Source organism: Bufo bufo, chromosome 8 (genome assembly GCF_905171765.1).
Source record: "Bufo bufo chromosome 8, aBufBuf1.1, whole genome shotgun sequence".
Lineage (NCBI taxonomy): Eukaryota > Metazoa > Chordata > Amphibia > Anura > Bufonidae > Bufo > Bufo bufo.
The window spans coordinates 11,651,808-11,723,029 of record NC_053396.1 but is presented as its reverse complement, the minus strand read 5'-3'; the positions used below and the strand labels follow the sequence as shown (position 1 = coordinate 11,723,029).

Sequence of the window (71,222 nt, the reverse complement as noted above, 5' to 3'; positions counted from 1 at the left end):
AAAACACTATGCCGGCACTGCGTGAGCTTGCGCATCGCGAGATTACGGCGATCTGACTTCGTGAGCAAGGAAGAGATTCCTGGATACAGGCGGTGCTGGGCTCCTTTACAGGCATTTTCTATCACAGTGGCGGCCATATGTGGTCTGCAAATTGCGGAATGCACAAGGGCCGGTATCCGTATTTTGCAGATCTGCAATTTGCGGACCACAAAACACTATGGTCGTGTGAATGTAGCCTTGCTCTGTAAGAACCCATATTGTCTGCACCTCCCTGAACATTTAAAAAAAAAAAAAAGGGCTTTCCTGCCCGCGGTCTTGCCACTCCTCCGTTCTGGGTGGCTGGGTCCTGTGACTGTTGCGGCTAATCACAGACCTTGGTGGTTCAAGCCCATGTGACTACTGAGGCCTATAATTGGCTGCAGCGGTCATGGGACCCACTGGCTTTCTGGTCTTATGGGGACTGGAAGCAGCCTGGAACAGAGCAGTTGGGGGCTGGTAAGGGAGTCTGCTTTTCTGTGTTCAGGGGCACAGGTGTGGACCATAGGGGTTGTCGTTTCCTAGGCTAGACACCTCTCCTATTTCCATCCACGAAAAAAACTGATGTATCTGTACATCCATATACTTCTAGATGCGTTTTTTTTTTTTTTTTTTCTTGGAACCTCTCATTGGAATGAATCAGTTTTGGACAGAAAATGGGCAGGAATGGTAAATGCTGTGAGTTGGACTGATCGACAGATTTACATATCTCATATCTTCAAGGTTTCTTTTGTTCTTTTTCAGAAACTGATTGCAGAGGAGAAGGTACCGTATGTTTGCCTTTTTAACATCTACTGTTGTTTTCAGTCCTTTTTTTTTTTTTTTTAAACTCCATTGTTTTTCATCTTCTTGTGATTTTATTTTTGCCTTTCAGGCCAAGGAAAGGCAGCAGCATTTGCAGGATGTTTTCCAAAAGCAGCAGCTGGTGGTACAAAAATGTCAGGTTCAGATAGAGCAGCTGAAAGATGAGCTGCAGAAACTGGAGCAGTCTGTAGATTGCTGGATCCAGACTGTGAGCAGGTGAGACTGCAGCTGTCGGCTCCAAAATCAGTTTCAAATTAAGCATACTGACATGTAGGGCAGTTGCCCTGAAACAAAACTCTTTCTTGTGAAAATCCTAAGAAATGCTTATTTTTATTATACAAATAAGGTTTTCAGTGCACCATGAGTGGGGCCGCCCCGTTCAGTGCCCCTGGCTTATCCTGCATCTTCGGTAAAGGGGTTAGGCTACTTTCACACCTGCATTAGGTGCGGATCCGTCTGATGTCTGCACAGACGGATCCGCACCTATAATGCAAACGTTTGTATCCGTTCAGAACGGATCCGTTTGCATTATGAAGAACAAAGTCAAAACGGATCCGTCCTGACTTGCATTGAAAGTCAAGGGGGGACGGATCCGTTTTCAATTGCACCATATTGTGTCAGTGAAAACGGATCCGCTCCGATTGACTTACATTGTAAGTCAGGACGGATCCGTTTGGCTCCGCATCGCAAGCAGCGCTTTGGTGTCCGCATCCAGAGCGAAATGGAGGCAAACTGAAGCATTCTAAACGGATCCTTATCTATTCAGAATGCATTGGGGCTCAACTGATCCGTTTTGAACCGTTTGTGAGATCCCTGAAACGGATCTCACAAACGGAATTCAAAACCCCAGTGTGAAAATAGCCTTATCCCAAGCTGGAAATGGCCCCCCATATGCCCCAGGCCCCTCACACTGATTCTACTTACCTGGCTCCCTGTGTCAAGGGGGAGCAGCCAATGGCAGACGGTGATGGGGTCGAGCCTACCTAGCATCGCGGGTGACTCTATCGAGGCTCGTCACCGCCTGCCATTGACTGCTCCCATCCGACACCGGACGTTTTCATCCGCGCACGGGGACCAGGAGCGGCGTGGGAAGCCAGGTAAGTAGAATCAGTGTAAGGGGCCTGGGCATATTGGGGGGGGGGGGGGGCATTTCCAGCCTCGGATAACCCTTTTTAAAGGCTCTGAACTCTCAGGCAGAGACACTGGTGGAGCGTTGGTGCACCAAATGGATCATCCCCATCTAAGGTGCACCGAAAAATAATGAGAAGCATTTCTAAGGATTAGGGGACCAGATCTTCACAATAAAGTTATGGTTCTGTTTTGGGCACCTACTCTACATAGCAGTATGCTTTTTTGAAAACTAATTTTGGTGCTGACAGACTTCCTTTTACAGGGTCACTGAGCTTTCACAAAACTTTTGATATGTCATAGCTACAGATCTAAGGTATTGATGGGGGTCTGAGCGCTGAGAACCTCACCAATCCCTAGAACGAGGAAAAAGAAGCGTTCACATAGTGCACTTTCCTCACTGCAGGAGACTAAAGCAACACTGGCCCATAGACTATCTGTTGAATTTGTCTTGCTTGCTCTTCTGCAGCAAAAAGAGCGCAATATGTGAATGCTTCTTTCTCCTGATTCTAGGTATCCGTGGAGGGCTCACCACGGATTATATGAAAAGTTTTGTGAAACCTCAGTGACCCTTTTAAATTGTTGGAAATGAAAGCATTGTTGACATGATATAAGGCATCCATAGCTCTCAGGATGTGTACCAAGTGTCTTGTGACTAGAGCTGCCTATCATAGCTACATTTTGGAAACCCTGAAAATTAGGGATCGGCCGATACCGATAATTTGTCAACTTTCAGGCCGATAGCCGATAATTTATACCGATATTCTGGGTATTTTTATTTTTGAGGAAAAAAATTTTTTCCTACACAAATCTGCTGAAAATTAATGTTTATTGTTAACGTGTATTTTTTTTTTTTGTAAATTTTTTTTCATTTATACTTAATATTTTTGTGTTTTTTTTTTTTTTTACTAACTTTTAGCCCCCTTAGGGACTAGAACCCTTGTCCTATTCCCCCTGATAGATCTCTATCAGGGTGAATAGGAGCTCACACTGTCCCTGCTGCCCTGTGCTTTGTGCACACAGCAGCAAGGAGCTGACTATGGCAGCCAGGGCTTCAATAGCGTCCTGGCTGCCATGGTAACCGATCGGAGCCCCAGGCTTACACTGCTGGGCTCCGATCGGAGGACCAGGGGAGAGGGGATCCTGTGGCCACTGCCACCAATGTTTTTACTATTGGGATGGGGGTGGTTGGCGCACTGCGCCACCAATGAAGATACCTCTCTTTCACATACAGGAGGCGGGAGCTGGCTGCAGAGTCACATAGCCGGCTCCCGACCTCTATGAGCGGTAGCTGCGATCCGCGGCACCTAAGGGGTTAACTACCGCGGACCGCAGCTGCCGTTCATAGAGGTCGGGAGCCGGCTATGTGATTCTGCAGCCAGCTCCCGCCTCCTGTATATGAATTAATGAAAGACTCCTCTTCATTGGTGGCGCAGCGGCCACAGCCCCTCCCCTCCTCTTGTCTCCTTTCCTGCCATTAGCGGCAGCAACAGCACAGGGGGAGGAGACGCTGCTTCCTTCTCCCCTGTGCTGCGGAGGGAACACAGAACGCGTTGTCAGCAGCGCGTTCTGTGTTCCCAATACGTTATCGGAATATCGGCAAAATAGATGCCGATACCGATAACGTTCAAAATCCTCAATATTGGCCGATAATATCGGTAAAACCGATAATCTGTCGATCCCTACTGAAAATGTACTTGTAAGATCTTCATATTTCCCATCAATCTCTTGCAGGGACTCCACATTTGTAGGTATCCTGCATGCTCAGCAGGTAGTCTCCTTGGTGTCTATTGGGGAGAAGGAACTTGCTCTAGATTTAAATGTCAGTGAGAAGACACAGATCGCACCATTAAGGGTCAACCTGCATTGGACATCTGAGGAAGAATTTCAGGTGGAGGTAAGACAAACTGTCTGTAGAACGGCCTGTACACCATAAGGGCATGGTCACATGTTTAGGAATTGCTTATAGAAAACTTGATGTGTTTTTGCAAGCGGATCTGTAGCAGAAATCGGAGCTTCACACATGGATTTCTGTTGCATATGTGCAGTTGATGGTCATGGGTCCGCACAAGGATTAGCCCCACTCAGTGGGGCTAATACACAGCTTTTCTGAATGGAGTCAGCAAGAAGAGTGAACATGCTCACCCTTGTGCTGAAAGTGGTATTGTGTTGCTGTAGGCGAGTGCAGAATAGCTAGCAACAGATGTGATTATCACAGGCCTTATACACCTGGATTTATTTCCATATTTGATTTTTCTGCAGACTGAAGACCCAGTGCTTCGGCTACCTCCCGAACTGCAGCGTGGTGCTACGACACATATCACTCCTGTCATCCTGGAGCTGCAGTGTTGGTACCAGAGCCATGCCAGACTTCTGGTGGAGCTGAAAAAAATACAAGAGCGGTAACATTACATATTGGATTGACTTGTACACATACTGTATGACTCGAAAATATAGGAAATCCAGCTCAAGAAGTGGTGGAAAAAATTTGTAGCTTTATTGCGGCATAAAATCTTCGACAGAAACGGGAATTTTCGGTTACGCGTTTCAGACCACTAACAAATATCGGTCCTTCCTCATGACATCCACCACTTCTTGAGCTGGATTTCCTATATTTTCGAATTTACCATTACGCATCCGGGTGCGTCATCCGTGCTCGACTAGTGAAGGGGAAGGTGAGAGCTGCTGTGTGCTTAATGTGATACTGTATGACTCAAGGCAACTAGTTTCACATGAGCATATTCGGACTGGGAAACCCGCTCCTTGTGGGAGCAGTATTTCCCAGACTGAACAACACTCCTCTGAAGTGGACTTGCAGCATCATAATGATTTGTTGCTGTGAATTCCTGTCTCACCGAGGGTCTGCTGAACTGTACTTGCATAATGCCATGACTGCAGTAAAGTAGACCTGTATTGACATGGACATTCACAGCATCCTACATCATTATGATGCTGCATACTCACTTTGGAGGAGCAGTGTTCAGTCTGTGAAATACTGCTCCCACACAGAGCGCGTTTCCTGCACTGAATACGCTCATGTGAAACTGGCCTCATCCTTGACGTTTAACAGAAGCACAAGATCTGGACAACTCCCATGATCAGAGAGGCTGGAGTAATAAGGCCTCTTTCACACGGGTGTTGCGGGAAAAGGTGCGGGTGCGTTGCGGGAACACCCGCAATTTTTCAGCGCGAGTGCAAAACATTGTAATGCGTTTTGCAGTCGCGTGAGAAAAATCACGCATGTTTGGTACCCAAACCCGAACTTCTTCACAGAAGTTCGGGTTTGGGATCAGTGTTCTGTAGATTGTATTATTTTCCCTTATAACATGGTTATAAGGGAAAATAATAGCATTCTGAATACAGAATGCATAGTAAAACATCGCTGGAGGGGTTAAAAAAATAATAATTTAACTGGCCTTAGTCCATTTGATAGCGCAGCCGGCATCTCCTTCTGTATTCTTTCTTTAGGACCTGGGTAAAGGACCTTTGATGACGTCACTCCGGTCGTCACATGATCTTTTACCATGGTGATGGATCATGGTATGAACGGAGTGACGTCATCAAAGGTCCTTTACCCAGGTCCTAAAGAAAGAATACAGAAGGAGATGCCGGCTGCGCTATCAAGTGGACTAAGGTGAGTTAAATTATTTTTTATTTTATTTTTTAACCCCTCCAGCGCTAGTTTACTATGCATTCTGTATTCAGAATGCTATTATTTTCCCTTATAACTATGTTTACTTCTATGGGGCCTGTGTTGCGTGAAAAACGCAGAATATAGAGCATGCTGCGATTTTCACGCAACGCACAAGTGATGCGTGAAAATCGCCGCTCATGTGAACAGCCCCATAGAAATGAATGGGTTGGTATTCAGTGCGGGTGCAATGCGTTCAACTCGCGCATTGCACCCGCGCGGAATACTCGCCCGTGTGAAAGAGGCCTAAGAGTATAAAACATGCAGCAGATTTGTTGCAGAAATTTCTGCCATTGAAAATAATTTCCATTCAGCTGAAGGAAGTTGTGTCTTAAAACTCCATTTAGATTAAAGAGACAGTTGCAGGAATTCCTACAACATTTCTGCCTCATGTCAACCCACCCTAAGTCTCCTTCACTGCTGGTCCCTACATGTCCTAGCTATACGCCATAAAAATCTTGATAAGAAAACGCTTTTTAAGCAGAACCATACATTTTAAAGCTGAATGTTCTTTCAACCAACGGCTCGACCCTGTGTGTTTTTCTGAATGTGGTGATCCGCTGCGGGACACCCGCTGGTCACTTTTGTTCTCAGGAAAATAAGTCTTCGACATCTTAAAATCCAGCTGCCCAATCTTTTTCTCCCCTAACATCTATTGTTAAGAGAGATTTCGGAGGCCCTACATGTTAGAGTAGGTTCACGCCTCCATTCAACTGTTCCAGCAGAGAACAGACTGGTCCAGCTTAGCCAGGGCTGCTGTTCACTGCTAGACCCCACTGACTGTAATGGGTTCTGGATGCCTGTTTTCGGCTGACAAAACCCTTTGCGCGGGACCGTTTTTTTCTCTGACCGTAAGCTGGCATTTTGCTGCAAATGGACTTGATCCCATTATAGTCAATGGGGTCTGGCGTGAACAACAGTTTCTGGCTTGGCTGGATCTGATAAACTCCTGCAGGCTGTTCTCTAGCAGATTAAACGGACACATGAACCTACCCTCAGATAGTTGGCCGGTCCGGCTGCGTTGCGGCTGGATCTCCGCCAGTCCATATTATAGTGAATGGGGCCGGATGGAATTCCGGCAGTGCACAGTTGCGCACCATAAGAACTGATCCGACAGGCTGTTCCTTGCCAGATCTGTTTCAGGCATATGTGAAACGGGCCTTTTGCAAGTGCCTGTGAACAATGATCCTTCCCTATTGAAATTTGTACAAATAAGGTCCACTGTCCTTACCAGCATTACCGTTTACTGCCATATTTTAGGTTTCCCATTGACTGGCTTCCTAACGAGAGGAAGATTCTCTTTTTGAAAGGGAACAAGCAGCACAGCCTGGTGATTGAACCAGGTTACCCAGTGAGCGGAGGCGTCCGACTGCTGGGAGGAGAACCATGTAACTCTTCTGACAACTTCAAGGTAAAAAGTCTGCAGCTCCTTACTTTAGGGGTGACCTAATTGCAATGAAAATTAAGTTCACATTTATTTTTGGCATTTAGCCCCCTGCTGAGAACCCATCGCTGAGTGACTGGCTGGAATACCTGCATAGCAATCCCAACTTCAGTACCTGATGAAATCCCTGCAGTCCAGAAGGATGTGCCATCGTCAGTGGCCCAAACCTGAGTATAGAAGCCGTCGTACAGTACAAGGTGCCTCTTGATATGCAAACTGTATCACAGCTGGCGTGAAGATCTGGCCTAGTGCACATACAATACACTTCCGTTCTGTTTATTGCTTCAACAAATATGTTATTTTCTGCATGCTGAGCAGAACAGCACAACTGGGCAGCAGGACAGCAGATCGGCTCCCACTGCACGGTTCAGCCTCAGAAAATACAAGGAGCCGAGATTTACAACTGAGGTCGTGCCAGCGTATAATGGGACCTGTGCCAGGCAGGAGAACTTTCTAGACTTGTGTTACATGCTCAATAAATTTGCCTGCCTGACTGTTTAAAGGGAACCTGTCACCTGGATTTTGTGTATAGAGCTGAGGACATGGGTTGCTAGATGGCCGCTAGCACATCCGCAATACACAGTCCCCATAGCTCTGTGTGCTTTTATTGTGTAAAAAAAAAAAAAAAATTATACATATGCAAATTACCCTGAGATGAGTCCTGTCGCTGACTCATCTCAGGGTAATTTGCATATGTATCAATTTTTATTTTTTTTTACACAATAAAAGCACACAGAGCTATGGGGACTGTGTATTGCGGATGTGCTAGCGGCCATCTAGCAACCCATGTCCTCAGCTCTATACCCAAAATCCAGGTGACAGGTTCCCTTTAAACTGCCATCCATCCCAGCACCCCAGGAAAAAAAATAAAAATCTACATGGAACCGTCACTGGAACAAAGGCGTAAATCCGGTACAGGGGATCAATCTTGGACAAATTGGATTACAGGTTGTAAAGATGGAGGAGGTGAAGAGATTAATACACTGAGGGATTTAAATCTACACCATTTCAGCCTTGAGTAAGCTATACCTCCTCAGGCAGAGACGTTTCTTCTGACGAAAGCATTCTCAGTTTATTAATCATTCTGATTTGTACTGATGAAGTTCTGCTTTATTGCTTTATAGGCCTTCTTGTTTCTCCAGCAGTTTTTCAGTGCCAGCTCTGTGCACAGTGCTGGTGTTTATTCAATAAAACTCAACAGTTACAAGAAAATATGGATGTAGCAGAATTTATAGAAGGCTGGATTAACATGAGCGCGGTCGAATGACCCAAGATAACAGCGTCTCATGACTCTCTGATGCTGTTAGTGCAGGTCAATAGACGGTCAGTCGGCCTGGCATTCACAGCACAGGCACAGAAATGCAGCCATGTAAAATTAGTCTGAGGCCTCATGCACACGACCGTTGTTCTGGTCCGCATCCGAGCCGCAGTTTTTGCGGCTCGGATGCGTACCCATTCACTTCAATGGGGCCACAAAAGATGCGGACAGCACATAGTGTGCTGTTTGCATCCGTTGCGTAGCCCCGCAAAAAAAATAATAATATAACATGTCATATTCTTGTCCGTTTTTGCGGACAAGAATAGTCATTTCTACAATGGGCCGCCTGTTCCGTTCCGCAGAGGAATATGAGGATCACATGATCATCATTCTGTAATCTGATGCAAAGTCCTCAGCATATCCTGTCAAGTCCTCATTTATAAGGGTATGTTCCCCATACACTGGATTTTCTGTCACTGCTTTGCATGTGGCAAATCTGCAGTGTATTACAGTACCAGAGAAGAGAATAAGATTTCACAAAAATCGCTAGAAGCAAAAAAAAATATACATGTGATGTGGATTTTAAATGCTCAGTATTGCAATTGTGTTCCACCCTTTTTCAATTCAAACCTGCAGTAATTACTCTAAAATTGGTTCCACGGGGTCTGGATTTTACTGCTGCGGAATTTCAACAGGATTCCCCTGAGGACGTATCCTAGCAAATAATGTGAAATTACTATTGACCATGTTCAGGTAATTTTATTTTATTTACCTCCTTATTAAGGGTGAAGTCACACAGGGAAGATTTGTTGCAGATATTCTTGTAAATGAAAATCAATTCCATGTATAACCGGGTTAGTTTTGTCAAGCACGTGGACATCTGAAGCCACATACGGAGGGATGAGATAGTTGCAGACCTAAATCTGCCTCGTGTGAATATACCTGTGATTCCAAATTAGGGTTGTTTCGTTACCAAAATTTTAATTCGACTTCGATACCATAAAAAAGTATTGTGATCCTCGATGCCATTTGGTACCACGCGAAAAAAAAAAAAACACCAAAAAAGCAGCGTGCATTCCGCATTTTATGGAACGTCCGGCCCATAATCTAACAGTCCGATCCTATTTTTTGGGGGGGGGACAAGGTGACAAAAAAATGGCGAATCGCTCTGTTTTTATTTTTTTCTGTTACGTTCACCGCATAGGAGATTATTTATATATATATATTTTTTATTTTAATATTTCGCAGTTTTTTGGCCATGGCAATATGTAATCTATTTATTGTTTATATATTATATATGTAAAATTGGGAAAGGGTGCTTTAAACTAAATATTTAGATTAATTTTTTTTTTACTTTTTTTTTTTTTGTTTTTGTTTAGTGTGTGTGTGTTTGTGTGTGTATGTATGTATATATGTATATATATATATATATATATATTAGGGTTTTTGCCGATATTGAGGATTTTGAACGTTATCGGCATCTGTTCTGCCGATATTCCGATAACGTATTGGGAACACAGAACGCGCTGCTCTCAGCGCGTTCTGTGTTCCCTCCGCAGCACAGGGGAGAAGGAAGCAGTGTCTCCTCCCCCTGTGCTGCTGCTGCCGCCAATAGCAGGAGAGGAGACAAGAGGAGGGGAGGGGCTGTGGCCACCGCTCCACCAATGAAGATGAGTCTTTCATTAATTCATATACAGGAGGCGGGAGCTGGCTGCAGAATCACATAGCCGGCTCCCGACCTCTATGAACGGCAGCTGCGGTCCGCGGTAGTTAACCCCTTAGGTGCCGCGGATCGCAGCTACCGTTCATAGGGGTCGGGAGCCGGCTAGGTGATTCTGCAGCCAGCTCCCGCCTCCTGTATATGAATGAGAGACTTATCTTCATTGGTGGCGCAGTGCGCCCCCCCCCCCCCCCCAAGCCCCCTAGTATTAATCATTGGTGGCGCAGTGCGCCCCCGGCCCCATCCCAATAGTAAAAACATTGGGGGCGCAGTGCGCCCCCCCCACCCAGTATTAATTATTGGTGGCAGTGGCCACAGGATCCCCTCTCCCCTGCTCCTCCGATCGGAGCCCCAGCAGTGTAAGTCTGGGGCTCCGATCGGTTACCATGGCAGCCAGGACGCTATTGAAGCCCTGGCTGCCATGTTCAGCTCCCTGCTGCTGTGTGCACAGAGCAGCAGGGACAGTGTGATCTCCTATTCACCCTGATAGAGCTCGATCAGGGTGAATAGGACAAGGGTTCTAGTCCCTAAGGGGGCTAAAAGTTAGTAAAAAAAAAAACACAAAAATATTAAGTATAAATGAAAGATTTTCAAAAAAAAAAAAATAATACACGTTAACAATAAAGATTAATTTTCAGCAGATTTGTGTAGGAAAAACACATTTTTTTTCCTCAAAAATAAAAATACCCAGAATATCGGTATAAATTATCGGCTATCGGCCTCAAAGTTGACAAATTATCGGCCCTAAAAAATCAATATCGGTCGATCCCTAATATATATATTTTTAAACTATTAGCCCCCCTTAGGGGCTAGAACCTGGAATCTTTTCATCCCTTCTCCTATTCACCCTGATAGAGCTCTATTAGGGTGAATAGGACTTTACACTTTTACTGCTGCCCTGTGCATAGTACACACAGCAGCAGGGAGATTACCATGGCAACCAGGGCTTCAGTAGCGTCCTGGCTGCCATGGTAACTGATCGGAGCCCCAGGATTACACTGCTGGGGCTCTGATCAGAAGCTGCAACTGCCACCAATGAAGAGGAGGTGAGGGGACCCTGTGGCCACTGCCACCAATGATTCTAATACTGGGGAGGCGCACTTCGCCACCAATGAGGATGAGTAACCTTTTAATACAAATACAGGAGGCGGGTGCCGGCTGCAGAATCGCATAGCCGACGCCCGACCTCTATGACAGGGTGCTGTGATCCGCGGCAGTTAACCCCTCAGAATAATATATGTGGAAATTGCATAAGTAGCTATCTCTCTACTAATTTTAGCATTGGTTGGAGGAGTGATAACCGCAGGTCCAGCTGACATCACCAGGGGAAGTCTCATCTGGCTGCACAAGTAGGTCTCATGAATATGACAGTGCTGCTGAAGCAAGCTGATTCCAATTTCTGCGGGCAAAGTATTTGCTTGCCCAGAAGGAAACAGCCTCACTTGTTATGAGGACCATATAACTCTTCAAGTTCACTCCTTTTAAAGGGGTCATTTGGGACTTTCAAATTGATGGTCTATCCCTAGGATAGGCCGTCGCTATATCAGTGGGGGTCTGGCTTTTTGCACCCTTGCTTGCTGTTAGAAGATGCTGTGACACTTTGGCAAGAGCTGCACAACCTTTAATAGTTTACCACGCACAATGTTGTGCTTTCAGCACTGTCCAATTCACATGGATGGGCTTAAAGGGGTTATCCAATTCTAAAAAGTGCACCCCACAATGCCCGGGCCCCTCCTATAGATCATACTTATCCAGCACCCGCATCACTCTGAATCCTCGCACGGGAGTGGGGTAAGTATGATCTATAGGAGGGGCCCAGGCATTTTTAGATTTTTTTTTTTGAAAACCCCTTTTATAGGCTATGTACATCTTCAGGAGCAATTTTTATTTTATTTTTATGATTGCATTTTACTCATTTTGGCCCAGAAAAATGTTCAGCCATTCTGTCACGAAGGGTTAACTGTTTGTCTAGCCGGAGTGAGCACTTTCACTTGTCACCTAATAACCCTTATCTCTAAATTACTAAAGGGTCATAAACACTTATTTAAAGCTGCATTCTTATCAGGAAGACAAGAATTGGGCTATAATGGATGTTTATAAGGTCAGATAAGGAGCCCTCAGCTGAGCCACCGGATTGGAAACTGTGAAAATACAGAGCCTGCTATTGGTGAAAGCTGTACAGAGGAAGGTGCTCCAATTTTTTATATGATTTTTTTTTTTTTTTTTTTTTTTGCTCAGAATGAGTACAATACAGTAATAAAAAAAAATTGCCCCCAAGTTGCAATACCAGATACAGCCACTACCAAAAGTAAGAAGGCGGCTCAGCACCTGTTGGAGTCCATTTAAACAGCTGATCGCCGCCAGTGCCAAGGGTCATACCACCATCGATGACGAACAAGGCTAGGTTTGATAAATGAGGCCCAGTGCTCAGGACATGCCTCATTCTCTTGTGCTGTGCCCCGAATACAGGATAAATAATGCAGGTTCAGGAGCATCTGACAATTCCCCTTTAATAATAATAATAATAATAATAATAGTGCATTGTCAATCTGCTGCTGCTTTTACTGTAAATACTCCTTTATTCCCGGTGACCTTGTATTTCTCATTAGAAATCTCCTGCAATGTGTGCATTCACTAACTGCATAGTAAAGAATAGCTCTTGTATGTGAAGTCCCCCCCTCCCATACCCTTTTCTTTGTATCCAATCTGATCCGACCTTGAACCTTTTAACAATGGCAGAACAAGTTTTATTCTCTGGTATTCAAGGTTCGTTCCTAATTCAGCTTTGATGGCGATTGTCACGTCCCAGCACTTGAAGTGGGTGCGACTGCAAGGGGTTAATCTGTCTCCACTCCACTCAATTCTTGCACTCCTGTAAGAAGCGTTTATACAGAAATATATACGATCTATAATCCTCCCTCTTACTGGGTCTGAGTCAAAGGGTTGGGTGCAATAAATGAGATACGAGTGAGAGTATAAAAAAAAAAAAGGTATATTGTGGAAAATTGATGTTACTCATTATTTATTATTATGGATATGGAACAAGAGCGAAATATTAGAGACTTATAAACAACAATTATAATTACACACCGTACTCATTAAACCTTGCAGTATATAGTTGCCACACATGGTCATTTATGACTCTCTTCCAATCTTTGTCTCACCCCTCCATCTTCCGGTTCCCCCCATATGACCAATACATGGATAATCCTTGGAAATATGGAGCCCCTCTTTCTGTTCGTGCTTCTGCACCGCAAAAAAATAGAACTTGTGCAAGAGGCCTAAAGCTGAGTTCCCACCTCGTTTCGTTTTCCCCCTCGGTTATAGGAGCAGAAGGATTGATTCGGCACATAAGTGAGCTGAACGGAGCATACGGACCCCATAAACTGTAATGGGGTCCGTTGCGTTTCCGCTCAGAGGAAGATTTTTGAAGCGAGACAGAAGTCCTGCATGCACAACTTTTGTCTCTGCTTCAAAAATCTTCGTCTGATCGGAAACCTAACGGACCCCATTACAGTTTATGGGGTCCGTAGGCTCCGTCTGGCTCAGTTATGTGCAGAATACGTCCTTTCTGTTCTTCTGCTCCTATAAGGGATCAGGAGAAAGAAAAGGCTGAACGCTGATGTGAACTCGGCCTAAGACAAAAGAGCTAGAGACATACTAATGAAGGGTCTCAATCTCCGATTCACACACACACTACCTCATAATAAATAAAATATGATGCAATATAATGAATGATATAAGTTGTACAGTAATTCTAAAGTGTGTTTCTTATACTCTCCTTCCACTTCGGTTTCAAATTGATCATAAACCTCACCGTCTACATGCAACCTCCTATGCCGTCTATCAATTTCTGGGGGCAGAAGGGTACGCTAGCACACATACTGCTTTCCAGCAGTGAAAGACTATGGATTCACCCCTTCTGGCTCACCCTCATGGGATCCAATGATCGAATCCCGGATCAACTCCGTATGTTTTTTGAGGTACAGGGCGATATAACAGATGAGCTGCTAATATGGGAAACGTTAAAAGCCTACTTGAGGGGATGCATTAAATCATCCATAGCATTTATTAAAAGAGAGACCCACCGAAGGGAAGAAGAGCTTCAGGAATCCTGCAGAGAGGCTGAGAATGCCTTTACTGGGGATCCCACTGAATCCAATAGGTTAGAATGGCTCCTCAGGGGAAGGCAGTATATGCAGCACTTGCAAGAGAAGAGCGATCGCAAGCTATTCTTCCTCAAGCAGCAGTCCTTTGAGCAGGGAGGATAGGCAGGCAGGATACTGGCTCACATTGCCCGGAACAACTCCTCGGCGCCTCCGGTTATACGTATTCGAGGGATAATAGAAACGTCACCGGGCATCCTTGCTAGGTTCCAGGAATTATATAGTTCAGTGATACACTATTCTTCCCAAGAGCTGAAAACATATTTGCAGGAGGTGACACATCCCCGATTGAGGGACGAGGATAGGGAAATGCTGGAGGGTGATTTCACATTAGAGGAGATACAAGAGGCTATACGGGGACTCGCAACTGGGAAGGCACCCGGCCCTGATGGCCTCCCGATCGAGGTGTACAATAGATATGGTGACATTCTGGCCCCTAGAATGAAAAAAATGTTGCAATCGGCAAAGGCACAACAGAGATTTCCAGACTCGTTTTATGATGCCACCATAGTGGTCATCCTGAAGCCAGACAAGGACCCTTCGGAGTGTGGGTCGTACAGGCCCATCTCCTTGTTAAACCTAGATTATAAGGTACTCACGAAAATAATTGCCAATAGATTGAATAGAGTCATAGCATCCGTTGTACACCTGGATTCATACCGGGGAGGTCTACTTCTACTAACATTAGGAGGGCGCAAGTGATTACTCAAATAGGTAGAGCTTTGGACAGGCCGTGGGTCTTGGCCTCCTTAGACACGGCCAAGGCCTTTGACTCGGTAGAATGGCCATATCTGTTGGAAGTACTAAACTGTTTTGGCTTTGGTCCAGTGTTTGCCCAGTGGGTACATATGCTCTACAAACACCCTAAAGCGAACATACTGGTGAACGGTTCACATTCAGGTCAGTTTAACCTTGGCAGAGGAACCAGGCAAGGGTGCCCTCTGTCACCCCTCCTGTTTGCAGTAGCAATAAAGCATTTAGCATTTAGACTTAGGGAGGATGGGGTTTACAGTGGAGTTTCCCTGGGCGGCAGGGAGGACCGTGTCGGCTTATATGCCAACGACCTGATCCTTTTTATGGATAGGGCGGATCATTCGCTGCCCAGAGCGATTGAGCTAATTGTAACCTTCGGCCGCTTTTCGGGACTGCATATCAACTGGTCCAAGTCGGCTCTGATGCCCCTTAAACCTGCAGGTTGGCCTACGACATACTGTAATCTCCCAGTGGTAGACCGGTTTAAATACCTAGGAATCATAATAACCAGAGACCCTCCCTTGGCATATACTTTGAACACTGAGCCTCTAGCCTCTACATTTGCTAAGAAATTTGCGGCATGGCAATCCCTCCCCATCTCAATGATGGGTCGTCTGAACCTCATAAAGATGGTCCTCCTGCCTAAGGCTCTGTATGTACTGGAGCATGCTAGCACGACCGTCCTGAGACGGTTCTTTGACCACCTCCACTCCATGATGTCGACCTTTTATTTGGGGAAAGGCTAGAAGGAAACTGGTGCTCCGTACTTTACAGAGGCCCAAACTACAGGGGGGAGCGGCACTCCCGGACTTATTCCTGTATTTCCTAGCGGGTCAGTTACGTTACCTCACGACCTGGGTATCCTCGCAATCTCTCCCCAATGCAGAATTTTATCTGCAATATTTTCTGCAGATCCATTCCTTATGGCCAGTACTGGAAGATATTAGTCTGTTCCATGGATGGGCCCTTCTATTACATAGATGGGCTCACCAGGTATGGGAAGCAGCTAAGCTCAAGTCCTATAAAGACCTGTCAGATGCAATACCCCTGTGGGAGAACCCTATGTTTCGGCATTTGAGTCGACATGATGGAGCTGCATTGTGGAAGGAACTTGGGGTACAGACCCTAGGTGACTTTTATATGAGGGAAAATCTATGAGGTCCTTTTCTCAACTTCAAGACAAATTTGAGGTTCCGAGACATATGTTCTTAAGATACCTCCAGATTAGACATGCCCTCTCTGCACAGCTTGGTAGGGGTACCAGAAAGAGTTCCAATTATCCATTAATTGGAGTGCTGTCCACACAGGGCCCTAGAGGTCTCATATCAGCTATCTATACATACCTCATAAACGCTAAAATGAACATGTCCCCCCTGACCGTAGAAGACAAATGGAGGGAATGCATCCCTTCCCTCTCAGACAGAATGGGCAGCTTCTACAGTACAGCTGCATATCCTTCACAGGAGTTACCTTACCCCTAACAGGTTATTCAGAATGGGTAGAATAGAGAACAGCTACTGCCTCAGATGTCACCAGGCCAATGCCAACTTCTGGCACATGATTTGGGAATGTAGACATATACAAAGATTTTAAGCGAGATGTGACATCATTCCTGACAGATCTTGTGCCAGGAACTGTCCCTCTTTGTCCCAAGATGTGTTTGCTGGGAATTTTAGACGACGAGCAGTGGTCTCATCACCACAGGATATTTTTGGAGGAAACCTTATTCCTTGCTAGGAAGTCGATAGCGCTTAGATGGATGGCCGATAGGATTCTTAATCCAAACCAATGGAAACAGATAGTAAACCAGATCATACCGCTGGAAAAAGTAGTATACATACATAGGGGGTGCCCTCAGAAAGTGTGGGGGGAGTGGTGTACGTCCACTAATACGTTAAATACTTGCTGATGCCCCATATATGTATGCCTTGAATGGAGATATGGAATACTATTGTAACCAAATGCCACTTAAGAAAGGGCCCCCTGAGATGCCACGTGTAATGATGATCGGGAAATGTTCTAATAATTGGCAGAGACCCTGCTGCGCACAGGGAAAAACCATTAAGAACCATGTACCACGTGTTGTTTTCTCTTTGTTTTGTCGTTATGTGTTTTTTGCTTTCTCATTTGCTGATTTTACGGTCATGTGACATATGTCATGTACTTTACTATTGCACCATTATACTCCAATAAAACGAGTAAAAAAAAAAGACTATGGATTCTTTTAGCGCATACAAGTATCAAACTTATTTTTAATAGAAAAGGAGCAGTCCTTACAAACCTAAAGAAAGATAATTCCTGACCAAATCAATAGGGGGTTTATTCTGTTTTGTAAAGTTAACCCTGTGTTTGCCAGATAGCTGCAGCCATGTACAGTGATGAATGGGTCGTTGCCGATCAGGGCTGTGGTGGAGAGGATTTGGTACAGGGCTGTTAGATTTGTGTGATTTTAGTCACTGGTGTTGAGAAATGCAGGAAGTGGAAATGCCGTACCAGTCATACCAGTATCCTGTTACAGGGAGCTGTATGCAATAGCATGGAGTGCCTAGGGCACGTTGGGCACATGTACAGTCAGGTCCATAAATATTGGGACATCGACACAATTCTAACATTTTTGGCTCTATACACCACCAAAATGGATTTGAAATGAAACGAACATGATGTGCTTTACCTGCAGACTGTCAGCTTTAATTTGAGGGCATTTACATCCAAATCAGGTGAACGGTGCAGGAATTACAACAGTTTGCATATGTGCCTCCCACTTGTTAAGGAACCAAAAGTAATGGGACAATTGGCTTCTCAGCTATTCCATGGCCAGGTGTGTGTTATTCCCTCATTATCCCAATTACAATGAGCAGATAAAAGGTCTAGAGGTCATTTCCAGTCTGCTATTTGCATTTGGAATCTGTTGCTGTCAACTCTCAAGATGAGATCCAAAGAGCTGTCACTATCCGTGAAGCAAGCCATCATTAGGCTGAAAAAACACAACAAACCCATCAGAGAGATAGCAAAAACATTTAAGCCTGGCCAAAACAACTGTTTGGAACATTCTTAGAAAAGAAGGAATGAACCGGTGAGCTCAGCAACACCAAAAGACCTGGAAGACCGTGGAAAACAACTGTGGTGGATGACCGAAGAATTCTTTCCCTGGTGAAGAAAACGCCCTTCACAACAGTTGGCCAGATCAAGAACACTCTCCAGGAGGTAGGTGTATGTGTGTCAAAGTCAACAATCAGGAGAAGACTTCACCAGAGTGAATACAGAGGGTTCACCACAAGATGAAAACCATTGGTGAGCCTCAAACACAGGAAGGCCAGATTAGAGTTTGCTAAACGACATCTAAAAAAGCCTTCACAGTTCTGGAACAACATCCTATGGACAGATGAGACCAAGATCAACTTGTACCAGAGTGATGGGAAGAGAAGAGTATGGAGAAGGAAAGGAACTGCTCATGATCCTAAGCATACCACCTCATCAGTGAAGCATGGTGGTGGTAGTGTCATGGCGTGGGCATGTATGGCTGCCAATGGAACTGGTTCTCTTGTATTTATTGATGTTGTGACTGCTGACAAAAGCAGCAGGATGAATTGTGAAGTGTTTCGGGCAATATTATCTGCTCATATTCATCCAAATGCTTCAGAACTCATTGGACGGCGCTTCACAGTGCAGATGGACAATGACCCAAAGCATACTGCAAAAGCAACCAAAGAGTTTTTTAAGGGAAAGAAGTGGAATGTTATGCAATGGCCGAGTCAATCACCGGACCTGAATCCGATTGAGCATTTCACTTGCTGAAGACAAAACTGACGGGAAAATGCCCCAAGAACAAGCAGGAACTGAAGACGGTTGCAGTAGAGGCCTGGCAGAGCATCACCAGGGATGAAACCCAGCGTCTGGTGGTGTCTATGCGTTCCAGACTTCAGGCTGTAATTGACTGCAAAGGATTTGTAACCAAGTATTAAAAAGTGAGAGTTTGATTTATGATTATTATTCAGTCCCATTACTTTTGGTCCCTTAACAAGTGGGAGGGACATATGAAAACTGCTGTAATTCCTGCACCGTTCACCTGATTTGGATGAAAATACCCTCAGATTACAGCTGACAGTCTGCAGGTAAAGCACATCTTGTTCTTTTCATTTCAAATCCATTGTGGTGGTGTATAGAGCCAAAAATGTTAGAATTGTGTCCATGTCCCAATATTTATCGACCTGACTGTATAACCATTGGCCCAGTCTTATGGAGCAGAAAATGCTGCACATAGGTGACAGTGAATCTCATGGCCAAAATGTGTATAAGGATTGCGACTTGTAATGGGTCATTTATTTGGTGACATTTATGGGATAAGTCATGTGACCGTGGCTGACAAAATTAAAGGGGTTCATTCATCACGACACAAAGCTTTTGTAAATTGATGCTGATTGCTGTAGGAGCAGCTTCTGAAAACCTCTGGTTCACTGGCTGTTGAAAAAACTACTAGTCCCAGCAAGCCCTGATAGCAAGGATTTGTAGCTTTGGCACAGATTGGATCACTGTTAAGTTGCAGATGCAGAAATCTGTGTATGATAGGAGTTGTATATTTTTTTTTTGAATAGCTGAAATGCCTCAGATGAGAACGATAGTGGACCCGCAGATGCATAAAAGAATCGTGTATGGCCAAGATGCATTTGTCTGTGCATGCTAGGAGTTGTAGTTTTGTGGTTTAATACCAGCCGAAGAGCCACAGATTAGACTTCTAGTGGACTGCAGATACAGGATGCACAGTGGCATCTCTCTGTGCATGCTGGGAGGTGTAGTCTTGCAGTTTAATACCAGTTGAAGAGCCACAGATTAGACTTCTAGTGGACTGCAGGATGCCTACAGGGATCTGTCGGAGCATGCTAGGAGTTGTAGTTTTATAACAGCTTTTTGAGCCACAGGTATAAATGCCATCATCTTAGGAGACTGCCGAATGATAAAAGGGGGTGAGGAGGATCAATTGTATATGTATCCTCTATGGAGATGGCAGTCAGTCCTGCATAGGATCTGCAGCCCCCGACATCAGCATTTTTGGGTCTACATTTTATCAGATTCTATGTCAGTTCATTGGAACGTGAGATATATATATATTAGTTACTAGCTGCTCACAACAGTGGATTCTGGGTCTTGTAGTTCCCTAGGAACTAGAGGGGGACGTATTGGGCACTGCTAGATCTTCCCTGTGCCTATAGAGGCTGTTGTCCTAGTCGGAGGAAGGCGGGGAGTGAAGATCCTGACTTCTCCTCCCACTGGTGAGGACACATACACCAAACGCTGCTGAAGAATCCAGGATCCCAGAGCCAGGAAAATCAGGATTTCTCAGTAAGTGTCCATGTGCAAAGATCTGTTATGCGTTGTGTGTGCTGAGCTAGTAGACAGCAAGCAGAGGTGCTGACTGGTGTGACAAGTTTCTCTTTTGGTCCTGAGAGTAGAGGTTTGCAGATCTGCTGTGCCTTGATGTCCCCGTTCTAGATCTATCTCGCTCCATATGGATCCTTTTAAAGGCTTTTCCGTGACCTCAATCTTTTTTCCTTTTTAAAAGATGTCGCAAGTTTTTCTGACAAAGTTGAAATTTCTGTGTGTGTCCCCCCCCTCCCCTCCCCCGATAGGGAAGCATTGTGGTCACATGATGGCTGTGGTTTTACTGAGAAACATTGTGGAGCCCACCACATTCATACCGTAATGTAAAATGAAACATTCTTTACATTTCTAATATACTTTGTTTTAGTTCTTCACCATTTTCATGACCTCTGTTTGCTTTAAGACCTAAGGCTTTTCACAATTGAGAGTTTGTCTAGACTGGATACAATGTAGCAAACTGTCAGGACAAGAGGGGACTGGATACAATTGTAGCAGATGTTTTGTACATTGTTTCCATATTGATTTCTGGCGATATTAAATGTAACCATGTGGGATGTATCGGGCTTGATGCAGGTGGTGGTCTTGTCGTCTTGGACGCTGGTCACGTGATGCTGGCGACGGTCCTGACCCTCGTGGCCGTACTGGTATGCGTTGTCTCCCTGGTCGTCTGGCGAGTGCGTACCAACGCTGATTGGGCGCTCTGGTGGCACGACAACTACCTGGAACGAATACGAGACTTTCTTACCGGAACCACTCGGCCTGTAAGGATCCTGCAGCATGTACAGCGCAGTGCCAAGCAGGGAGATGCCCTCAGCGTCATTACTGCCATAGATTCCTATTGCTCCAAGGTGGAATGGGCCATGAATGTCGGAGATAAGAAAGGTAAGTAGGTATCGTGTCATTTCACTTATCTGTCCGAGACAATGTTGGATTATCACAATTACGGTTTGGGAAATTACACAGTGGGCGGTATTATAGTAGTTATATTCTTGTACATAGGAGCAGTATTATAGTAGTTATATTCTTGTACATAGGAGGCAGTATTATAGTAGTTATATTCTTGTACATGGGAGGCAGTATTATAGTAGTTATATTCTTGTACATAGGAGCAGTATTATAGTAGTTATATTCTTGTACATATGAGGCAGTATTATAGTAGTTATATTCTTGTATACAGGAGCAGTATTATAGTAGTTATATTCTTGTACATAGGAGGTAGTATTATAGTAGTTATATTCTTGTACATAGGAGCAGTATTATAGTAGTTATATTCTTGTACATAGGAGCAGTATTATAGTAGTTATATTCCTGTACATAGGAGGCAGTATTATAGTAGTTATATTCTTGTACATAGGAGGCAGTATTATAGTAGTTATATTCTTGTACACAGGAGCAGTATTATAGCAGTTATATTGTACATAGGAGGCAGTATTATAGTAGTTATATTCTTGTACATGGGAGGCAGTATTATAGTAGTTATATTCTTGTACATAGGAGCAGTATTATAGTAGTTATATTCTTGTACATAGGAGCAGTATTATAGTAGTTATATTCTTGTACATAGGAGCAGTATTATAGTAGTTATATTCTTGTACATAGGAGCAGTATTATAGTAGTTATATTCTTGTACATAGGAGGCAGTATTATAGTAGTTATATTCTTGTACATAGGAGGCAGTATTATAGTAGTTATATTCTTGACAATTTTCTTTTTATTGAAAAGAAGCAGGTAGTTATTACACAAGTGACCTTACGTCATAGTATCAAGACAATAGTAGTTATATTCTTGTACATTGGAGCAGTATTATAGTAGTTATATTCTTGTACATAGGAGGCAGTATTATAGTAGTTATATTCTTAACCAAATCTCTTTTTATTAAGAGGCAAATTGTCAGCAATAAGACATGTTATCTCAAGAAGCCAGTCGCAGCTGGCAACACAATTCACATTTAAATCAGTCGCTGATATTGGCATCAATCTCACTGCATTATGAGAAGACCTGTGTGAACATGAGTAACAGCAGGGGGTAGACAAGGGGGAGAACAGAGAGGGGAGGGGGTTAGGTGGGGGGTTATGTAGGATGTCGTTTCTCACAAAGGTCTAGAAATTTCGGAATTGCTTCCAGGGGGACCATCATTTCAGGAACTGAGGTCTGGAGTGAGTTTCCCAATGAGCCAGTACCTCAAATCTAAATATTTGGTCTGTTCTCTCAATCCATGCCAAAGTGGAGGGGAGTCATTCCTCCAAAGAAGGGGAATCAATAAGCGGGCCGCAGTGAGAAGCATGATCGGGAGATGGGGTTTAGAGGGAGTCAAAGAACCATTAGGGCACCAGAGCAAAATCAGTTTTAGCGTCTAGCTGAACTTGGGTATCACAAATCCGGTTCAACATAGTTTCTACCTGGGACCAGAAAGGTCGGATTTTACTGCAATGCCACCATCAATGGGAGAGTAAGCCAACCTCTGTTCCGCACCTCCAGCACAGCTCAGAGATATCAGGATTGAGCCTGTGAAGAAATTCCGGCGTCTTATCCCATCTCGTCAGTAATTTGTAGGAATTAGCCTGGATCTTGATGCAGCAGGTAAATCCATGGGAGTGTGTAAGAATAAAAGCTTTGTCCGGCTCAGACAGGGTTACTGAGAGCTCTTTCTCCCAGGCCTTCAGAAACTGTAAGCCTGGGCGTGCGGAAGAGAGCAGCTCCTTATACAGCGTAGAAAGGGGTTTAGACGGGAGGCGAGTTGAGAAAAGCCTCTTCTCCAGCCAAGAAGGCGCATCAGTAGGTCGAAGCGGTTTTTCGAGAAGTGCTAAATCCTTCCGAAAGGCTATAGTAGCTAGAAATGAGGCAGCTTTAACCTTGGAAAGGTTGAAGACCTTACCCCAATCTAAATCACCAGTCTCAGAGGTAATATCCTGTAGAGTGAGGTCTGATAGTAGGGGCCATATCCCAGACGGTTCAGGGATGGTAGGATGTATATGAAACTGAAGGAGGTGCAAGGGTAGATGTGGGTTAGGGAATTGAAGATCTGTAGACCGATACAGTTTGGCCCATTCTACTAGAAGGCCCTTCCATATGGGAGATGGGAACTTATTCTTAGCCGTGCAAGTACGTAAACCTAACTAGGTAAGTATGTCCCGTTCCAGTTGGGAGCAGAGGGTTGTCGGGAAAGGAGGCTAAATCCTTTACTTAGTATCGATGCTTTGTAATATAGGTATATATCGGGGAGACCAAACCCCCCCCAGTCTTTTTTTTTCCTGTGTCAAGGTAGTATAAGCAATCCTAGGGGATTTGCCGTCCCACACAAAAGAGGGAAAAAAATTGGCGGACCTCCACAAAGAAGAAATGGGGCATCCAGATGGGTAGTGTCTGAATTAAGTATAAGAGTTTAGGGACTATGAAGGCTTTAAGATTTTTCCTGACTATCAACGAGATGAAGGGAAGCTTCAGGGAACTTAGGTGAGACCTAATAGAACTGACTATGGGGAGCCTGGTTCAGGTTGAACAGGTCATCGGGGTTTACCGGGATGTGGGTGCCTAGAAAGGGTATAGATTTGGAAGCTGAGGAAAAGGCGGTGGAACGTTTGAGGTCTTCAATTAAAGCAATTGGGCAGGATACGTTAAGGGCCAACGACTTGCTGTAATTAATTTTAAAATTAGAGACCAGCCCATACTCTTCAAAGAGGGCTTGAAGCTTAGGGAAGGAGGTCATGGGGTTAGTGGTTATGACCAGAAGGTCATCTGCGAAGGCTGCAGTAAGATGGGAATGCGAGCCCCCTCGGATCCCCTCTATATCTGGGTCCTGCCTAATTTTAGCAAGCAGGGTTTCCATGACCATGATAAAAAGGGCCGGGGATAATGGGCAGCCTTGCCTTGTACCATTGGTGATACAGAGTGTGCCGTTGACTCTGACCCTGGCAGAGGGGGACAAGTACAGGGAGAAGATAGCTGAGATAAAGTGATCCGGGAGGCCAAATTTCGACAGGGCCCGGGACATGAAATGCCAATGGACCCTTTCAAAGGCCTTCTCTGCGTGCGTACTGAGTAAGGCTAGGGGCGCGGAAGCCTCAAGCTATCAAATGTATTAGGCGGACCGTATTCTCGCTCCCCTATCTGCCAGAGACAAAGCCCACTTGTTCCCTACTGATAATGTCGGGGAGGACTTTTTTGGATCCTTTTGGGCCAGGATCTTTGCCTACCATTTCACATCGGTGTTCAGTAGGGAAATTGGACGGTAACTACTGCAACTTAGGGGATCTTTGTTTTCTTTATGGATGACCGTGATATGGGCCGAAAGCGATTGGGGGGGGGGGGGGGAGAACCTCCTGCGAGCAGATAGTTGCAGAGGGTTTTGAACTGGGGTATTAATATATGTTTGAAGGTTTTGTAATAGGATATAGTAAGGCCGTTGGGGCCTGGACTCTTTCCGGAAGGGATAGAAGAGAGGACCTTAAGTATTTCAGATTCAGTAATTGGGGGCCAACAGCAGGGATGACTGCGAGGGGGTGATGGAAGAGAGGAATTTTTCAGTTGCTTCTGCGATGTGGAATGGCTAGTGGGTGCTAAGTTGTAAAGATCTTTATAGAAGGCACAAAAGGCTTTCGCTATATCGGGGGTAGCTTTGTGCAGTGTACGTCTAGCATCTTTGACAGCTGCAATGAAGGAGTCAGTACGTTGTTTTTTTAACTAAGGCCGACATCAACCTGTTCCCTTTATCCCTGTGGGCATTGGCGCGGAACTTAGAGCGCAGAAGGAGTTTAGCTGAGGTGACATTCAACAAATTTTTGAGCTTTGCTCGAGCTTCCGAGAGCTCAGTTGCACAATTGAGGGCTTGGGATTGTTTGTGAATTAGTTAGTTCAAGGGTTTCTATGTGAGAAAGCAGCGTAGTCAAGGCCTGTGAACGCTGTTTTTTGAGGTGAGCTCCTAGGGCAATTAGTTCTCCCCTTTATGACTGCTTTATGGGTTTCCCAAATTATGGACGGGGAGCGGGCAGAAGGATCAGGGGTGTTGTGCCTGAAAAATTCGTTTAGTGAAGAGGACAACTTAGAGGCATGGGATGGGTCTAGAATGATAGTATCATTGATGCGCCAATTCCATTCCTTCTTTGGGAGGTTTTGCAGGGAAATGTTTTTAAAAAGATGGGGGCATGATCTGATAGGGTAGTATTCCCTATTTTGGTCAGGGTAACCCTATTGGCATATGCTTTAGAGAGGAAAAGATAATCTAGTCTGTGGTAGGAAGATTTAGCATTGGAGTAAAAGGTAAAGTCCCTGCCAGAGGGGTCATGGTGCGCCATACGTCCAGAAGACCCAGCTTCTGCAGAGCAAGTTTTAGGCGTCGTGGACGGGTGTGCGTGATAGCTGACTTCTTGTTAGAGGAGTCTAATGCCGGATCAAGGGTGACATTGAAATCACCCCCTAGAATCACCACACCTTCTTTAAAAGAGGCTAATAGGGCGAGGGTCTGGACGAGCCAAGCTACTTGACCCCGGTTAGGTGCATAGATATTCGCTAGGGTAATCGGCGTGTCAGCAATAGTGCCCTTCACAAACAAATAGCGCCCCTCAGGGTCTAAGGAGAGTGCTTAAATGGGAGTTGTTTGTGACTCTCTATGCTGACACCCCGGCTAGCCGAGCTGTGGGTGCTATGAAACCATTGAGAGAACCTTTTGGGCGGCAAGGTGGGAATCTTACCCTTACGGAAACGGGTTTCCTGAAAGTAGGCAATCGACACCTTGTCCCTCTGTAAGAGAGCTAGAACCTGGGATCTCTTGCAAGGCTCGTTCAGCCCCCGGACATTGAGAGAAGATATCATAACGGACGCCATTCTATAATGTGAGAGTAAAGCATATCCTCTGAGTGGTCTATGGACGACATCTGTTGTACGGGAAGGAGAGAAGACACAGAAGGGAGGGAGGGCAGGTACATAATTAACATGTATAGCAAGAGTAAATACTGAACTGGTAACAATAGCTCCACTGAGCGCCTGACACGAAAAAAAGACCCTTTTTCATCACGGCAGCCAGCCGGGGTCTGTCAGGCAAGGTTGTCCCAGCTAATGAGGGCCACTGATCGGCCATCAGGGTAGGGAAGGATCAAATAGATGAGAGAGCCGGGATAACACCAGCTAATTAGGACGGGAAGAAGGGTAAAGCAACAGCAATGAGGAATACAACTATGGAACACAAAGATATTGAACCAGGCAATGCAGCAGCAGGCTCTAGAACCGAGGCTCTTTTCGGCCCAGAGGCGATCAGGTGCTTGCAGGGTTTCAGCAAGGCGCTCCATTATGCAGGCCAGAAAAAGTGAGGCTCTGGACGAGCGAAACGGATACAAAATGGATCTCACGGACCGCAGTGCAGACTGAGAGTTCAGGTCTTTGCAGAGAGCGATCTGTCATTCCTGAACTTGGCCGCTTTTCTTGTTGAGACAGGGCACCATTCTTCCGACTGGGGGGGGGGGGGGGGGGGGGGGAAGAATGGTGGTTCCTCCAGGTCTGCCGGCATCCACGAGGGAATCTCAATGGGAGTAAGTCCCAGATGATCCTACGCCGGGGAACGGATGGTTATCTGTCGCCCGTTTTTCATGACAGCGAGGCCAAAAGGAAATAGCCACCGGAACGGGGTGGCCGAGGATTTGAGGGCTTCAAGTAGCGGGCGGAGTATGCGCCTTTTTGGCAAGGTGGACGGAGCCAAGTCATAGAAAAACAGGATGGGCGCACCTTCATGCGAAAGTTGGTCCACTTCTCTGCTTGCCTTCATAAGTGCGGCCGTGTCGACATAACTGAGGAGACCACAAATGACGTCACAAGGCAGGTCAGCGGCCTTAGGTTTAGGCCTTTAAAGCGCGGTGAATGCGCTCGATTGTGATTTTCGCAGCCCTTTCCGGGCCTAGTAAACTTGTGAATGTTTCTTGCGCAACTTTATCCAGCACTTCAGATGCGCCCGATTCCAGCAGGCCTCGAATCCTCAGATTCCTTCTGCGACTGCGATTTTCTTGATCTTCTATTCTCAGAAGCGCGTCATTGAGCAGATCGGCATGCGCCCCAATCGCATTGTAGGTTTTTTCTTTGCGCTTTAATAGCGGCGTCTTGTGAATTTTCGAGCTGCGTTACTTGGTGCCCTATGCTACTGAGATCTTCTTTAATGTCAGCCAGGTCTTTCTTGATGGGGGCCAAGGCTGAGTTCAGCACCTCGAGAAGCGCTTCCTTGGAGAAGGTACCCCCCGCCTGCGGGACTTACAGGTAGAGGCATCAAAAGCGCTGCCAGCATCACAGTAGTGCTCCATGTCGGAAAGCTGGACTGCATTCGGCGCCATCTTGGGAGTCTCAGCAGGCCGAAGCTTTGGCTGTTTCTTCAGGAATTGGTCCATATCTGGTTGCCTGGACCGAACTGGGGTGGGTTCTGATTGATCTTTGGATCGATCTCTCCCCACTTTGCCCATCTGTGCGCTGTTTTTAAGCTGAAAAAAGTGGTTGAAACACCAGCAAGGATGAGAAGCTGAGAAACCAGCAGCCATTCAGCTACACAGCCACAGCTAGTAGTTATATTCTTGTACATAGGAGGCAGTATTATAGTAGTTATATTCTTGTACATAGGAGGCAGTATTATAGTAGTTATATTCCTGTACATAGGAGCAGTATTATAGTAGTTATATTCCTGTACATAGTAGCGGTATTATAGTAGTTATATTCTTGTACATAGTAGCGGTATTATAGTAGTTATATTCCTGTACATAGGAGCAGTATTACACTGCGTGCAGAATTATTAGGCAAATGAGTATTTTGACCACATCATCCTCTTTATGCATGTTGTCTTACTCCAAGCTGTATAGGCTCGAAAGCCTACTACCAATTAAGCATATTAGGTGATGTGCATCTCTAATGAGAAGGGGTGTGGTCTAATGACATCAACACCCTATATTAGGTGTGCATAATTATTAGGCAACTTCCTTTCCTTTGGCAAAATGGGTCAAAAGAAGGACTTGACAGGCTCAGAAAAGTCAAAAATAGTGAGATATCTTGCAGAGGGATGCAGCACTCTTAAAATTGCAAAGCTTCTGAAGCGTGATCATCGAACAATCAAGCGTTTCATTCAAAATAGTCAACAGGGTCGCAAGAAGCGTGTGGAAAAACCAAGGCGCAAAATAACTGCCCATGAACTGAGAAAAGTCAAGCGTGCAGCTGCCAAGATGCCACTTGCCACCAGTTTGGCCATATTTCAGAGCTGCAACATCACTGGAGTGCCCAAAAGCACAAGGTGTGCAATACTCAGAGACATGGCCAAGGTAAGAAAGGCTGAAAGACGACCACCACTGAACAAGACACACAAGCTGAAACGTCAAGACTGGGCCAAGAAATATCTCAAGACTGATTTTTCTAAGGTTTTATGGACTGATGAAATGAGAGTGAGTCTTGATGGGCCAGATGGATGGGCCCGTGGCTGGATTGGTAAAGGGCAGAGAGCTCCAGTCCGACTCAGACGCCAGCAAGGTGGAGGTGGAGTACTGGTTTGGGCTGGTATCATCAAAGATGAGCTTGTGGGGCCTTTTCAGGTTGAGGATGGAGTCAAGCTCAACTCCCAGTCCTACTGCCAGTTTCTGGAAGACACCTTCTTCAAGCAGTGGTACAGGAAGAAGTCTGCATCCTTCAAGAAAAACATGATTTTCATGCAGGACAATGCTCCATCACACGCGTCCAAGTACTCCACAGCGTGGCTGGCAAGAAAGGGTATAAAAGAAGAAAATCTAATGACATGGCCTCCTTGTTCACCTGATCTGAACCCCATTGAGAACCTGTGGTCCATCATCAAATGTGATATTTACAAGGAGGGAAAACAGTACACCTCTCTGAACAGTGTCTGGGAGGCTGTGGTTGCTGCTGCACGCAATGTTGATGGTGAACAGATCAAAACACTGACAGAATCCATGGATGGCAGGCTTTTGAGTGTCCTTGCAAAGAAAGGTGGCTATATTGGTCACTGATTTGTTTTTGTTTTGTTTTTGAATGTCAGAAATGTATATTTGTGAATGTTGAGATGTTATATTGGTTTCACTGGTAAAAATAAATAATTGAAATGGGTATATATTTGTTTTTTGTTAAGTTGCCTAATAATTATGCACAGTAATAGTCACCTGCACACACAGATATCCCCCTAAAATAGCTAAAACTAAAAACAAACTAAAAACTACTTCCAAAAATATTCAGCTTTGATATTAATGAGTTTTTTGGGTTCATTGAGAACATGGTTGTTGTTCAATAATAAAATTAATCCTCAAAAATACAACTTGCCTAATAATTCTGCACTCCCTGTATAGTAGTTATATTCTTGTACATAGGAGGCAGTATTATAGTAGTTATATTCCTGTACATAGGAGCGGTATTATAGTAGTTATATTCCTGTACATAGTAGCGGTATTATAGTAGTTATATTCTTGTACATAGGAGCAGTATTATAGTAGTTATATTCCTGTACATAGTAGCGGTATTATAGTAGTTATATTCTTGTACATAGGAGCAGTATTATAGTAGTTATATACTTGTACATAGGAGCAGTATTATAGTAGTTATATCCTTGTACATAGGAGCAGTATTATAGTAGTTATATTCTTGTACATAGGAGGCAGTATTATAGTAGTTATATTCTTGTACATAGGAGCAGTATTATAGTAGTTATATTCTTGTACATAGGAGCAGTATTATAGTAGTTATATTATTGTACATAGGAGCAGTATTATAGTAGTTATATTCCTGTACATAGGAGCAGTATTATAGTAGTTATATTCCTGTACATAGGAGCGGTATTATAGTAGTTATATTCTTGTACATAGGAGCAGTATTATAGTAGTTATATTCCTGTACATAGGAGGCAGTATTATAGTAGTTATATTCCTGTACATAGGAGCCGTATTATAGTAGTTATATTCCTGTACATAGTAGCGGTATTATAGTAGTTATATTCTCTCTTACAAAGAGTATTACTGTGCAAGAGCAACAATATGATGAATATGAAATCTGTGCAACATCCTGAGGTGTAGTAGTGACTTTCGAAGTAAACCATGACGTGTATAAACAAAAAACTACCATTTACCGTTTAGTGATAATTGCACCATACGCAGAGAATAATAAAGTAAAATCTGCTTTAATATAACCTCTCGTCTGTATTTGGCAGGTGAGATCCTCGACACAGTGGTATTAGAGACTCGTCCCCGTTATGTATTGGAGCTTGGCACATACTGTGGATATTCAACTTTGAGGATTGCCCGTCTGCTGCCCCCTGGTGCTCGACTTATTACTATAGAAATGAACCCTCACTATGCTCAGGTGGCTAGGGAAATATTTCAGTATGCAGGACTGGATGCACAGGTAGGAAGCCGTGGCAAGTATGCGCTGGGCAGCCGCTTTTACATATCCATTATCTCTTATTCATCTCTCTTCTTTTTTTTTTTTGTCATACACCGCACCTGATTTCCCCCTTTATCCCTGTCCACCTGTAGCTACCCCCTATATCTGATTTTCCACTACCTTCCACACCTCCGTCCTCTTGCCTTCAGGCAGAGCAGAACGCCATGCAGTCCGCTTGCCACCAGCGCAAGTGGCGTCTCCAGGAAGCACTAATCTATACCACATTACACTGTCTGCAGCTGCCACTTCAGCTGTTTGCTCGTACTCCTCAGTACCCTCTGAGTCCTTCGTCACTTCCTGCACAAGGAAAATCTGCAGAGAAGCTGCCAAAGGGTCACATATGCAAGGTGAGACCCCCAGCCCTTTTTGGATCAGTTCTTGCAAACAGAATCAGATGCTCCCACTACAATGTTTCCCAAGAATGTCACCATAAGAGTGCCACACAAAAAGTGTGAATGTCCCCAAAAGACTGCCAGATGCAAGAGCCCCCATTGTAATTTCACCTGCGAAAGTCGCCATAAGAGTGGCACATACAACAATGGCCCCATAATAGGCTGGAAACTGATTATTTATTTTCCAAACTAGTATGGGTCAAATAAAAAAAATAAATCCGTTCTGGAATGTATTGGATAACACTGACAGCAGTATGTCAGTGTTATCCAATACATTCCAGACCTCTATGGGTTACATGGCATCATAAATCGATATAATGCTATGAGACCCCGTCAGTGCCGGGAGGTCAGGACGGGAGCTGCGGCATACTCGCACTGCGAGCCCAATGCGTGGAATTCACTTGTCTGAAAGACTGGGGCTTTCAGCGCTAGTTTTGATATCCCCATGCGCTGACGGAGGATGTGCCTCGTCATAAATTAGGCGCATACTCCTGCAGTCCATGCACCGAACTAGAAATCTACAAAGATAATTTGTCGGGGCGCATTTCAGAAAGGTGCAGGATGGCGAAAAAGTAGGAGATGTGACAATTTTTTTATTTGATTTTTAAATATCACACCTGCAACTTTTTAATGCCACTTTTCAGGTGCAAAGGAGATGATGCATCTTCCCCAATGTCTTGTAGGGCTAGCTCTGCGGAATATAACGATACCTTCTTCCACTTAGCAATCTGGTGCTTCATTCTGGAGAAAAAGTACTTTGAATCTATATGCAAATAAGCTGCACCAAGGAAGGGCCCAAGTCACTCTGTGCACCCTCGCTCCTCCTGCTTCCTCTGCCAGGCCTCTGTTTCCTTGATTAACAGGATCAGGCGAGACGATTATGCAGGACCCTGGCCCTGTCCATCAAAGAGTGGGAGGGGCTGTCAGAGGAAGTGGGAGGAGCTGGCAGAGGAAGTGGGAGGAGCAATGGTACACAGAGCGGCTTGGGTCTGCCCTCAGTGCACTTACTTCTCATTTGCATATGAATTCAAAAAACTTTTTCTCTAGAATGAGGTAATGGATAGGTAACTGAAAGAGATCATTACATTTATCTCAGCTAGCCCTACAAGACATTTACTATGCCTCTGTATGCCAAGAACTTGTGTTAAAAAAGGTTTGCAACTTTTTAAACATCATTGCACCTAAATTTAGGTGCAAGTGGCGTTTCTACGCAGCCCTCGCCAATTTCTAAAAAGGGGGATTTTCTGGATTGTGGTGCAGGCGGGGCAGCAAGCAAGTAGGTGCACAGACTGCCAGAAGATGCACTTAATTTATGGCGAGGCGTGTGCCTCATCATAAATTTAAGCGCGTGATCGGGGGCGCTCAGGGGATATATCGAAGACCAGCGCAAAAGGCTGGTCTTTGATAAATTGCCCTCATTGTACCTTGTTTATTAGGGCTCATGCACCCAAACGTGGGCAATTTGCGGCCCCCAATGCACGAGCACCGTCCGTGTGGCTGGTACAAACGGATGCAGTCCGTGATCCGTCCGGCACCGCAAAAAATAGAACAAGTGAATGGGTCCATGGATGCGGTGCAAAAACGGCCGGTGCCCATATATTGCGGACTTGCTGTTTGCAGGCATTTGCAGGTGCACTTGTATCAGGCTATGGCAGTGATTAGTGAGGGCATGTCCCCATTTTTCCTCTAAAGACATGTACTATAGTCGTGGGCCTGGTAACAGGACTATATAATGCAAATATATAGTCAATTATTATTACACATGTGAACTGGAAAAAATCTGCACGTCAGTGTTCGCTTCCCATGAGAGAATCCAGCCCACCTCCACTATTTTTAAGTCCAGCGAGGCCCATCAGAGGGTCATTGCATTGGGTTCAGAAGGAAGCATCAGGGAAATGAGTACTTATCAAGCTGTATTTCCAATGGGAGGAAACCCATCTATCTGACAGCGGAGACCTTGGCACGCCAGTAGAGGGCACGTCTCTTCATCGGGTCTCCAGAGGGAACAGCTGCCCGCTCTCATTTATCATCCAGCCCGTGATGTGCAGTTGTACGTGGTCCCTGGGGGGGTCCAAAAAGCCAAATAAAAAGTATGATTATCTATGAATGCGATGGTTGGGTTGAGGAATGAGTCGTGGAGGTTGAAGCGCTGGTGACAACCCATTAGTGAGATGTAGCAGCAGCCATATTAATGGTTACACAGCTTTTCCCAAACTCCTGCATGACCAATCTAATTTCTGTACCCCCTGCTGAAATGGCGCTGCACAACTAGGCACACGTGTCCTCCTCAAACTGCGGCCCTCCAGCTGTTGCAAAACTACAACTCCCAGCATGCCCGAACAGCCTACAGCAGGGCATTGTGGGAGTTGTAGTTTTTACAACAGCTGGAGGGCCGCAGTTTGAGGATTCCTGCTCTAGGAACTGTGATGTTGGCCATATTGTTTCCCGGGAACACACACAGAACAGTGTGATGAGACGGTTCTTGTCTCCTAGGTGGAGCTGCTGGTCGGATCCAGCACAGTCCTCATTCCTCAGCTGAAAAAGAAACTGGACATAGAAAAGTTTGATCTGGTGTTTATTGACCACTGGAAGGTCAGTTACCTCCCCGACACCAAACTGCTGGAGGTAAGTGAATCGTATCCGTGCTTTTTTACTGCAAACAGCGCGCCGTTGACGTGAACGGGATTTATAATACTTTCCACTGCTGCATGCGCAAACTTTTTCCTTTTGTATTAAGCTTCTTTATTTTATTTTATTTTTTTAAATATGAACGATGCCACTAGAAATCCCTTTCATGTCATTTAAAGTTCTGCACATTTCAAAATATTTGCTTGCAGTCAGTGAGTAGAAACATTAATGGATGCACTTTAGAGGCTGGAAGCTAGCCCTTTTGGCATCGGCGCCTGGCTTGTTACTGTAGACGGCTCCGATTGATTGTCCGGTTATGGTTCCACGTGGCCGAGGACCTCACTGACCTTTAAGTCAGCGCTGCGTTCAGATTGACTGTAAAAAGTGAATTGTGCTCCGGTTGCCATACTACACAATGTGTGCCGTTTGCTAGCGCGGGTGGGTTTGGCTAGGCTGTATATGACTAGCTGCCCCATGTGGTCCCACCCTTACAAATGACAATCCATTTTTAGGTGTTTTAATGGGATTCAGGAAAGGTCATCAGTATCTGATCAGTGTGGTGGTTTGACACCCAGGACCCCCGCTTATTATCTTCAGTGAACGCTGCGGCCTCCTGACAGCTAACCAAGCACAGCGCCATCCATTGTATAATGGCTGCGCTCGGTATTGCAGCTCAGCCCTATTTCCTTGAATGGGACTGAGCTGCAACTAGACCAAGTTACTGAAGAACGTGACGTCACCACTCAGCGGCCCTTTCAAACAGCTGATTAGTGGGGGTGCCGGGACTTGGACCCCCACCGATCAGATATTGATGATCTGTCCGGAAAATCCTTTAATAGTCCATTTGAAAAACCGCCCCGTCTTGTGTATCTTCGTGGCTTTCGGCTGCTATGTGAGACTGTACTCTCACAAGTCCTGAACCTTTGTAAGGCATCATGTACACAACCATATATTTTATTTTTTGCTGCCCGTAAAATACAGATGATGACGTCCGTGTTTCATCTGCACTTTTTCTGGACCCGTTGAGGTCAAGAATAGGACATGTTCTATCCTTAGTGGAACAGACATATGGATGTGGAATGATCCGTGTGCTTTCAAGCATCGTCTGATCATTGCAATCCCTAATATCTCTTCATTCTTGCATTTACTCATTCCTTTATCCTGCTCTTGCTCTTTTACCCTCCCCCCATATATCTTTACAATCTTGTAGGTCCTCAATAGCCTTAGCTTTGCTTCACTGCTCTGCCATCTGTGCCTTCTTCCTTCTTTTACATCATGCCTTGCCTCTCTATACGTGAATGCATTCCCCGGCATGCCCTCTTCTTCAGCAGTGCCATAACCTTCCCTTCTCTTCTCCAGGAATGCGGCTTGTTAAAAGCGGGCACCATCCTCCTGGCCGATAACGTCATTTGCCCCGGAGCTCCGGATTATCTGGAGTATATAAGGAACTGCCCGCGCTACCGGAGCCAGTGTTTCCCGGCACAGCTGGAGTACCTGCAGGTGGAGGACGGCGTGGAGAAGTCTGTCTTCTTAGGATGATGGACTCTGTCCTGTAGAAGATGCCAAGTCCATGTACTCAACAACAAAGCGCTTGGTCCAGAGAACGTGCATGGGCTCGGGGGGACATAAGGCAATATCCGAGGGGGAGGATTTTGGTGGTTGTCATAAAGTTCCCATTCCACTGTCCCCTCTCTAGATTAGGAACAGGCGGCTCATTGCAGTGCCACAATGGAGGTGGCGGCTCGGTATCTGATTATTCTGGCATCCTCCATAGGGTTACAGCCCATTTCCATCACCAGGTCAAGTCCTTGGGTACGGACATATATTTATTTTTTTTGCCTGAAAACGTCTACTTGGAAATTTTAAGAATATTTACATAAAATAAAAAAAGTCATTTTATCGCTGTCTTCTCTTCCGGTTCTTGTCCCATCTTAGACATTGCTCGGATATGGCCCCCAATGTCTAAAATAGACGGGGGCCCAGCTTTGAGACCCACACCTATCTTTAGAACGGAGCCTGCACGAGGCACCGTGCGCCATTCATTTCCATGGGACTGCCAAAAATGGCCATTTCCGTCAGCCCCATAGAAGCGAATGGAGCGGTGGCCGCGCTTGCACGGTGCGCTTCCCATTCATTTCAATAGCTGAGCTGAGCGCGCTGCGTGGCTATTTTCAGCGGTCCCATAGAAACGAATGGAGGGCGGCCGTGCTTGTGCGGTGTGGGCTCCGTTCTAAGGATAGGTGCGGGACCTCCACCCATCAGACATTGGGAGCACGTCCTAGCGATAAGATCCCAATGTCCAAGATGGGACGACCTCTTTAAAATTCTACTGGGGAAAAGCTGGTGACAACCAGTACGTTCGCCAGTTCTAATCTATCGCCTTTGTAAAACGGAAGGCTATTCGGTGTAGGCACACATGGGCATGGAAATCAAACCTCCGGTAATGGGAGGTAGATGGTTCGTGAACGTCTGTTGTACAGAATGGCCCCAGTTTGGATAATGCAATTCCCAGGAACACCAGCGCTCATGCAATCGCACATTGGGGTGAATTCAGACGCGGCAGGACATGGATTCCTGAAAAACGACATTGAGACGAATTGGAGAATGGCAGAAATCTGCGATGTGTGTGAATAGGCCTCTTACTGTCCAGGCAGGACGGACCCTCCATTCCAGTATAGGACACGAATGCCTGATCAGGAGAAGAAGCTGCAGCACCTCGGCTAATAGGCTGTAATTAGAATAATGACGGGGGGCTCAGGAATTTAGGTCACCCAGCAGGAGGGGGCAGCTCACGAGAGAGGCCTGCAAGGATTAGGGCACTACTTAGAGTTGGCATAATTAGGAAGGATGCAGTCTAATTTAACTCTCTCACCTCCAGGTCACTCATTAATATGAATTATTCTTGCAGCCTCCTAATGACTGATGGTCTAGGTGGGTTTAAATGTGACTATATAAATAAAGTATAATATCTGGTCACCCCCTCACGTTGCTGCCAGGCTGTCGGCTTCTTTGGATATGTAAATCCGACCCGGCCATCAAACCGCAGAAGCAAATGGAGCAGGACGGGTGGATCTCATTTACACTGAAAATGGGAAAATTCTTCTGACAATTTGCGTCACTGCCCTTTTTTTCTTTCTCACAGTGTTCCAGGTTTGCAGCATCCAGCTGCTGTATCTAAGCCGATTGTGTGACAGTCTGCTGAGCCATTGTATCTAAGCATGTCCTCTATGCTAGTCTCATGAACTGATTTATTCAACCTTATTCTGTGTGATACTGTCTGCTGAGCTGATGTATCTAAGCCTATTGTGTGTAATACTGTGCTTGGCTTTTGTATCCAACATTATCATGTGTGATACTGCCTGCTGAACTGATGCATCTAAGCCTGTTCTGTGTGATACTGTCTGCTGAACTGATGTATCTAAAGCCTATTATGTGAGATACTGTCTGCTGAGCTTGTGTATCTAAGCCTAACACATGGGATACAGTCTCGGAGTTGCTTAGCACTTAATTCTTCTAATATTAATAACCTGGAATATAAAGGATGGGGGAGGGGGATACCTCCAGTTTAGATACATATCTGGTCGGTACCTACGCTGTACACTGACCCTGGAGTGATGTCACTTATTTTAGAATTGTGTCACGGGGGCTGTAACGGACCGTTTCAGCAGACAAGGGGTTAAAATCCGTTTAGGCGATATGCCCCTTTCTGAGAGACAGGCCCAGCTACTGCAGAACACCCAATAATTCCGAACTGGATACAAAATAGCACTCCAAACTGGGACCTCACGAATAGCTGCTAGCAGACGAACAGGAATCAGCTTACACTCCTGGCAATCAGTCTCTAACAGCATACAGCGGATCCCCCCCAATAACGAGACAAGGCTCCGTGTTGAGGGTCAAGCAGTGGTCTGACTGTACTTCAAGTACAGCCTCTTTTATTCATAAACCACAAACATAGTACTGCCCACAGGGGTTTGAAATACAACCAATCAGTAATTTACAACACATACAAGGTAAGTACAGCAACCAATCGTTCACCCCCCCAGAGGACCAGAAGGGAGACTGCGACACAGGACAGATACAACATATCCCCACAATGCATCATGGTTTCCTCCTCTCTGTCCCGGAGACAACCGAGGAGCAATCCAATTATCTCTCAGGACAAAGGGAAATCTCCAATACACATGTGGATACAACAGGACAGACATCACCATTTAAACACACAATGGGACAATGGCACAATAGAAACACACCCGCATATTCCTCCCAAGCTGACAAGTTACACTTATTATAAATTGTTACAACTTTGTGAGTTTACATTGTCCATACATATAACTTACATCAATTTAAACAGTATAACTTGGGGACAAACCTATCCAAAATTCACTTGAATAGGTTCAGGGTAGGGGTGGGCGGTATAGGCGGTATGCGATATAAATTTGGGCCACGATATGGATTTTCGCCATATCGCCGGACCGCGATATGATTGCGCTCTCTGCGCGCACCATTTTCTCCTGAGCCCGCCGGCCGGCACAGTGGAGGGCGAAGAAGGGACTCCCTCCCCACTGTGCGCGGCTGCCGCTGAACACCAATGAGGAGAGGACATTGTAGGAGGAGGAAGGGAGGGACTGTGGCCGGCCATATCCCACAGGGTCCCCCTCCTCCCCCCCTAGTTCATTGATGGCAGTGGGCAGTTCCGATCGGAGTCCCAGCAGTGTAATGCTGGGGCTCTGATCGGTTACCAGAGCAGCCAGGACGCTACTGAAGTCCTGGCTGCGATGGTATGTTAGTGAGCAGCATTATACTCACGTGCGCCATGGCCGCCGGTCGCTCCTTCTTCTGTCTGTGCGGCGCATTGCTAATGCTTATAGCATTAGCAATGCGCCACACAGACCTATGAGAAGAAGGAGCGCACGGCGCACGCGAGTATAATGCTGCTCACTAACATACCATTGCAGCCAGGACTTCAGTAGCGTCCTGGCTGCTATGGTAACCGATCAGAGCCCCAGCATTACACTGCTGGGACTCCGATCGGAACTGCCCACTGCCATCAATGAACTGGAGGGGAGAAGAGGGACCCTGTGGCCACTGCCACCAATGATTAATACTGGGAAGGGAGGGGGGGGGTGGGTTTGAGTTACCATGGGGGGGGGGGGAGCAGATCAGATCAGAGGCTGGGGGGGGGGGGAAGCAGATCAGAGGCTGGAGGGGCACATGAGAGGCTGGCTGCCATGGTCAGCTCCCTGCTGTTGTGTGCACAGGGCAGCAGGGAGAGTGTAAAGTCCTATTCACCCTAATAGAGCTCTATTAGGGTGAATATGACAAGGGTTCTAGCCCTTAAGGAGGCTAATAGTTATTAAATAAAAAGTAAAAAAAAAAAAAAAGTTTAAACACCCCCCCCAATATAGAAAACAATATATCGCAATATAAATTTTAGGCCATATCGTCCACCCCTAGTTCAGGGGTTTAAAAGTTAGTATGGGCCATAATCCTGAGGCAAGAGGCTTTTAAACAGGACTCTCCAAAACCCAGTGGCGAGGTTGGTTTCGCCACAGGGGCGATGAGCAGCAAAATGTGGATTATCTGTGATCTCGGCAACGTGTCAAGTGACGCCATCTGTAATGTCGGAGCTGGAAGTGGCCCCGCTGGTGGCTGTTCATACCGAGCAGTCGGGAAGCCTGCATGTACCCCGTGATGGAGCCCACATCGTTATAGAAGACCCGGCCCCCCTGCGCTGTGCATTGGACCGGTGCCAGTCCCCAATGCCAGCGGGGGGGCAGGGTGGCTATGAGTACCCCTTCCAAGCCTAAAAGACAATAGTGGCCACACTGCAACTATCAGAAAACTACCTACGGTTAAAAACTAGGTCTAGGATGTGGCCATTTTCTGGTTTTTTTTTTACACCTGTCCTTCCTGGAGATTTTTATTTTTTTCCATATGAGGGCTTTGCGTGGGACAAGTTGTACTTTCTCATGGCACCATGTAATATTGCTATATGATGTAGTAGGGAGCCGGAAAACTAATTTCAAATGTGGTGGAATTGAGAACATAAAAAAAAAAAAGCTATTCTGACAGTTTTATGGGTTTCTATTTTACAGCTTTCACTACGCGCTAAAACTGCCCTGTTCCCTCCATTCTCTGGCTCAGTAGGACTACGGCAATACCACAGTAATATTTAAAGGGAACCCGTCATCACCTTTATGCTGAACTCACTGAGGACAGCATAAAATAGTGACAGAAAGGCCTCATGCACACGACCATGCCGTTTTTTGCGGTCCGCAAAAAACTGAAGGCACCCGTGTTGCCTTCCGCACAGGGCTGTGGAGTCGGAGTCGGGGGAAATTTTGGGTACCTGGAGTCGGAGTCGGCAAACAATGCACCAACTCCGACTCCTACTAAATTTAGATTGGAATAAAAAAAAAAAAAGCAAGTTTAAATGTCCCAATTCACAAAAAGTTATAATTAATGACTTCTCTACTATAAGAATAAAGACCAATGCATGCAGTGCCTCACGTAACCGCAAAACAAACACGTTAAGTGACCGTGAAGAAGCTTTTCATGTGCTTCACTATATGGCACGCAACGCACAATTAGGAGCTGCAATACTTATACTTTCCATAGTGTTGTGTTCTGCTTTTACAGGGAACGCAGCGTCCATGTGTAACCTCGCCTCTCACTGATAAGGGATTAAATAAATATGTTTTTTGCAGGACTAGAGAGTGAGACACTTGTATAAGTGAAGGGAATGGACGGCCAATAGTTCAAGACTGAAGCTGTAAACCATTGGAAAAACTGCTGTCATTTAGCTAAGGCTATAAAAACTTGTAAACTCCGATTGTTAGCTTAAACTTTAAACATGACTATGGGATTCTCCTAGGAAAATCATGTTTTAGAATAAATGGTAGGTTGCGTTTCTTTCCCTCAAGGAAGCATATTAATACAGAGGAGTCGGAAGTACATAAAACTGAGGAGTCGGAACATTTATCTACCGACTCCACAGCCCTGCTTCCGCAATTTGCGGAACGGGTGCCGGCAATATAAATGCCTATTCTTGTCCGCAAAGCACGGACAAGAATAGGACAGGTTATATATTTTTTTTTTTAGCGGGGCCACGGATGCGGACAGCACACGGAGTGCTGTCTGCATCTTTTGCGGCCCCATTGAAATGAATGGGTCCGCATCCGAGCCGCCAAAACGGCGGCTCGGATGCGGACCCAAACAACGGCCGTGCGCATGAGGCCTAATGCTGATGTCAGCGGTGCGTCACTCATCAGCTAATAGTAAGTGGTTGCCGAGAACCAGCATCATAATCATTGCAGCCCAGGCCTGGAAAAGAGTCAGATCTACCTGAGAAGAGTCCTGGTTATTATAATCTCCTGCTCTCCCCCCGTCTGGTGATGACTGGCAGTTCTCTCCTAGAGAGAAAGGGAGAAAACTAGGTAGAAGCCGGTCAGTCATCAGCAGGATCATTCGCTCATCCCTAGAACCAATCAACCGTGACCACGAGAACCAGTGCCCCCCCCCCCCCCCCCCCCTCCTCACTGGATGGAGCAGCATTCATTTCTATGAGACTGACAGCCTGCGTCTAATGCCATCTTCCTAAGAGACCGACGATGGGGACGGGGGTCACATAAAGTCCGGTTTATCTTTTTATTTATTATTTTTAGAAATTAAAAGTTACAATTCATAATTTCTTCTTTATTAAATATATAAAATAGGAAACATTCCGATCATGCGGGGGCAGGTCCATTACTACAGCCAGGAAAATACACTGTCTGTCTCCAGGTCCTATGTCCTGAGATGGCATGATGTGATCGCCCCCTGCTGGAGGCAGTCAACTCTGCATCTGTGAACCGATACTAGACTGGTCATCGTATCTGTACATTACAAGCGAGTAGTCCGAACTAGACAACCCCCGTCACGTCTCTAGTAGGGCACCTGGACATCACAGAAGGCAATTCTTTGGTCAATAACCCCCTCTACTAGCTAGAAAATATCTGCTGCATGGAGGGTTGATCCAAAAACAATGGTTAAAGGGGTATTCTGGTTATAACATGTTATCCTCAGGGTAGGTGATAATAATAATGAGACTGAAAAAGAGAACAGGGACCCGGACCCCATTGAGCCCCCCTGAAAAACGGACACCTCTGCTCCATTCATTTGTAGGGGAGCGCCGGAGACGGCTGTCTGACAACCTCATGTAGAAGGACCCCAACAACCAGCCATGGCTGAAAGCAGTGGCAATGAGATCATTTTTATTACATGGCAGCCATAGCTTGAGTCCAGCTCTCCATTCTGGCACACAAAGGGGAGGGGGTCCTCCATCTTGGGACCCCCCCCCTCTAAGACGTCCATATAGAGACTACGGATGAGGAGGTCTTAATGTGCCATTTGTGATATTACTATAATCCAGAGAACCTGATAATCCAGCACAGGAATGCCACGCTTTAACCGCTTTCTTGAAGGTGGCTGCTGTACCGCGTGCAGATGTACTGTGCGATCGGCCATGTTGGAGGCAGTAACCCACCCTCCGGGGTACGGTCCCTGCTGTTCTATCCTCAGGAAGCATTGAAGATTTTCTGAAGAAGCGAGCGATTGGTCTGTGATAGTTCCTGTGCGCGCTCTGCCTGTTCCTGCCTCTTCTGTATGCGTTTCTTGTCGCCGCCGGATTTAAGCGTCTGTATTTCCTCTTCTGTTTTCCGCTGTGTGAAGTTCCACTGCTTGTCGGGCCCCGCGCTGCCGCCCGCCGCCTTTCTTTGTTCCGATTTGGCAAACTTTTTGCTGCGCTCCACGTTCTGCAGGTAGAAGTTGGTCTCCCTCTTAGCCTGCGACACCTCGGCACGCATCCTCTGCTTCCGCACCTGCCTCTCGATGGCCAGCCTCTCGCTCAGGTGGGTCCACCTGAAGCGGTGGAGATACTGTCAAAAGCAACAAGGTGGGGGGGGGGGGGGGGGGGGGTGACTAAAAAGCAGGCACACATAGCAACACAGAGAGAAGAAAGACCCCCCCCCCTCACCTTCATGGTCCATAAGTCATCATGGAAACGGTTCTTCTTCCGGGTACCCATGGGGGCGTTATTCAGACTGGAGGCCACCAGCTTGGCGACACGTTTGTCTCGAAATTCCACCCATCCCTCCGTGTAATCACGGGCGTTGCTGCCGGCTTTCTTCTTTTTCTTTCGGACAAAACGTTCTGACAGAGACATTAAACGTCCTATTAGGTTTGCAGATGAGTGTCATGGCAGACGGCGGACTTGGGGAAGGGTATCAGGGGGTATAAGGGGGTTCAGCTCTGAGTGACTCCAGCTATGCTGCACTGTCTATTGGAGTCTGAAAACACCTGTCTAATCAAAGCCATGCCTGCTGCTCAACAGATACCTGATACTGCACCTCCTCTGTACTGACGACTATGGCCTCCCAAGCTGCAATCTGGGTATTCCTTTAGTGCACTTAATTGAAAGCATTTTTCTGTAAGGGCTTCTGTCAGCAGTTTTGTCCCTCTGACACTGGCTGACCTGTTACATGTGCGCTTGGCAGCTGAAGGCATCTGTGTTGGTCCCATGTTCATATGTGCCCGCATTGCTGAGAAAAATTATGATGCAATATATGCAAATGAGCCTCTAGGAGCAACGGGGGCGTTACCATTACTCCTAGAGGCTCTGCTCTCTCTGCAGCTGTCACGTTCTCTCCACTTTGACAGGGCCAGGTAAAGTAAATGTCATCACACCTAGTGCTGACTTCTCCTGAAAATGTAGAGGGCGTGGCAGTTGCAGAGCGAGAAGAGCCTCTAGGTGTAATGGTAACGCCCCCGTTGCTCATTTGCATATAATAAAACTTTCTTTTTCTCAGCAATGCGGGCACATATGAACATGGGACCAACACGGATGCCTTCAGCTGCCAACCGCACATGTATAAGGTCAGCCAGTGTCATAGGGAAAAATCTGCTGACAGATGCCCTTTAAATGCTGTTTAGCTATCCTCCGGATAGGCCATTATGTGATCCTGACGGTGCCCGTCACGACTTTTGTGGTCTGGCGAGCTGGTGGACGTGAGGCGCAAATCACAACCGGATTTGACAAGTACGGGTTTATGGTCTCTCAATTAACCCGTACTTGTCAAATCCGGTTGCGATTTGCGCCTCACGTCCACCAGCTCGCCAGACCACAAAAGTCGTGATGGGCACAGTCAGTATTTCTAGTATTCAACGAAGTGGCGACTTGGCCCTCGCCCTTGGCTCTTTTGGACACGGCAGCTCCAACCTGATACCTAGTTAATCCAGCGGACCTTCATCACGGTTGCACCCAATTCGGTGAAACAGGTTTCATCTTTACCTATTCACCCTATGAGCGCCTTTCTCATCCTGTGGCCACATATTTGCAGCATTACGTGATCGGCATGGGGTTCAACTCCCAGCACCCCCCACTTATCAGCTGTTTTGTACTCTCTGCCTTCCCGGGGCCATAACTTTTTTTCCCCCCCATTCACATAGCTGCATGGGGGCTTGTTTTTTTGTGGGACAAGTTTTACTTTCTAATAGCACCATTTAATATTGCATACATTGCTGGGGGGAAAAAAATCCAAATTGGGTGAAATTGGAAAGAAATGCAAATCTCCTGGTGTTATGGGTTTTGTTTTTATGGGGATACCACATTCATATAGTTTTTCTTGTGTTTTACTACTGAAAAAAACAAAAAACTTTGGAATCTCAACATATTCTGACCCCTATAACTTTTTTATATTTACATCTACGAAGCTGTTTGGAGACCAGGGCATTCTCAAACAACCAACGGCTACCTGATCGCGGGGGGGGGGGGGGGGGGGGGGGGGTGTGACTGTTCAGGCTCCTGGGGAAAGCTGCATCAGATGCAGTGGTCACAATTGACCATGGCATCTGAAGGGTTAAATGTCTGTGATCTGCGTTATCACCGATCGCAGACATTAGCCTCAGGAGTCTGCTGTTTAAAAGAGCAGAAACCTGGCAGCTATGGCGCCGACGAGCAGGCTCCGTTTTTAAAGGCTTTCAAGGTCCAAAAAGGGTTAAACACCTCATCAACTAATCAAACTGCGTCCCTTTAAGTAGGACTGAGTAATGCAGCCCTATCAAAGGGTTATTTCTAATCCTGTTGAGCGCGAATATTCGAATCGCGAATTTTTATCGTGAATATAGCCACTTCGAGAATATTTAGAATAGTGCTATATATTCGTATTCACGAATATGCTAATTGCAAATTTCTCGCGAATTTATTGCAAATATTGGCACTTAGCAACATTCCTAGCAACCAACAGGAAAGTTGCTACCCCTTAGTGTTGATCGAATATATTACATTGCCGATTTTCGCAATCAAGTCAATAATGAATGGAGATCACGAATTCTCGAATTTGCGGGACCTGCACCTGTCTCAGAACATGGGTCTTCCAACCCCGTTACTCCTAATGAGGTGGCAACTGGACCTTAAAGGGGTTCTGCACTTTATTTAAACTTATGAGCTATCCTATAGATAGATCATCAGCTTCTGATCGGCGGTGGTCCGACACCCGGGACCCCCGCCGATCAGCTGTTTGAGAAGGCAGCGGCGCTATAGCAGCGCAGCGGCCTTCTCACTGTTTACCGCCGGCCCAGTGACGTCACGACTAGTATCAACTGGCCTGGGCGCGGCTAAGCTCTGTTTACTTGAATGGAGCTTAGCCCCGCCCAGGCAGGTTGATACTAGTCGTGACGTCACTGGGCCTGCGGTAAACCGTGAGAAGGCCGCGGTGCTGCTGCCTTCTCAAACAGCTGATCGGCGGGGGTCCCGGGTGTCGGATCCCCGCCGATCAGATGCTGATGATCTATCCAGAGGATAGATCATCAGTTTAAACAAAGTGCAGAACCCCTTTAAACCCATCTACCTTCATCAGTTACCATAGTCTGTGGATCATCCTCTATAAAAACTGTTAAAGGGGTTGTCAGCCACTAGACAATGGATGGTGTTGTGCTTGGTCTACTATGAAGAGGTCACAGTGGCCATCTGACTGCTGCTGGCTCCTCATGCAGTTGACTGCAGGGGGTGCTGGTAGTCGGACTCCCAACGATCAGACGTTGAAGACTTATCCTGAAATCGGCTCATCAATATCAAGTCCTGGAGAAACCCTTTAATGAACCTCCTTGTTCTCACCCTCGGCCTGCAGAAAAATCCTTCCCACTTCTCCATGGGCGCTCATCATGTTGCGGATGTGACGCGGCCGAAGTCGAGGCGGGATGTGACCCAGGTATATAATGCCGGGGATAGCAGCCTTCTTCTTGCCTTCTGAATCCTTCTCCTCTTCCTCCACCATCTCAGCATCACCTTCTCCCTGGGCGCTGCCCCCTACGCTCTCTTCTTCCTCGGCTCCACCTTCCGTCACCTGCTCCTGTTCGTCTTCCATGTTGTTCTCGAAAATAGACAAAATAATTTACTATAACCCCCACCCGGGATTGAATATCCCCATACTCCCTGCCTTCAGAAGAGAGAAAAAGTTAAGGAAGAACTCCCACCGATCTCGCCACACCCCCTAACAAATAAACACCGCCACCTGTGGCAATCAAGTGAGAGGAGCTGCTCCGTGGTTCCTACATAACTTGGGGGCCCGGTTTTAGGAAAAACCAGACGAGGCGACAGACTCTCGTTCACATCACATATAGTTAAAGGGGTACTCCCATCTTCTTATGGCTGAGATGATTAGTGGGGGCCAACGATCCGGTTGCACCGCTTCACTGCGTTTCCTCTGTACAGCGACACAGGCCCAGAAAAATGTAGCCACAAAATAGGAAATAACTGTCTGATCGGTGGGGCCCCTGCTGATCACAAGACTGGGGCCCATGCCTCCCCTCCATTCTGCTCTATGGGGCTGCCAGAGACAGCTGGGTGCTTGTAATCGGCGATCTCCGCCTGAACAGAGAACACGCACACGTATCTGCCGCTCCAATCAAATGGGTGAACACAGGCCCCGTTCTTGTGATCGGGGGGGGGGGGGGGGGGCAATCAGACCCCCATTGATGAGGTTGTTGTAATGGGGCAAGCCCTTTAACCGTTGCTTCCCCTTCATTTTCAGGACCAGAGGTCAGACCCCACCAATCATAAAGTGATGCCATGACTTTATAAAATAGGAGCACCCCTTTACACCTGCTAATTGTTGCCACTCATGTCATCAGTTATCCCTCTGCCTCATATGGTAATACATGACCCACACTGCCCCCATCAGATCACGTGATCTGTTTCACCAAAAGGCCACATTCCTTCACCCAAAACAGGCATAGATCGCGTGATCCGATCCAGATACCGTGACCACCGGATAATGTAATGCCCTGCATCCACACAGCCGCTCCTTACACTGCACACAAGCACGCAGTCCACCCTGAGAATACATACTGCAGATGGTGAGAGACGCGACGAGCTCCTCACACAACGTGCACTGCTGGTCGCTTGTTGATGACGTCACGGGCGGAGGAAGCGGTAAAGAGGTGGAGCCTCGGCAGAGTGCGCGAGGAGGCTTTGGGAGTTACCATAAACCTTGTGGGTGTGGCCAACGTAAAAGGGCGGGAAAGTGAGCAAAGTTTTGGCAGCGTCTCAGACTCACGCTGAGGTAAATTGGAGGCTGTGTTCAGTCACTAGACGCTATGAGTCTGGAAAGTCATTACTGAGGTAAAAGATGTAGAAATAAATGTCGACAGTCACAAATTTCCTTACCAAGTGTAGATTGTGCAGAGTCCCCCAGGGCGTGTTCACACAGAGCGTTTATATTGTGCCCTTTGGCTGTGACCGTCCGTAACTTACCTCAGCGGCAAATTCTATGCAGCTGAGAGTTTCTGCACTGTATCACACGTTAGACTTAGATACACTGGCCTTGCAGAAAGTGTCACAGGTGATAGGATTAGATACACAAGCTGAGCAGACAGTATCACACATGATAGGATTAGATACACAAGCTGAGCAGACAGTATCACACATGATAGGATTAGATACATGACTCAGCAGACAGTATCACACAGGATAGGATTAGATACACAAGCTGAGCAGACAGTATCACACAGGATAGGATTAGATACAGCAACTTAGCAGACAGTATCACACAGGATAGGCTTAGATACACAGCTCAGCAGACAGTATCACACAGGATAGGATTAGATACATGGCTCAGCAGACAGTATCACACATGATAGGCTTAGATACACAAGCTGAGCAGACAGTATCACACAGGATAGGATTAGATACACAGCTCAGCAGACAGTATCACACAGGATAGGATTAGATACATAGCTCAGCAGGCAGTATCACACAGGATAGGATTAGATACACAGCTCAGCAGACAGTATCACACAGGACAGGATTAGATACACAGCTCAGCAGACAGTATCACACAGGATAGGATTAGATACACAAGCTCAGCCGACAGTATCACACAGGATAGGATTAGATACACAGCTCAGCCGACAGTATCACACACAATAGGATTAGATACACAAGCTCAGCCGACAGTATCACACAGGACAGGATTAGATACACAGCTCAGCAGACAGTATCACACAGGATAGGATTAGATACACAGCTCAGCAGACAGTATCACACATGATAGGATTAGATACACAGCTCAGCAGACAGTATCACACACAATAGGATTAGATACACAAGCTCAGCCGACAGTATCACACAGGACAGGATTAGATACACAGCTCAGCCGACAGTATCACACAGGATAGGATTAGATACACAGCTCAGCCGACAGTATCACACACAATAGGATTAGATACATTAGTGATGGGAAGTTCGGATCTTTCAAATGAACCGATTCATGAATCGAATCTTCGGTTCACTTGCTGAGTCGGCTCTCAAGTGAACCGAAGGTCAGGAGGGACTGGTGGCAAACACAGCTCTGCTGCAGTGGAGCAGACTGTGATGTAGTGGCTATGGTTATTGCAGGGACTCAGATAATTGTCTGAGAGTTTATTAGTTAAAAGAATCGTGTCACCGAGTCCCTGCCAGGCTTCCTGCTCTGCTACACTGCTGCATGCACCCTGTACACACACAGCTCCGCTACATGCTAGACTAGCAGCTCCGGCCCGATACATGCTAGACCCCCCCACAGCTCCGCTACATGCTACACACCCCCCCGACGGACTTGTGGAGACAGGGAGCCTGGCAGGGACTCGGTGACTTACGGCTCTTTTAACTCAAAGAATCAAATGAGTCTGTGACTCATTCCATTCTTTTAACTAATAAACTCAGACGATTCTCTGAGTCCCTGCGACTCCCCCTGTGCTGAGAGTCAGTGCTGGACTGCTGGCTGCCTCTGATTGGTTGGAGGGCAGGGAGGGGCGGGGCTAGCATCCACTGTCGGCTTCTATTACACTGCCTGCTGCTTCCTCTATGCTAATCTGACTGAGCCGTTTCATTCGGATCAGCTCAGTCAGAGGAACCGACTCTTCCGGATCAGTGAACTGAATCGGTTCAAATGAACGATTCGTTCATGATCTGGACATCACTAAGATACATGACTCAGCATATAGTATCACACATGATAGGCTTAGATACACAAGCTGAGCAGACAGTATCACACATGATAGGATTAGATACATAAGCTGAGCAGACAGTATCACACATAGGATTAGATACACAGCTCAGCATATAGTATCACACATGATAGGATTAGATACACAAGCTGAGCAGACAGTATCACACATAATAGGATTAGATACACAAGCTGAGCAGACAGTATCACACATGATAGGATTAGATACACAAGCTGAGCAGACAGTATCACACATAGGATTAGATACACAGCTCAGCATATAGTATCACACATGATAGGATTAGATACACAAGCTGAGCAGACAGTATCACACATGATAGGATTAGATACACAAGCTGAGCAGACAGTATCACACATAATAGGCTTAGATACATAAGCTGAGCAGACAGTATCACACATGATAGGATTAGATACACAAGCTGAGCAGACAGTATCACACATGATAGGATTAGATACACAAGCTGAGCAGACAGTATCACACATGATAGGATTAGATACACAAGCTGAGCAGACAGTATCACACATGATAGGATTAGATACACAAGATGAGCAGACAGTATCACACATGATAGGCTTAGATACACAGCTCAGCATATAGTATCACACATGATAGGATTAGATACACAAGATGAGCAGACAGTATCACACATGATAGGATTAGGCTATGTTCACATCAGCGTTCAGCCTTTCCGTTCTCCTGCTCCGTTATAGGAGCAGGAGAACGGAATGGACGTATTCGGCACATAACTGAGCCGAGCGGAGCCTACGGACCTAATAGACCCCCATAGACTATAATGGGGTCCGTTAGGTTTCCGCTCAGAAGATGATTTTGGAGCGGAGACAAAAGTCCTGTATGCAGGAAAGGCTGAACGCTGATGTGAACAAGGCCTTAGATACACAAGCTCAGCCGACAGTATCACACACACGATAGAATTAGATACATGGCTCAGCAGACAGTATCACACGTGATAGGATTAGATACAGCAGCTTAGCAGACAGTATCACACATGATAGGATTAGATACACAAGATGAGCAGACAGTATCACACATGATAGGCTTAGATACACAGCTCAGCATATAGTATTACACATGATAGGATTAGATACACAAGATGAGCAGACAGTATCACACATAATATTCTCCTCTGACCTCTAGCATCCACAAGGCATTTTCGCCCCACAGGACGGCCGCATACTGGATGTTTTTCCCTTTTCACACCATTCTTTGTAAACCCTAGAAATGGTTGTGCGTGAAAATCCCAGTAACTGAGCAGATTGTGAAATACTCAGACCGGCCCGTCTGGCACCAACAACCATGCCACGCTCAAAATTGCTTAAATCACCTTTCTTTCCCATTCTGACATTCAGTTTGGAGTTCAGGAGATTGTCTTGACCAGGAGCACCCCCCTAAATGCATCGAAGCAACTGCCATGTGATTGGTTGACTAGATAATGGCATTAATGAGAAATAGAACAGGTGTTCCTAATAATTCTTTAGGTGAGTGTATATACGCTATAAAGTATGTTTCCGCTACTTTGCAGGAAGAAAACTGAACGCTGCCGTATTAATTAGCGTAACCTAGATACACAGCAGTTCACCAAATACAGGCTTAGATACGGTAAGCAAAAGGAAAAAAAGGGATCAGCTCACCTCCATGTCTGCACCGTGCTGGAATGCAGGACGGAGCAACAGGCCAAAAAGACGTGGATTGGTTCAGTACTCGTTATACAAAAATACCAAAAAAACTTTATTTGATCTCAGAACATAACAAAAAATAAATATATGAAAAACACTGCTTTACACATTTCTGGTGAGAACACCATTAGGGCTCATGCACATGAACATATATTTAGTCCACATCTGATCCCCATTTTTTGTGGGCCGGATGCGGATCAAAAATTTTATCTGTATTTTGTAGACTGAAGTATTGACATAGCCAAGTGCATGGGAGCCGCGGGGTGTAAAGGTAATACCACTGATATTATACAGTAATCATACGGTGGAGCTGCGGGGTGTGTATAGGTAATACCACTGATATTATACAGTAATCATACGGTGGAGCCGCGGGGTGTGTATAGGTAATACCACTGATATTATACAGTAATCATACGGTGGAGCTGCGGGGTGTGTATAGGTAATACCACTGATATTATACAGTAATCATACGGTGGAGCTGCGGGGTGTGTATAGGTAATACCGCTGATATTATACAGTAATCATACGGTGGAGCTGCGGGGTGTGTATAGGTAATACCACTGATATTATACAGTAATCATACGGTGGAGCCGCGGGGTGTGTATAGGTAATACCACTGATATTATACAGTAATCATACGGTGGAGTCGCGGGGTGTGTATAGGTAATACCGCTGATATTATACAGTAATCATACGGTGGAGCTGCGGGGTGTGTATAGGTAATACTGCTGATATTATATAGTAATCATACGGTGGAGCCGCGGGGTGTGTATAGGTAATACCACTGATATTATACAGTAATCATACGGTGGAGCCGCGGGATGTGTATAGGTAATACCACTGATATTATATAGTAATCATACGGTAGAGCTGCGGGGTGTGTATAGGTAATACCGCTGATATTATACAGTAATCATACGGTGGAGCCGCGGGGTGTGTATAGGTAATATCACTGATATTATACAGTAATCATACGGTGGAGCCGCGGGGTGTGTATAGGTAATACTGCTGATATACAGTAATCATACGGTGGAGCCGCGGGGTGTGTATAGGTAATACCACTGATATTATATAGTAATCATACGGTAGAGCTGCGGGGTGTGTATAGGTAATACCGCTGATATTATACAGTAATCATACGGTGGAGCCGCGGGGTGTGTATAGGTAATATCACTGATATTATACAGTAATCATACGGTGGAGCCGCGGGGTGTGTATAGGTAATATCACTGATATTATACAGTAATCATACGGTGGAGCCGCGGGGTGTGTATAGGTAATATCACTGATATTATACAGTAATCATACGGTGGAGCCGCGGGGTGTGTATAGGTAATACCGCTGATATTATACAGTAATCATACGGTGGAGCCGCGGGGGGTGTATAGGTAATACCACTGATATTATACAGTAATCATACGGTGGAGCTGTGGGGTGTGTATCGGTAATACCGCTGATATTATACAGTAATCATATGGTGGAGCCGCGGGGTGTGTATAGGTAATACCACTGATATTATACAGTAATCATACGGTGGAGCTGCGGGGTGTGTATAGGTAATACCACTGATATTATACAGTAATCATACAGTGGAGCTGCGGGGTGTGTATCGGTAATACCGCTGATATTATACAGTAATCATATGGTGGAGCCGCGGGGTGTGTATAGGTAATACCACTGATATTATACAGTAATCATACGGTGGAGCTGCGGGGTGTGTATAGGTAATACCGCTGATATTATACAGTAATCATACGGTGGAGCCGCGGGGTGTGTATAGGTAATACCACTGATATTATACAGTAATCATACTGTGGAGCCGCGGGGGGTGTATAGGTAATACCGCTGATATTATACAGTAATCATACGGTGGAGCCGCGGGGTGTGTATAGGTAATACCGCTGATATTATACAGTAATCATACGGTGGAGCCGCGGGGTGTGTATAGGTAATACCGCTGATATTATACAGTAATCATACGGTGGAGCTGCGGGGTGTGTATAGGTAATACCACTGATATTATATAGTAATCATACTGTGGAACCGCGGGGTGTGTATAGGTAATACCGCTGATATTATATAGTAATCATACGGTGGAGCCACGGGGTGAGTATAGGTAATATCACTGATATTATACAGTAATCATACGGTGGAGCCGCGGGGTGTGTATAGGTAATACCACTGATATTATACAGTAATCATACGGTGGAGCTGCGGGGTGTGTATAGGTAATACCACTGATATTATACAGTAATCATACGGTGGAGCTGCGGGGTGTGTATAGGTAATACCACTGATATTATACAGTAATCATACGGTGGAGCTGCAGGGTATATAGGTAATACCACTGATATTATACAGTAATCATACGGTGGAGCCGCGGGGTGTGTATAGGTAATACCGCTGATATTATACAGTAATCATACGGTGGAGCCATGGGGTGTGTATAGGTAATACCGCTGATATTATACAGTAATCATACGGTGGAGCCGCGGGGTGTGTATAGGTAATACCGCTGATATTATACAGTAATCATACGGTAGAGCTGCGGGGTGTGTATAGGTAATACCGCTGATATTATACAGTAATCATACCGTGGAACCGCGGGGTGTGTATAGGTAATACCGCTGATATTATATACTAATCATACAGTGGAGCTGCGGGGTGTGTATAGGTAATACTGCTGATATTATACAGTAATCATACGGTGGAGCCGCGGGGTGTGTATAGGTAATACCACTGATATTATATAGTAATCATACGGTAGAGCTGCGGGGTGTGTATAGGTAATACTGCTGATATCATACAGTAATCATACTGTGGAGCCGCGGGGTGTGTATAGGTAATACCACTGATATTATACAGTAATCATACGGTGGAGCCGCGGGGTGTATATAGGTAATACTGCTGATATTATACAGTAATCATACGGTGGAGCCGCGGGGTGTGTATAGGTAATACCACTGATATTATACAGTAATCATACGGTGGAGCCGCGGGGTGTGTATAGGTAATACCACTGATATTATACAGTAATCATACGGTGGAGCCGCGGGGGGTGTATAGGTAATACCACTGATATTATACAGTAATCATACTGTGGAGCCGCGGGGGGTGTATAGGTAATACCGCTGATATTATATAGTAATCATACGGTGGAGCCGCGGGGTGTGTATAGGTAATACCACTGATATTATACAGTAATCATACTGTGGAGCCGCGGGGGGTGTATAGGTAATACCGCTGATATTATACAGTAATCATACGGTGGAGCCGCGGGGTGTGTATAGGTAATACCACTGATATTATACAGTAATCATACGGTAGAGCTGCGGGGTGTGTATAGGTAATACCGCTGATATTATACAGTAATCATACTGTGGAACCGCGGGGTGTGTATAGGTAATACCGCTGATATTATATACTAATCATACAGTGGAGCTGCGGGGTGTGTATAGGTAATACTGCTGATATTATACAGTAATCATACGGTGGAGCCGCGGGGTGTGTATAGGTAATACCACTGATATTATATAGTAATCATACGGTAGAGCTGCGGGGTGTGTATAGGTAATACCGCTGATATTATATACTAATCATACAGTGGAGCTGCGGGGTGTGTATAGGTAATACTGCTGATATTATACAGTAATCATACGGTGGAGCCGCGGGGTGTGTATAGGTAATACCGCTGATATTATACAGTAATCATACGGTGGAGCCGCGGGGTGTGTATAGGTAATACCACTGATATTATATAGTAATCATACGGTAGAGCTGCGGGGTGTGTATAGGTAATACTGCTGATATCATACAGTAATCATACTGTGGAGCCGCGGGGTGTGTATAGGTAATATCACTGATATTATACAGTAATCATACGGTGGAGCCATGGGGTGTGTATAGGTAATACCACTGATATTATACAGTAATCATACGGTGGAGCCGCGGGGTGTATATAGGTAATACTGCTGATATTATACAGTAATCATACGGTGGAGCCGCGGGGTGTGTATAGGTAATACCGCTGATATTATACAGTAATCATACGGTGGAGCCATGGGGTGTGTATAGGTAATACCACTGATATTATACAGTAATCATACGGTGGAGCCGCGGGGTGTATATAGGTAATACTGCTGATATTATACAGTAATCATACGGTGGAGCCGCGGGGTGTGTATAGGTAATACCACTGATATTATACAGTAATCATACGGTGGAGCTGCGGGGTGTGTATAGGTAATACCACTGATATTATACAGTAATCATACTGTGGAGCCGCGGGGGGTGTATAGGTAATACCGCTGATATTATATAGTAATCATACGGTGGAGCCGCGGGGTGTGTATAGGTAATACCACTGATATTATACAGTAATCATACTGTGGAGCCGCGGGGGGTGTATAGGTAATACCGCTGATATTATACAGTAATCATACGGTGGAGCCGCGGGGTGTGTATAGGTAATACCACTGATATTATACAGTAATCATACGGTAGAGCTGCGGGGTGTGTATAGGTAATACCGCTGATATTATACAGTAATCATACTGTGGAACCGCGGGGTGTGTATAGGTAATACCGCTGATATTATACAGTAATCATACAGTGGAGCCGCGGGGTGTGTATAGGTAATACCGCTGATATTATATACTAATCATACAGTGGAGCTGCGGGGTGTGTATAGGTAATACCGCTGATATTATACAGTAATCATACGGTGGAGCCGCGGGGTGTGTATAGGTAATACCACTGATATTATACAGTAATCATACGGTGGAGCTGCGGGGTGTGTATAGGTAATACCACTGATATTATATAGTAATCATACTGTGGAACCGCGGGGTGTGTATAGGTAATACCGCTGATATTATATAGTAATCATACGGTGGAGCCACGGGGTGAGTATAGGTAATATCACTGATATTATACAGTAATCATACGGTGGAGCCGCGGGGTGTGTATAGGTAATACCACTGATATTATACAGTAATCATACGGTGGAGCTGCGGGGTGTGTATAGGTAATACCGCTGATATTATACAGTAATCATACGGTGGAGCTGCGGGGTGTGTATAGGTAATACCGCTGATATTATACAGTAATCATACGGTGGAGCTGCAGGGTATATAGGTAATACCACTGATATTATACAGTAATCATACGGTGGAGCCGCGGGGTGTGTATAGGTAATACCGCTGATATTATACAGTAATCATACGGTGGAGCCATGGGGTGTGTATAGGTAATACCGCTGATATTATACAGTAATCATACGGTGGAGCCGCGGGGTGTGTATAGGTAATACCGCTGATATTATACAGTAATCATACGGTAGAGCTGCGGGGTGTGTATAGGTAATACTGCTGATATTATACAGTAATCATACTGTGGAACCGCGGGGTGTGTATAGGTAATACCGCTGATATTATATACTAATCATACAGTGGAGCTGCGGGGTGTGTATAGGTAATACTGCTGATATTATACAGTAATCATACGGTGGAGCCGCGGGGTGTGTATAGGTAATACCGCTGATATTATACAGTAATCATACGGTGGAGCCGCGGGGTGTGTATAGGTAATACCGCTGATATTATACAGTAATCATACGGTGGAGCCGCGGGGGGTGTATAGGTAATACCACTGATATTATACAGTAATCATACGGTGGAGCCGCGGGGTGTGTATAGGTAATACTGCTGATATACAGTAATCATACGGTGGAGGCGCAGTGTGTGTATAGGTAATACCGCTGATATTATACAGTAATCATACGGTGGAGCCGCGGGGTGTGTATAGGTAATACTGCTGATATTATACAGTAATCATACGGTGGAGCCGCGGGGTGTGTATAGGTAATACTGCTGATATACAGTAATCATACGGTGGAGCTGCGGGGTGTGTATAGGTAATACCGCTGATATTATACAGTAATCATACGGTGGAGCCGTGGGGTGTGTATAGGTAATACCACTGATATTATACAGTAATCATACGGTGGAGCCGCGGGGTGTGTATATATAGGTAATATCACTGATATTATACAGTAATCATACGGTGGAGCCATGGGGTGTGTATAGGTAATACTGCTGATATCATACAGTAATCATACGGTAGAGCTGCGGGGTGTGTATAGGTAATACCACTGATATTATACAGTAATCATACGGTGGAGCCATGGGGTGTGTATAGGTAATACTGCTGATATCATACAGTAATCATACTGTGGAGCCGCGGGGTGTGTATAGGTAATACCACTGATATTATACAGTAATCATACGGTGGAGCCGCGGGGTGTATATAGGTAATACTGCTGATATTATACAGTAATCATACGGTGGAGCCGCGGGGTGTGTATAGGTAATACCACTGATATTATACAGTAATCATACGGTGGAGCCGCGGGGTGTGTATAGGTAATACCACTGATATTATACAGTAATCATACGGTGGAGCCGCGGGGGGTGTATAGGTAATACCACTGATATTATACAGTAATCATACTGTGGAGCCGCGGGGGGTGTATAGGTAATACCGCTGATATTATATAGTAATCATACGGTGGAGCCGCGGGGGGTGTATAGGTAATACCACTGATATTATACAGTAATCATACGGTGGAGCCGCGGGGGGTGTATAGGTAATACCACTGATATTATACAGTAATCATACTGTGGAGCCGCGGGGGGTGTATAGGTAATACCACTGATATTATACAGTAATCATACGGTGGAGCCGCGGGGGGTGTATAGGTAATACCACTGATATTATACAGTAATCATACTGTGGAGCCGCGGGGTGTGTATAGGTAATACCACTGATATTATACAGTAATCATACTGTGGAGCTGCGGGGTGTGTATCGGTAATACCGCTGATATTATACAGTAATCATACGGTGGAGCTGCAGGGTATATAGGTAATACCACTGATATTATACAGTAATCATACTGTGGAGCCGCGGGGTGTGTATAGGTAATACCACTGATATTATACAGTAATCATACGGTGGAGCCGCGGGGTGTGTATAGGTAATACCACTGATATTATATAGTAATCATACGGTGGAGCCGCGGGGTGTGTATAGGTAATACCACTGATATTATACAGTAATCATACTGTGGAGCCGCGGGGTGTGTATAGGTAATACCGCTGATATTATACAGTAATCATACGGTGGAGCCGCGGGGTGTGTATAGGTAATACCACTGATATTATACAGTAATCATACTGTGGAGCTGCGGGGTGTGTATCGGTAATACCGCTGATATTATACAGTAATCATACGGTGGAGCCGCGGGGTGTGTATAGGTAATACCACTGATATTATATAGTAATCATACGGTGGAGCCGCGGGGTGTGTATAGGTAATACCGCTGATATTATATAGTAATCATACGGTGGAGCTGCGGGGTGTGTATAGGTAATACCGCTGATATTATATAGTAGTCATGCGCTGTGTATGGGGCGTCCATTGCATGTGTATTATCAGGCTGGATGTCGTCGTCAGGCCTCTCACTGTGTGAGCAGTTTCCTCTCCTGTTGCCAAATTAAAAAGCTTCCTATTAATTATAAGCAAGATAAAGTGGTGGGGGTCCGAGTGGTATCATGCAGGCAGTGGGGTATAATTAATATAAATACACAGCCTGTGATGGGAGGGCAGGGGATTTGGGGGATGTTAATCGGGTGCGGACAGCTGCCTCCCATCCAGGGATTACAGGCACAGATCGGTACTGCTCACACAAAGCCTCCTTCCATTATACATTATTACATGACCCTGCGCTGGCATCACCGCCACAGTCTGTGCTCTCTGGTGTCACATACACCGACTGCCTTTCATCTGTCAATCCACTGATCCGGAGCTCCTCTGTCAGCTGTCACATCACCTGAGCGCCTCGAGGCCCTGCTCTACCTCCACTGTCACAGGATGTGACCAGTGCTTACTTTAGGCTTTACCTTATCAGGAACCCGCTCTGTAAGCCAGACTGGAGAGCAGCCTTCAGCATTTTATAACCTATTCATTTTCAGTAAACATTTTAAGATAGTTTGTTTTACAGTGCAGCAATAAACACTTAGGGTGGGTTCACATATCATTTTATGCCTACGTTTGATCGTTCTTGTATCCTGCAGAGTCTGGTTAAAAAAAACAAATTTTTTTTACAATGGAACTCTATGGTGAATAAATATCTAATGTATACACTCGCTCCCCCAACATATCAGACACTCACCTACAGTGGAATCCTTCAAAAGAAACCTGAAAACCCACCCCTTCAGACAAGCCTACAACCAGTGACCCTGCTGCCTCTATACCGCCACGACCAACTTCACCCGCACCTACTGTGTCCTTCTCCCATACCATGTAGATTGTAGGCCCTCACGGGCAGGGCCCTCTCTCCTTCTGTACCAGTCTGTAACTCGTCTTGTTTATAATTAGTGCAATTGTCTGTATTATGTATGTGCACCGCTTATCATATGTACAGCGCTATGGAATGAACGGCGCTTTAATAATAAATAATAATAATACACAGATGGGAAAATCACGATGTGAACCCACCCTTAACCACTTCCCGCAACTGTAACGCCGAAAGGCGTCATTGCGGCGGCTCCCCCAGGCTACGCTAACGCCAATAGGCGTCATCTCGCGTGAGCCGAGATTTCCTGTGAACGCGCGCACACAGGCGCGCGCGCTCACAGGAACGGAAGGTAAGAGAGTTGATCTCCAGCCTGCCAGCGGCGATCGTTCGCTGGCAGGCTGGAGATGTGTTTTTTTTAACCCCTAACAGGTATATTAGACGCTGTTTTAATAACAGCGTCTAATATACCTGCTACCTGGTCCTCTGGTGGTCCCCTTTGTTTGGATCGACCACCAGAGGACACAGGTAGCTCAGTAAAGTCCCACCAAGCACCACTACACTACACTACACCCCCCCCCGTCACTTATTAACCCCTTATTAGCCCCTGATCACCCCATATAGACTCCCTGATCACCCCCCTGTCATTGATCACCCCCCTGTCATTGATCACCCCCCTGTAAAGCTCCATTCAGACGTCCGCATGATTTTTACGGATCCACTAATAGATGGATCGGATCCGCAAAACGCATCCGGACGTCTGAATGAAGCCTTACAGGGGCGTGATCAATGACTGTGGTGATCACCCCATATAGACTCCCTGATCACCCCCCTGTCATTGATTACCCCCCTGTCATTGATCACCCCCCTGTAAAGCTCCATTCAGACGTCCGCATGATTTTTACGGATCCACTGATAGATGGATCGGATCCGCAAAACGCATCCGGACGTCTGAATGAAGCCTTACAGGGGCATGATCAATGACTGTGGTGATCACCCCATATAGACTCCCTGATCACCCCCCTGTAAAGCTCCATTCAGATGTCCGCATGATTTTTACGGATGCACTGATAGATGGATCGGATCCGCAAAACGCATCCGGACGTCTGAATGAAGCCTTACAGGGGCATGATCAATGATTGTGGTGATCACCCCATATAGACTCCCTGATCACCCCCCTGTCATTGATCACCCCCCTGTAAAGCTCCATTCAGATGTCCGCATGATTTTTACGGATGCACTGATAGATGGATCGGATCCGCAAAACGCATACGGACATCAGAATGAAGCCTTACAGGGGCATGATCAATGACTGTGGTGATCACCCCCCTGTCATTGATTACCCCCCCGTAAAGCTCCATTCAGATGTCCGCATGATTTTTACGGATGCACTGATAGATGGATCGGATCCGCAAAACGCATCCGGACGTCTGAATGAAGCCTTACAGGGGCATGATCAATGACTGTGGTGATCACCCCCCTGTCATTGATTACCCCCCTGTAAAGCTCCATTCAGATGTCCGCATGATTTTTACGGATGCACTGATAGATGGATCGGATCCGCAAAACGCATCCGGACGTCTGAATGAAGCCTTACAGGGGCATGATCAATGACTGTGGTGATCACCCCCCTGTCATTGATTACCCCCCTGTAAAGCTCCATTCAGATGTCCGCATGATTTTTACGGATGCACTGATAGATGGATCGGATCCGCAAAACGCATCCGGACGTCTGAATGAAGCCTTACAGGGGCGTGATCAATGACTGTGGTTATCACCCCATATAGACTCCCTGATCACCCCCCTGTCATTGATTACACCCCTGTCATTGATCACCCCCCTGTAAAGCTCCATTCAGATGTCCGCATGATTTTTACGGATCCACTGATAGATGGATCGGATCCGCAAAACGCATCCGGACGTCTGAATGAAGCCTTACAGGGGCGTGATCAATGACTGTGGTGATCACCCCATATAGACTCCCTGATCACCCCCCTGTCATTGATTACCCCCCTGTAAAGCTCCATTCAGACGTCCGCATGATTTTTACGGATCCACTGATAGATGGATCGGATCCGCAAAACGCATCCGGACGTCTGAATGAAGCCTTACAGGGGCATGATCAATGACTGTGGTGATCACCCCATATAGACTCCCTGATCACCCCCCTGTCATTGATTACCCCCCTGTAAAGCTCCATTCAGATGTCCGCATGATTTTTACGGATGCACTGATAGATGGATCGGATCCGCAAAACGCATCCAGACGTCTGAATGAAGCCTTACACGGGCGTGATCAATGACTGTGGTTATCACCCCATATAGACTCCCTGATCACCCCCCTGTCATTGATCACCCCCCCTGTCATTGATCACCCCCCTGTCATTGATCACCCCCCTGTCATTGATCACCCCTCTGTAAGGCTCCATTCAGACATTTTTTTGGCCCAAGTTAGCGGAAATTTTTTTTTTTTTTTTCTTACAAAGTCTCATATTCCACTAACTTGTGTCAAAAAATAAAATCTCACATGAACTCACCATACCCCTCACGGAAACCAAATGCGTAAATTTTTTTAGACATTTATATTCCAGACTTCTTCTCACGCTTTAGGGCCCCTAGAATGCCAGGGCAGTATAAATACCCCACATGTGACCCCATTTCGGAAAGAAGACACCCCCAGGTATTCCGTGAGGGGCATATTGAGTCCATGAAAGATTGAAATTTTTGTCCCAAGTTAGCGGAACGGGAGACTTTGTGAGAAAAAAATTAAAAATATCAATTTCCGCTAACTTGTGCCAAAAAAAAAAAATTTCTATGAACTCGCCATGCCCCTCATTGAATACCTTGGGGTGTCTTCTTTCCAAAATGGGGTCACATGTGGGGTATTTATACTGCCCTGGCATTCTAGGGGCCCCAAAGCGTGAGAAGAAGTCTGGTATCCAAATGTCTAAAAATGCCCTCCTAAAAGGAATTTGGGCACCTTTGCGCATCTAGGCTGCAATAAAGTGTCACACATCTGGTATCGCCGTACTCAGGAGAAGTTGGGGAATGTGTTTTGGGGTGTCATTTTACATATACCCATGCTGGGTGAGAGAAATATCTTGGTCAAATGCCAACTTTGTATAAAAAAATGGTAAAAGTTGTCTTTTGCCAAGATATTTCTCTCACCCAGCAAGGGTATATGTAAAATGACACCCCAAAACACATTCCCCAACTTCTCCTGAATACGGCGATACCACATGTGTGACACTTTTTTGCAGCCTAGGTGGGCAAAGGGGCCCATATTCCAAAGAGCACCTTTAGGATTTCACAGGTCATTTACCTACTTACCACACATTAGGGCCCCTGGAAAATGCCAGGGCAGTATAACTACCCCACAAGTGACCCCATTTTGGAAAGAAGACACCCCAAGGTATTCCGTGAGGGGCATGGCAAGTTCCTAGAATTTTTTATTTTTTGTCACAAGTTAGTGGAAAATGATGATTTTTTTTTTTTTTTTTTTTTTTTTCATACAAAGTCTCATATTCCACTAACTTGTGACAAAAAATAAAAACTTCCATGAACCCACTATGCCCATCAGCGAATACCTTGGGGTCTCTTCTTTCCAAAATGGGGTCACTTGTGGGGTAGTTATACTGCCCTGGCATTCTAGGGGCCCAAATGTGTGGTAAGGAGTTTGAAATCAAATTCTGTAAAAAATGACCTGTGAAATCCGAAAGGTGCTCTTTGGAATATGGGCCCCTTTGCCCACCTAGGCTGCAAAAAAGTGTCACACATCTGGTATCCCCGTACTCAGGAGAAGGTGGGGAATGTGTTTTGGGGTGTCATTTTACATATACCCCTGCTGGGTGAGAGAAATATCTTGGCAAAAGACAACTTTTCCCATTTTTTTATACAAAGTTGGCATTTGACCAAGATATTTATCTCACCCAGCATGGGTATATGTAAAAAGACACCCCAAAACACATTCCTCAACTTCTCCTGAATACAGAGATACCAGATGTGTGACACTTTTTTGCAGCCTAGGTGGGCAAAGGGGCCCATATTCCAAAGAGCACCTTTCGGATTTCACAGGTCATTTTTTACAGAATTTGATTTCAAACTCCTTACCACACATTCGGGCCCCTAGAATGCCAGGGCAGTATAACTACCCCACAAGTGACCCCATTTTGGAAAGAAGAGACCCCAAGGTATTCGCTGATGGGCATAGTGAGTTCATGGAAGTTTTTATTTTTTGTCACAAGTTAGTGGAATATGAGACTTTGTATGAAAAAAAAAATAAAATAATAAAATCATCATTTTCCACTAACTTGTGACAAAAAATAAAAAATTCTAGGAACTTGCCATGCCCCTCACGGAATACCTTGAGGTGTCTTCTTTCCAAAATGGGGTCACTTGTGGGGTAGTTATACTGCCCTGGCATTCTAGGGGCCCGAATGTGTGGTAAGGAGTTTGAAATCAAATTCTGTAAAAAATGACCTGTGAAATCCGAAAGGTGCTCTTTGGAATATGGGCCCCTTTGCCCACCTAGGCTGCAAAAAAGTGTCACACATCTGGTATTGCCGTACTCAGGAGAAGGTGGGGAATGTGTTTTGGGGTGTCATTTTACATATACCCATGCTGGGTGAGAGAAATATCTTGGCAAAAGACAACTTTTCCCATTTTTTTATACAAAGTTGGCATTTGACCAAGATATTTATCTCACCCAGCATGGGTATATGTAAAATGACACCCCAAAACACATTCCTCAACTTCTCCTGAGTACGTAGATACCAGATGTGTGACACTTTTTTGCAGCCTAGGTGGGCAAAGGGGCCCACATTCCAAAAGCACCTTTCGGATTTCACTCGTCATTTTTTACAGAATTTGATTTCAAACTCCTTACCACACATTTGGGCCCCTAGAATGCCAGGGCAGTATAACTACCCCACAAGTGACCCCATTTTGGAAAGAAGAGACCCCAAGGTATTTCGTGATGGGCATAGTGAGTTCATAGAAGTTTTTATTTTTTGTCACAAGTTAGTGGAATATGAGACTTTGTAGGAAAAAAAATAAAATAAAAAAAAATCATCATTTTCCGCTAACTTGTGACAAAAAATAAAAAGTTCTATGAACTCACTATGCCCATCAGCGAATACCTTAGGGTGTGTACTTTCCGAAATGGGGTCATTTGTGGGGTGTTTGTACTGTCTGGGCATTGTAGAACCTCAGGAAACATGACAGGTGCTCAGAAAGTCAGAGCTGCTTCAAAAAGCGGAAATTCACATTTTTGTACCATAGTTTGTAAACGCTATAACTTTTACCCAAACCATTTTTTTTTTACCCAAACATTTTTTTTTTATCAAAGACATGTAGAACTATAAATTTAGAGCAAAATTTCTATATGGATCTCGTTTTTTTTGCAAAATTTTACAACTGAAAGTGAAAAATGTCATTTTTTTGCAAAAATATCGTTAAATTTCGATTAATAACAAAAAAAGTAAAAATGTCAGCAGCAATGAAATACCACCAAATGAAAGCTCTATTAGTGAGAAGAAAAGGAGGTAAAATTCATTTGGGTGGTAAGTTGCATGACCGAGCAATAAACGGTGAAAGTAGTGTAGTGCCGATTTGTAAAAAAGGGCCTGGTCTTTAGGGGGGTATAAACCTGTGGTCCTTAAGTGGTTAACAATCCTCAATACCCCTCTATTCAAGGGAAAATTGTACTGAGGATCAGCATCATTAAATCATGCATATAACATACCTACACCTACTAATGTCCCCACACTCAGCACTGTACCTGCACCCACTAATGTCCCCACACTCAGCACTGTACCTGCACCCACTAATGTCCCCACACTCAGCACTGTACCTGCACCCACTAATGTCCCCACACTCAGCACTGTACCTGCACCCACTAATGTCCCCACACTCAGCACTGTACCTGCACCTACTAATGTCCCCACACTCAGCACTGTACCTGCACCCACTAATGTCCCCACACTCAGCACTGTACCTGCACCTACTAATGTCCCCACACTCAGCACTGTACCTGCACCCACTAATGTCCCCACACTCAGCACTGTACCTGCACCTACTAATGTCCCCACACTCGGCATTGTACCTGCACCTACTAATGTCCCCACACTCAGCACTGTACCTGCACCCACTAATGTCCCCACACTCAGCACTGTACCTGCACCCACTAATGTCCCCACACTCAGCACTGTACCTGCACCCACTAATGTCCCCACACTCAGCACTGTACCTGCACCCACTAATGTCCCCACACTCAGCACTGTACCTGCACCCACTAATGTCCCCACACTCGGCACTGTACCTGCACCCACTAATGTCCCCACACTCGGCATTGTACCTGCACCTACTAATGTCCCCACACTCAGCACTGTACCTGCACCCACTAATGTCCCCACACTCAGCACTGTACCTGCACCTACTAATGTCCCCACACTCAGCACTGTACCTGCACCCACTAATGTCCCCACACTCAGCACTGTACCTGCACCCACTAATGTCCCCACACTCGGCATTGTACCTGCACCTACTAATGTCCCCACACTCAGCACTGTACCTGCACCCACTAATGTCCCCACACTCAGCACTGTACCTGCACCCACTAATGTCCCCACACTCTGCGCTGTACCTGCACCCACTAATGTCCCCACACTCAGCACTGTACCTGCACCCACTAATTTCCCCACACTCGGCCCTGTACCTGCACCCACTAATGTCCCCACACTCAGCACTGTACCTGCACCCACTAATTTCCCCACACTCGGCGCTGTACCTGCACCCACTAATGTCCCCACACTCAGCACTGTACCTGCACCCACTAATGTCCCCACACTCAGACCTGTACCTGCACCCACTAATGTCCCCCCACTCGGCACTGTACCTGCTCCCACTAATGTCCCCACACTCAGAGCTGTACCTGCACCCACTAATGTTCCCACACTTGGCACTGTACCACTAATGTTCCCAAACTCTGCACCATGCCTGCACCCACTAATTTCCCCACACTCGGCGCTGTACCCGCTAATGTCCCCACACTTGGCACTGTACCTGCACCCACTGATGTCCCCACACTCAGTGCTGTACCTGCACCCACTTATGTCCCCACACTCAGCACTGTACCTGCACCCACTAATTTCCCCACACTCTGCGCTGTACCTGCACCTACTAATGTCCCCACACTCAGCACTGTACCTGCACCCACTAATGTTCCCACACTCAGCACTGTACCTGCACCCACTAATGTCCCCACCCTCAGCACTGTACATGCACCTACTAATGTCCCCACTCTCAGCACTGTACCTGCACCCACTAATGTCCCCACACTCAGCACTGTACCTGCACCCACTAATGTCCCCACACTCAGCGCTGTACCTGCACCCACTAATGTCCCCACACTAAGCACTGTACCTGCACCCACTAATGTCCCCACACTCAGCACTGTACCTGCACCCACTAATGTCCCCACACTCAGCACTGTACCTGCACCCACTAATGTCCCCACACTCAGCACTGTACCTGCACCCACTAATGTCCCCACACTCAGCACTGTACCTGCACCCACTAATTTCCCCACACTCTGCGCTGTACCTGCACCTACTAATGTCCCCACACTCAGCACTGTACCTGCACCCACTAATGTTCCCACACTCAGCACTGTACCTGCACCCACTAATGTTCCCACACTCAGCACTGTACCTGCACCCACTAATGTCCCCACACTAAGCACTGTACCTGCACCCACTAATGTCCCCACACTCAGCACTGTACCTGCACCCACTAATGTTCCCACACTCAGCACTGTACCTGCACCCACTAATGTTCCCACACTCAGCGCTGTACCTGCACCCACTAATGTCCCCACACTCAGCACTGTACCTGCACCCACTAATGTCCCCACACTCAGCACTGTACCTGCACCCACTAATGTCCCCACACTCAGCACTGTACCTGCACCCACTAATGTTCCCACACTCAGCACTGTACCTGCACCCACTAATGTTCCCACACTCAGCACTGTACCTGCACCCACTAATGTCCCCACACTCAGCACTGTACCTGCACCCACTAATGTCCCCACACTCAGCACTGTACCTGCACCCACTAATGTCCCCACACTCAGCACTGTACCTGCACCCACTAATGTTCCCACACTCGGCACTGTGCCTGCACCCACTAATGTCCCCACACTCGGCACTGTACCTGCACCCGCTAATGTCCCCACACTTGGCACTGTACCTGCACCCACTAATGTCCCCACACTCAGTGCTGTACCTGCACCCACTAATGTCCCCACACTTGGCACTGTACCTGCACCCACTAATGTCCCCACACTCAGTGCTGTACCTGCACCCACTAATGTCCCCACACTCAGCGCTGTACCTGCACCCACTAATGTCCCCACACTTGGCACTGTACCTGCACCCACTAATGTCCCCACACTCAGCACTGTACCTGCACCCACTAATGTCCCCACACTCAGCACTGTACCTGCACCCACTAATGTCCCCACACTCGGCATTGTACCTGCATCTACTAATGTCCCCACACTCAGCACTGTACCTGCACCTACTAATGTCCCCACACTCAGCACTATACCTGCACCCACTAATGTCCCCACACTCAGCACTGTACCTGCACCCACTAATGTCCCCACACTCTGCGCTGTACCTGCACCCACTAATGTCCCCACCCTCAGCACTGTACCTGCACCTACTAATGTCCCCACTCTCAGCACTGTACCTGCACCCACTAATGTTCCCACACTCAGCACTGTACCTGCACCCACTAATGTCCCCACACTCAGCGCTGTACCTGCACCCACTAATGTTCCCACACTCAGCACTGTACCTGCACCCACTAATGTTCCCACACTCAGCACTGTACCTGCACCCACTAATGTCCCCACACTCAGCACTGTACCTGCACCCACTAATGTCCCCACACTCAGCACTGTACCTGCACCCACTAATGTCCCCACACTCAGCACTGTACCTGCACCCACTAATGTCCCCACACTCAGCACTGTACCTGCACCCACTAATGTTCCCACACTCGGCACTGTGCCTGCACCCACTAATGTCCCCACACTCGGCACTGTACCTGCACCCGCTAATGTCCCCACACTTGGCACTGTACCTGCACCCACTAATGTCCCCACACTCAGTGCTGTACCTGCACCCACTAATGTCCCCACACTTGGCACTGTACCTGCACCCACTAATGTCCCCACACTCAGTGTGGTACCTGCACCCACTAATGTCCCCACACTCAGTGTGGTACCTGCACCCACTAATGTCCCCACACTTGGCACTGTACCTGCACCCACTAATGTCCCCACACTCAGCGCTGTACCTGCACCCACTAATGTCCCCACACTTGGCACTGTACCTGCACCCACTAATGGCCCCACACTAAGCACTGTACCTGCACCCACTAATGTCCCCACACTCAGCACTGTACCTGCACCCACTAATGGCCCCACACTAAGCACTGTACCTGCACCCACTAATGTCCTCACACTCAGCGCTGTACCACTAATGTTCCTACACTCGGCACAGTGCCTGCACCCACTAATGTCCCCACACTCAGCACTGTACCTGCACCCACTAATGTCCCCACACTCAGCGCTGTACCTGCACCCACTAATGGCCCCACACTAAGCACTGTACCTGCACCCACTAATGTTCCTACACTCAGCACTGTACCTGCACCCACTAATGTTCCCACACTCAGCACTGTACCTGCACCCACTAATGTCCCCACACTCAGCACTGTACCTGCACCCACTAATGTCCCCACACTCAGCACTGTACCTGCACCCACTAATGTCCCCACACTCAGCACTGTACCTGCACCCACTAATGTTCCCACACTCGGCACTGTGCCTGCACCCACTAATGTCCCCACACTCGGCACTGTACCTGCACCCGCTAATGTCCCCACACTTGGCACTGTACCTGCACCCACTAATGTCCCCACACTCAGCGCTGTACCTGCACCCACTAATGTCCCCACACTTGGCACTGTACCTGCACCCACTAATGTCCCCACACTCAGCGCTGTACCACTAATGTTCCTACACTCGGCACAGTGCCTGCACCCACTAATGTTCCCACACTCAGCACTGTACCTGCACCCACTAATGTTCCCACACTCCGCGCTGTACCTGCACCCACTAATGTCCCCCCACTCAGCACTGTACCTGCACCTACTAATGTCCCCACACTCAGCGCTGTACCTGCACCCACTAATGTCCCCACACTCAGCGCTGTACCTGCACCCACTAATGTCCCCACACTCAGCGCTGTACCTGCACCCACTAATGTTCCCACACTCAGCACTGTACCTGCACCCACTAATGTCCCCACACTCCGCGCTGTACCTGCACCCACTAATGTCCCCACACTCAGCACTGTACCTGCACCCACTAATGTCCCCACACTCAGCACTGTACCTGCACCCACTAATGTTCCCACACTCGGCACTGTGCCTGCACCCACTAATGTCCCCACACTCGGCACTGTACCTGCACCCGCTAATGTCCCCACACTTGGCACTGTACCTGCACCCACTAATGTCCCCACACTCAGTGCTGTACCTGCACCCACTAATGTCCCCACACTTGGCACTGTACCTGCACCCACTAATGTCCCCACACTCAGCGCTGTACCTGCACCCACTAATGTCCCCACACTTGGCACTGTACCTGCACCCACTAATGTCCCCACACTCGGCATTGTACCTGCACCTACTAATGTCCCCACACTCAGCACTGTACCTGCACCCACTAATGTCCCCACACTCAGCACTGTACCTGCACCCACTAATGTCCCCACACTCAGCACTGTACCTGCACCTACTAATGTCCCCACACTCAGCACTGTACCTGCACCCACTAATGTCCCCACACTCGGCATTGTACCTGCACCCACTAATGTCCCCACACTCAGCACTGTACCTGCACCCACTAATGTCCCCACACTCGGCACTGTGCCTGCACCCACTAATGTCCCCACACTCAGCACTGTACCTGCACCCACTAATGTCCCCACACTCTGCGCTGTACCTGCACCCACTAATGTCCCCACCCTCAGCACTGTACCTGCACCCACTAATGTTCCCACACTCAGCACTGTACCTGCACCCACTAATGTTCCCACACTCAGCACTGTACCTGCACCCGCTAATGTTCCCACACTCAGCACTGTACCTGCACCCACTAATGTCCCCACACTCAGCGCTGTACCTGCACCCACTAATGTTCCCACACTAAGCACTGTACCTGCACCCTCTAATGTCCCCACACTCAGCACTGTACCTGCACCCACTAATGTTCCCACACTCAGCACTGTACCTGCACCCACTAATGTCCCCACACTCAGCACTGTACCTGCACCCACTAATGTCCCCACACTCAGCACTGTACCTGCACCCACTAATGTTCCCACACTCAGCACTGTACCTGCACCCACTAATGTCCCCACACTCAGCACTGTACCTGCACCCACTAATGTCCCCACACTCAGCACTGTACCTGCACCCACTAATGTCCCCACACTCAGCACTGTACCTGCACCCACTAATGTCCCCACACTCAGCACTGTACCTGCACCCACTAATGTCCCCACACTCAGCACTGTACCTGCACCCACTAATGTCCCCACACTCGGCACTGTACCTGCACCCGCTAATGTCCCCACACTTGGCACTGTACCTGCACCCACTAATGTCCCCACACTCAGTGCTGTACCTGCACCCACTAATGTCCCCACACTTGGCACTGTACCTGCACCCACTAATGTCCCCACACTCAGTGTGGTAC

The 71,222-nt window shown here is 46.4% G+C and overlaps 3 protein-coding genes across 5 annotated transcripts in view; 2 read left to right on the top strand and 1 right to left on the bottom strand.

Annotated features, from left to right (window-relative positions):
• The window catches only part of ZWINT (ZW10 interacting kinetochore protein), a 15,862-nt gene extending 8,263 nt beyond the window's left edge, over positions 1 to 7,599 (top strand). For both annotated transcript variants that reach the window (XM_040442827.1, XM_040442828.1), the window contains exons 5-10: positions 781 to 801; positions 911 to 1,056; positions 3,703 to 3,865; positions 4,231 to 4,370; positions 6,920 to 7,070; positions 7,151 to 7,599. In XM_040442827.1, coding sequence (XP_040298761.1) covers positions 781 to 801; positions 911 to 1,056; positions 3,703 to 3,865; positions 4,231 to 4,370; positions 6,920 to 7,070; positions 7,151 to 7,222 — 693 coding nt within the window. In that variant the 3' untranslated portion in view covers positions 7,223 to 7,599. The remainder of the gene's footprint in view (positions 1 to 780; positions 802 to 910; positions 1,057 to 3,702; positions 3,866 to 4,230; positions 4,371 to 6,919; positions 7,071 to 7,150) is intronic.
• A 12,613-nt stretch (positions 7,600 to 20,212) lies between these two features.
• LOC120977351 (catechol O-methyltransferase A-like) lies at positions 20,213 to 35,688 on the top strand. Of its 2 annotated transcripts, XM_040405266.1 has the most exons (5): positions 20,214 to 20,337; positions 20,950 to 21,258; positions 30,539 to 30,732; positions 33,657 to 33,788; positions 35,151 to 35,688. In XM_040405266.1, the coding sequence occupies exons 2-5, from the start codon at positions 20,985 to 20,987 to the stop codon at positions 35,328 to 35,330; spliced, it is 780 nt and encodes a 259-aa protein (XP_040261200.1). In that variant the 5' UTR covers positions 20,214 to 20,337; positions 20,950 to 20,984; the 3' UTR covers positions 35,331 to 35,688. The 2 variants fall into 2 exon arrangements, with proteins under 2 accessions (XP_040261199.1, XP_040261200.1); XM_040405265.1 differs by lacking the exons at positions 33,657 to 33,788; positions 35,151 to 35,688 and adding an exon at positions 30,864 to 31,241 and having other exon boundaries at positions 20,213 to 20,337.
• A 5,811-nt stretch (positions 35,689 to 41,499) lies between these two features.
• On the bottom strand, positions 41,500 to 47,239 carry ABT1 (activator of basal transcription 1). The gene is made up of 4 exons (XM_040405683.1): positions 47,179 to 47,239; positions 45,946 to 46,201; positions 42,808 to 42,983; positions 41,500 to 42,709 (listed from the first exon to the last, which is right to left on the bottom strand). The coding sequence occupies exons 2-4, from the start codon at positions 46,193 to 46,195 to the stop codon at positions 42,350 to 42,352; spliced, it is 786 nt and encodes a 261-aa protein (XP_040261617.1). The 5' UTR covers positions 46,196 to 46,201; positions 47,179 to 47,239; the 3' UTR covers positions 41,500 to 42,349.
• Between the last annotated feature and the right edge of the window lie 23,983 nt (positions 47,240 to 71,222).

What these genes read in the sequence shown, in the direction of transcription:
- LOC120977351 (XM_040405265.1), top strand. Translation starts at nt 20,985, where the DNA reads ATGCTGGCGACGGTCCTGACCCTCGTGGCCGTACTGGTATGCGTTGTC. An exon ending in GAATGTCGGAGATAAGAAAG is followed by an intron (nt 21,259 to 30,538) that starts GTAAGTAGGTAT and finishes TGTATTTGGCAG; the next exon opens with GTGAGATCCTCGACACAGTG. An exon ending in ATGCAGGACTGGATGCACAG is followed by an intron (nt 30,733 to 30,863) that starts GTAGGAAGCCGT and finishes GTCCACCTGTAG; the next exon opens with CTACCCCCTATATCTGATTT.
- ABT1 (XM_040405683.1), bottom strand. Translation starts at nt 46,195, where the DNA reads ATGGAAGACGAACAGGAGCAGGTGACGGAAGGTGGAGCCGAGGAAGAA. An exon ending in GATTTTTCTGCAGGCCGAGG is followed by an intron (nt 42,984 to 45,945) that starts GTGAGAACAAGG and finishes TGTCTCTGTCAG; the next exon opens with AACGTTTTGTCCGAAAGAAA. An exon ending in ATGACTTATGGACCATGAAG is followed by an intron (nt 42,710 to 42,807) that starts GTGAGGGGGGGG and finishes TGCTTTTGACAG; the next exon opens with TATCTCCACCGCTTCAGGTG.